Raw genomic sequence first — 72,089 nt, 5'->3', positions numbered from 1 at the left:
TTGGCTTCTCCTCATCCATCCCTTCTTTAGTGTTCAGGAACCAAAAGCAAGACTTCCAAAACCCGTAGCAGGCAAATCTGTTTAATCCATGGCACAAAAATTGTATAAACATAGCTGCATCCCCAAGTCTTTCCTCTTCATGCTGTATCCTTTTTTAGTCTGAGTTTCCCAGCACAGTGTTTGGGAATACCAACAGAGTTGCCGCTATTGTGTTCAACACAAGCAGACATGACTAAGAAATTATTTTTCCTCTGTTAAGGTCAATTTTACTAACAAATGATAGGAAATTAAGTAGATATCTTTAATATCTAGGTTAAATCCCTATCGCCCTATGTCCTGCCTAGTCATAAAGGATCCTTTTAACCAGTGGTGTCTGCAATGCTTTTTAGTTGGTGGAGGTCTCAAGAAAAAAATTTGTAGTAGTCACGTGCAGCAGAGTTTTAAGAGGACAACATTGTACAGGATAAGAACAGTGTAAGTTATTCATTGTCAAAATAATATGAACAAGAGATAAATGTTTGTTTGGTGCCCATTGGAAAAAGAAAAGTTGGCTATTAGCTTGTGAATGATCTTTTAATTTTCTCTTAAGCTCCCTTACTTGTGCTCATCCTGTGTTGTTACTTGTGAACTTGTGGACAGCAGGGGAACTCTCTATAGAGGGCTACTGTGAAGGTATAATATGCTTCTCATACTTGAGACTTGAGTTGCCAGGCTTGCTAGCACATATGCCATCCTTGCCTATTGTGAGAGAGGAAAAAAGTTTCAGAGATTTTACCAACGGTTATTAAGTTTTGGTGGGAATGGACCTCCAGTGTACCCAAGGTAAGAGCTGCCTAGAGGTTTTACAGTTAAACACTTAGCTGCATAGAGAGGAGAAATTAATTATGTGCTTAAATAAGGAAAAATAAAGACAGTTCTCTCCGCAAGCCTTTTAGGGTTTTGGTTTTGAGATTGTTTAGGTTTGCCTTTCCTTAAGGAATACAGCCATTTCTGGTAAAATAGTTTTATGTTCTCAATATTCTATAATACTCTCTGGGGTGCATGTTTAGTAATAGTATTTTTTAATGTCTACTTTTTATTTCTAGTGTTAGCAATACACCTGCTTTCATAGAGGAGAACTTAATGCTGTAAATGGTTGCCTCCATGAAAGCAGAAACTGGGAAATAATGTCTTTTTGAGTAATATGCTAATTTGACATAATGTCTTTCTCTTTTAACTTAAGTTTTATTGATTTTTTTTCTCCATGCCTTTATAATAACGTGCTGTCTAAACAAAGATGAGTCTGTTGGGTTTTTTTCACAGTTTATGTTAGCACTAGATATGGCTTAGATTCTTTCCACAGGAGATGAACAAGATCACTGTAAGGGCAGTTTACACAAAGTGCTCACCCTCTGTTCTTTTAACTTAAAATTGTTCACATGCACAGTATATATATACATGCATTTTATACTGTAAAACTTTTTGTTGAGATTATCACCAGCTAGAAGTCATCAGAGCCAATGTTGACTAAAAGGATACATGATGACTGGAGAGGACATTTGGATCTTATTTATTTCTTGTGAGTATATGTATACATGTATATATGTATACACCAAATATACACCACACAAAGGGTTGTTACTTGCTCCCTGCCCCCCACCCCCCAGTATATATCCTTATATGTTTCTCTGGAGTATGCAAAAGCCTTCCAGTACATTACTAAAGCAACGTCTATCTGTCATATGTTGTTTACTCTATTCTTATCTTCTTTATGGAAGGATAATTTTATTTGTAGTAGGGGTTTTTTTTGATAGAAGTCCTTTAGAAAAAAAAAATGCACTGTTGTGCCAGTGAAGGAGGATACATCAAAGATGAAACTTTGCATTTAAAAGATAGTGAAGTTTGAAAAATTCTTAATTCTTTTCAGATTTAATTCTAGAAGTTTGAATCTGCCCCAGTGAAAGCTCAAAAATGCAAAATCTGTTTAGCTTTGTGGTAAAAAGTGTCCTTTCACCTGGAGAGTGTAAAATTAAAAGTAACAAAAAAGATCATATTTTAAATGATCAGCTTTCTCTTCTGGCTATTGATGTAATTTCATATTGGTATCTATTTTTTTACTAAGTATGCTACACTACACTTTTCAGAAAGTTGAGAAGACGTGAATAGTATTTTGAAAAAACTGCAAGTTAAACATACAGGACCCTTACTAGGAAGCTTTACATACACTTTCAGGACATTCAGACCAACCCTTAAAAGGGAGATTTCTGTAAAGATTCATATTAAGTAAATAACTAAACTCAAATCAATCAATTTGATTAGTGCAAAATGTTTGTAGAGTTGGGGCCTGTAAACTGAGAGAGTTGGGGAAAAAAACAAAGAATGGAGGAGTGTCGTAGAAGCCACATGTTTTAGATTGTGTGAATTTTTTTAATCTTGTGTTTGGTAACTAAATTTAGACTCACTTATAAAATTGGCCTGATGATTGGAATTTTATTGGCTGAAGTAGGTGTGAGGACTCCACAAATGACAAAATTAGATATGCAATGCAATCATATATATGCACAGAAGGAGAGGCTACATTTTAATTTATAAACCCCTGAGGAGCAACTTTCATGCATTAACAGTATTGGGTAAAGAGAAAGAATGCCAAACTGCAAAATTTTTTTTGGTCTATCTGACCATTAAAATGGTACAGATGTTGGTTTTCTGCTATGTAGTTTAGTGTGATTGTGAAAAGAGGAAATGCATACTCCTGCACATTTATCGCATTGCTAGGATATTTTTTTTTATTGCAAAAGACTTGATGTACTACCACTAAATTTTATTCCAAGAAGTAATGATGTAACTTTCTTGCTATGATGAAGACTTGTTGTCTGTTAGGAGACTATAGTGACTGCTTCCAATCTTTAGCCACTCCACTTTTACCAAAGCTGCAAATACAGGGAACAATATCTGCTTAAGTTTTGAACTGGAAAATTAATCTCTTTGTTATAACTTTCAGTGTTGGCTATCATATTTGTAGCTGAACTTTATTTATTGCTCTGTTTGCCATCTTAATTTCTTCTGTGTGTGTCTCTCTCTTTCTATGTCTTCCTGTGTCTTCTCTCTTACATACACACACACACACATCCCCCTACCCCCCAAATTCAAGTGCCAGTTTTTGGTGCTGATTCTTTGATTGTTCTAGTGTGTAAAGACTTATTAACTATGAGTCAGATTTTTGTGTGACTCATTAAATGGCCAGAGGTTCAGAGTGCTCCTGTTCATTCACCTAGTCCCCATATGCAATACATCATACCGTACAATGTCTGCCAAATGGACTAGATTAAATCCCTAGGTTTTTATTTAATTTCCCACTGTGTCTGGGCTTTCTTTATAGCCATTATACATATTTTTAGTTCTCACCTCCAATTAAAAAATGCGTGGGTTTTGTTCTTTGTGTTTAGCTTGTAAGCCAGAAAAATATTAATAGATATAAAACTTTTCTGAAAAATTAGTATTTGCAATTATTCCAAAAGAAAGCACCCTAGCCTTATGCATCAAACTTAAGATAACTTTGTTAGTAATGCTGTGTTAGTAATGGTGGATCTGAAAAGTAGTGATCAGACTGTCATATTCATAAGTCATTCAAAGATATACATGCTGGAAGATACTGATCTAAAAAAGCGCTTAACCTCCTTTACTACAGAGGATATAGACTTTAGTTCTGCTGCCTTTAGCAGAGCATGTGCTCAGAATTAAACATATGTTTGTGCTCCTTGTTCAGTGAAAACAGATTTCAGTATGTGTTTAAGTGTAATGAGAGGTTTAACAGAGGCAAAATATGGTCTGTTCAGTCATAACTGGACTATACTTCAGTACTGTCAGTGGTCATTGCAAGTTCGGAAGGGTCTCTCATGAATTACCAGCTTTTCTTTTCCATCTATTTTCTACTTCCTTTTAAACTAATGATCTGTGTTGGAGCATTAATGGAACTGTTAGTAAAGTAGTTGTAAGACTATTTGAAGGCTTCTGTTTCTAGGCTCTTTATTAAACAAAATAATGGCATTGATTGACTTGGTGCTGTTTTACAGAGAGAAAACTTGTCTTTTCAGGAGCCGCATAGATTCTGTGCGGTAGTGGTGGAGAATTGCTCTTTTTTTATTTCTTCTAGCTATTGCTAAGGAAAGGATGTTGGTCTCTTCTCCAGGGGAAATCTCTGGAGGAACGTTCATGAAGGTATTGCTGCAGCTATGAAAGCTATACATCTCAGTTAAGGCCTGATATGTAAATGCAAGGTAAGTGCTCTCAGTAATACTGATTTTCAGAGTTCCCTTCTTTGAATATTTTCCACTTTGTCTCTAACTCTGTTTTTCCCAAGTGTACATTTCATATTTTAGTTTTGTACTTCCCCCTCTATTTATGTGACTTTCATTTAGGTTTAAGTTTCCCCATTCTTCCTTGTTTCCAAATTTATGGGGTTTTGGGGGGTTTTCTTAGTGTTTGGTTTTTTGGTTTGGGTTTCTTGTTTTTTCTTTGGGTTTTTGTTTTGTTTTGTTTTGTTTTTTGTTTGGGGTGTTTTTTTAATTCTTTTTTTTTTTTTTTTGAACAAAAGCAAAGGGTTCTGGAGCATAATCAAAAGAGCATTACCTTTGCCACCTCCTCTGAATATGTGCATGGCTTTGACAAGTAGGAAGGAAAACCTACTGAATGGCCATGGCATGTAAAATGATGTAGCATAGAATGAATCATTTTCAGCAGCCTTGACAAAGTGGGAGATGTTCTGATTCGAACTGGAACAATCCACCTACTTCTGTTCATTACATCAGCGCTACTCTGTTCTCTACTGTGAACTCTGAGAGTTACTTATCCACCCACATGGTTAATCTACAGAAACCATTCTGAAAGGTTTGTTCCTTACCCTATAATTTTTGGTACTTTCTAACCATTTTATGTCATCAGTAAATTTAGATTTTTTTTTTTTTTTTAAATGAAGTAAATTGTGTTAAATCATATCAATACATGGTTTGGCTTGAAACTGTAAAATTCTAAAAATTCAGATTTAAGTAAACCTCCACTTTAAAATATTGATTTTATATAATTTCATGTCAGAGACTATAATTAGGTTTTAAATAGCACATTTCATATTTCAATTATTTGACAAATTGTCTTCTTACTATATATTTATTATGAAAATGATTTAATTCATTTTAGAAACAAATAGTTAATATACTTTAATCATCTTTTCCCTAGGGTCTTCCCATTTTCTAAAGGCAATGATATGAAGAGCTATCAACAATTTCAGAACAGAAGAATATGAAATGTGCTTTTGAGAAACAACTGTGAAATCTGCTGTGTGTGACCTTTTTTGTATTGACTTTTTGGCGAGCGATTATCCATAGATCTCTCTCATAACATTTTCCCCTCTCACTTCATCTTTTTAAGCAACTTTCCACTTAGAAAAGATTGCAGCCTATAACACGTTCACACATTCTCTCTTGCAGCAAATCTGGTAGTCGTAGCCTTCACAGCTGACAGTGCCTGGGAATTACATGTGTTACCCATCTCTGCTGTACTCTGAGGCTGCGACTGTCCCTGCTGTCCATCCAGATAATGCATCCATTCCCTGGGGCCTGCTCATTCTACCTGGAGCTGATTCATCACAGCAGGCAGTTCAATGTGTTGTAAACCCAACCGCCACCTCCCACCAAAAAAATCTAATTAAAGCAAACCTGCCCTAATAATAAGAGAGGACGCTTATCCTGAACTCCATGCTGTGATGGTTATACTGTTTATACTCCTTATTTAGCAAATAGGGTGCTTCTGCATGAACACAGTCAGAGCAGTTACTGAAATGCAGACAGTTCTCAACATAGGATGTGACAGAGGTTAAAAGCCTCTGGCGTAATTTAGCCATTGACGCCCTGTGTACATTTCTTGCAAAGGGCCCCTTGAACATCAGCTTTCCCGGGTGCCTGGGCCGGAGGACATATTTTACTCAGATGGACTCAGAAATTTTAGAGCACTTTTACGCTATTTCATTTGTTTCACGTGGTGTGAAAGGGTGAGAGTATGGATGACTATATACTCCCTGCTTTCTAATTCACTGGTTTTTCAGAGAGAAAATGTACCTAGATGAGTTCCCCCCAGGCATCTAAATAAACAGATTGACAATAAAAGTTGTGGACTGCTGAGCACATCTGGAAGATAAGTGTATAAATTGTAAAACCAATCCTACAACTGCATTTAATCTGTTTGACATACGTGCCAAAGTCTTCCTTCTTCCCATGCTAATGCTTTCATAATTCAGAACTGTAATTCACCTGGGGGTCGCTGGTGCTCTGTCAACGTTTAATTGTTCTAATTACTTAATTATCTGCTCTGGTGAAGTGGTAAAGCCTTGACATTTCACAGTTTCCCTAGGAATATGTGTCTGTAGGATATATCAATCTCTGTATTTGGTAAATACAGGGAAAAATAATTCAGTTAATCCAGTATTTCAGTGGCAGCATCTACATTGTTACTGATTACCTATATTGGGCTTCTGGGTCACTTGTTTCCTTAGCCTATAGAACTTTCTGAGAGGTTGCCTCTTTAAAATTAATCTATTTAGTTTTGAATTTGCTGGTGAAACAGGAAGGCTAAAAAGGATGTATTGAGCAATATCTTTTCAGGCTAATCCAACTAAACTGGGAAGTTGCTTTACAGTGAGTTCCTTTGAATGACAGGTGAGAAGCATGGCCTTATCAAGCAAGAAAGCTATCTTGTATCCAGACTATTAATTTAATGTTTAGAGATCATAGTAGTTACTGCTGAGTGATACTTTAGGAAGAGCTGTAATGGATGATGTGATTAAATCTTTGTATTTCAATAAATAGGCAAAAAATGTATTTTTCTGCAATAAGTAAACTTTTGTTTGCGTGTTATGGATTTTCACTGAAGAAGCAGGGAAAGTAAGTTTCAGTCAGGTTAAGGTTTTGTGTAGTAAATGTTTTTGTGGTAAAGAAAAATGGAAAAGATGAAGATCCTAAATGTTATTTACTGTTAAAATTATTTCTTAAATGTATCTTTTGTTTTTCTTTTACTTCTCTGAGACTGGGAAGAAAGATGTTGAATGTTTGCTTAGATTTTTTTCATGGCTGGGGGATGCCAGTTGTTAAGTAGTAGGTACTGAAGAAAAATGTTTTATGAGGTAGTTATTCCTTCAGTTTTTGAAATTAAAATGACTCTTGAAAAGCTACAGAAAACTTTGTGTTAGATTTGACTGTAGAAACAAAAACACAGGTAGAAGATAGTACAGTTCCACTAATAGTGGTAAGGTAATGCCTGTGCACTTACTGTAATGGGGACAATCATTGCTTATTTTCTGTTTTCTTTCACTGGAGGCAAAGGAAGAGGACAATTTTATTTAATCAAGAATATTTATTTGGATTATAGCATAAAGGGGAGTGGGTGCAAAAAGCATTGCTTTATAAAAAGAAAAATAATGCACAAGTTCTGTCCAGTTCTGTGGAGAATTTCAGTAGTTGTAATTACCAGCATTCATGAAACCAAGTCAATAAGTTCCTGAAGATCTATGTCCTGCTCCCCCTCTCTTTTTCTCTCCCTCTTCCCCTCTCTCTGTATGTAAATAGTGTGCCTGTTAAAATGATAATCATATACTTTTGTTTCATGTTAGCACCCTGAGTCATCAGAGAAAGAGAGAGAGAGAAGTAATTCTTTTACTGACGATCAGTGTACAGAATAAAGCTACAGGAGCAGCAAGAAAGATTCTTAGTGTAAATAGGTTTGTAAAAAGGCTTAGTGTAAAAAAAAATCTGCTGATAATTTGGACAAGGGACATCAAAGAGAATAGGTAGTGCCAGAGAAGAAGCTGGAAAACACAAAATCATTCAGCCTTCACCAGTACTGATGCAATTTAAGCCTAAGGAGCATGTTTCTTAATGTAAGTCTCAATTTTATAGCTCTCACTAAGCAAGAGTGCTTTCATTATAAAGTTCTGGACTGGGATTGGTAATTGTGAGCCTGTATTTTACCTAAGCCACTGAGAGATTTCCTGAGGGGTCCTCACCTATCCAGTTTATGCCATATTTTTTTGCAATTTATTAGGACGTAATGTATTGATGTGCAAATTACCTTCTAAAGATAGTAAATATTTGCAGATGAAAAGTCTATATTAAGATGTAGATATTGTTATTTCCACAATGTATTACATTTTAATTTTTTTTAAAAATTAAGCTATTGCAAATTCTACAGGCTAGCTATGTTCCTGATATAAAGCTGGGATTTGTTGAGAGACAGAGAAGATAAAGAGTTAGTTTTGGTATTATTACTTCTAGGCTGGTGAACCTAGAAATGCTTTTGAGCAATCAAGCCTGACTACAGTTTGATCAGGGCAAGCCTTACTGGATACCAGTCCCATCTTCTCCGCACTTTTGTTTGTGTGGGGAAATGTCTCGTGCTTCCTTCCCAGCTTCCTACTTAGAGTCGACATGGCTGGAGGTTGTGATTTTGTGACACAGTCAAGTCAGCGAGACTCCTTGTGACTTCTGAAGGAGGTGGTCTTACCTTACTGACCTCCTATTACAGTCATTGTGCAAATACAGATTCTTGCCTGATCCCGTAAGTCAGTTCAGGCAGTTACACCAGCATAAAACTACCCATGTCTTCTTGCACGGTTACTTTTTTCCCTGGTTTATCTTCTCAAACTGCATTATTCTTGGAATCCATTACAAACTGTATCCTGCCAAGAAAAAAATACAGAGAAAAGCAGTGAGCTCCATTTCTACATTCATCTGTAGCAGACAATAATATTAATAAAAAAACCCTTAAGAAGATATGGAATATTGTGTTGTTTTTTGTTTTTTGTTTTTGTTTTTTTGTTTTTTTTTTAAAAAAAAAGGAAAAAAAAAGAAAAAGGAAAAAGAAAAGCTTGCACAGTGAAACCTATGTAAGAATATATTTTTAAATAAACTAAAGTGAAACTGTAGATTAAGAAAAATGCTATTGAGAGTATAGTAGGCCATGTAAAAGCTTTAGAAGGCATTTTTCCAACAAAGTTATTTAATTAAGGCACTTTTGAGCTGCCTTAACTTAGTCTCATTTCACTGTCTGGAAATGGCTTACAAGGATCCAAAGCTATTGGTTCTTCCTGATGCTGTGTTTCAGTAGGTAAACTGAGTAATGTGAACACATGTATCTGCATCTGATGAAGCAGTGGCATTAATGACACTAACAACAGCATTTTGTTCTTTGCATCCTTCCCGTCTGCCAGCTGTGGGAGAGGAGGAGGAGGAGATGGCCTGTCACAGGTGGGTTTCTGCAAAAGAAGAGACTGAGAGAAAAACGGTAGGCTTCCTACACAATCTGATCCATTTTCTCAGGGTTCCTACTCCCACACCTCCTGGTGTGTTCTTATTAGGAGCTGTCTGCTTTTTTCCATTATGTGTCTAATTCCTTGGGCGGCCTTATTAAGATGCATGGATCATGCAAGGGTAAAATTTAGTAATACTCTAAAAATAGGATGTGTGCTAGAGGGAATGATCCTACTCATATACTGTATACTGGATAAACTCAAACTACTGCATAGCAGAATACTTTTTGAAATAATCAGAAATAATTTTCTCTGAGCCTAGTAACACTCTACTCCCTGAGAGGATGTCAGCAGAATCCACAGAATTATTTTTATTTATTTATGTTTTTTTTTTTTTTTTTAAAAAAGATAAAGTCCTTCATTGCTACTTACCAGCACAGTTTAATAGACTCCATCCTCTCCCTTGCCCCAGCTTTGTTTTAATTTGTGTTTTACATTAAAAATAATTCCCTGAGTTTTCTTGCAATAGTTTGCACTAATAAACTAGCCAACCAAAAAATGTTGCTTGATAACAGGATTAACTTTAGGAAAAAAAAGAATATTTTAAAATGCTGTGATTTATCGAGCTGTGTGAATGATTGTCAATTGGTATATTTATTTTTTCTCCTGTGCTGAGTGCAGTGATAATTCATTTCACTGTTGGATAAAAGTCCATTTTATACATCTCTAAGATATGAACTTCCAGGATTCAACATAATATCTTGGATATGGTTGTGATTTAAGAGTTTGTTTTACAAATTATGAAGTGTGTCAGCCTTCAGTTATATGTACTCTGCAAGGCCACTCTAGCAAATGGGTCAAAAGAAAATCCCATTTTAGGGGACCCATTATATGCGCCTTCTCTCTCTGCTGTACCGATTCTGAATGTTAGTAGTGCAAGTCGATTCTAGTTTTGAAAAGAGGAAGAAAACAAAATGAATCCCCAAATCAGTAGTATGCTCTTATACCACTTCTTTTAACTTTCATGATTTAAAATGTTTGAATTAATGCTACAAAGCTAGCTTGTTGATGAAAACTCTATTATATTTAGAAGATGATGTTTAATGAGACACCAAAAGAGCTTAAATAGAGTCCACGCTGGCCTTTGTAGCTAGAAGTGCTGCCATTTACGTTGTGCTGGCAACTTTTGTAGCAGTGCTGATTTTTATTAAGTATGTAGTTGAAGTTTAGTAGACTAGAAGGAAATTATTTCAATAAACAGGCTGCATTGTTATGAGTTTTCCTGCTTTCCATTGACATGCCCAGTTATTTGGGTTTTTTTGGAGAAAGGACAATTGTTCTGTTAGTTTTAATCCAAATTGGTTATCTTCCCAATTCCTTTGACTATGAAAAAAAAAAAAAAAAAAAGTGCTAGATTGTCATTATAGATGCAAACAAATCTGTGAGAAAGCAAATGCTTTGGAATAAAGTCTAATTGTTATGGCTTCATCTTGCAAATGAAAGATGTGACTTAAACTCTTCTTTCAAAGCTGAGACTGGCACAGAAGCTGTACTCTGAGCAACTGCTTAAATTTCTGGGCTTTTGGTAAAAAGTCTTCCCTTTCTTTTGGTCCTGCAGATAAATGAGGTTGATGCTGCCGAACACAGAGGTGTTGAGCCCATCAGCGTGTGTACAGATAGGGAATTTTGCAGTGCTGTCACACAGTTTGATTTCCTCATGGCAGTGGCTGGTGAGCAAATACTGATATGTGTGTCCCTCTGGCAAGGTGACAGCACTTCCAGGAAGAGACACTAGTGGCTCTTTGAGTGACCCTTTATCAGGAAAGAAAGCAGCTGCGGAAGATCTCTTAGACACATGTGACAAGAGGGAACATAATTTTCTCAGATTTATACAGGCAAACTCTGGTTAGGCTTCATTTTAGGTACTTTGTGTGCTGGTCTTGAGTCCTGATGTGGTAGTCTGTGATTTGTAGCTAGAGATCAGTTCCTGATTAGAAAACATGAAAGAAATTTTATAAGGTAGAAGGGTTTTTTTCTGGTATTGTAAAAAGAATCTAATACCTTCTTTTTCTGCCTCTGATACTCAATCAGACTAATTAAATTAATTCCACTTTGCAGCTTCTGATAATGTTTAGAAGGATTTAATTTTCTTGTCTCTATTGGTTTTGAAGTTACACTGTCACTGTTGAATATTTCTTGGATTGGCTTCAGTTATAGAACTTAATATTTAGTGAACCTGTGCTGAGAATCTTAATGAATAATTACACTTTTCTACCCCACATTTTTAATGATTTTTTTTTTAGAATTGTTTGTTTTTGTTTTTGTTTTTTTATAAAGAAAAGCAAAGCAGAGTCTTAGCTAGATGTTTTTCTCTGTTCCATTTTAATAGATCACCTCTGCTGAATTTCTTTAACTGATCCAAACGAAAGCTCTTAATATGATATTGAAAGCAAGGATGTGTGAGAGGGAATTAAAGGATTGTTAGCATACAGCAAGTCACTGGAACTGAAGGTACTTTGCAATAATTTCCTTGATTGTCCCTTTGGGAAAAAATCATATCTGTTTGTTTACCTAGCATGCTCTTAGCTCAGACCTCTTAGGATTTAGTGGATATTGAAAACAGCAATGTGTGGAGGCCAGATATACACTAGAAGGATAAGAATGCCTGCATTTTGCCATTGGAAGTGGAATTATATCTCAATCCTGTACACAACAAGCTATTTATCATACTCAGAAAACAGCAGTAGGTAACAAACTTGAAACCTTTGCAGCTAGGAGACTGTTTATGTTTCTCCAAATGTTAGTTTTGTGAAGAAATGGTTCTCACCATCATGTCATGTTATGTTGCGGTTTACTGTGGAATGCTTTAGTCATTTCATATTATATCTTTTGCATTTAGTCTAGGGTAAGTGCTGTGTAATAATTTGGTGTGCCTAATAAAATGATACAAGTCTGAACTCTTAAGTTTCTGTTTCCTTTAGCCTGTTTAAGATGGTTTCATGCTTGTTATGAAATTGCTGTCCCTTTTAGGGGAAAGAGATCCAGCCTGACTGGGGATCCAGTGATTGTTGTTGTAAAGGCTCAGAAATAGATCAGCCATATGGAATGTGAGTACGGGGAGAGAGCTGGGTGTTTCTGGCCAACCAGGTATGAAGCAGTTATTGGAAGCTGTTCTGACTCAAAGTGAAGGGATTCTGGTTTAAAATACATGTGAGAAACTCTGAAAAAAGGTATGTCTTTCTGGCAAAAGTATCCAGGTTGGATTCCTACTGTGGGGATATTTGGACTCTTGAAGAAGATCACATCTTTTGGTCTAGTATGACAGAATTAAATGCAAAGTTCTGGGTAAAGGGCTTGAATCCAACACTGTGTATGATGCTAGATTAAGTTCTGGGCTGCTAAAAAAGACCTGGTACTATAAAGTCACTTAACATAATGTTGCCAATATGTTTAAAAAGCAAAGTAGTTTCTTCCACGTGAGGGGTTGTTTCTATTTTAAAGAATAATGATTTAGAAGATGGCATGAAATATGTAGTTAAATCTGCCATTTATATTAAACAGAGAATGCCAAGTGATGAGAACAGAACTAAAGGGAATCTTGAGAGATCTGAAGTACAGGCAGGAAACCAATGACCTTCAACATGGAAAAATGTAATCTATTGCACCTGTGACATAATAATTCATAATCCAACACGCAGATTATTAAAAAAAAAAAAAATCAAACCCTTTAATGGGCAGTAGTAGTCCCAGCAATTTTTGTTGAAATGTGACAGTATTGAATGACAAAGGAAACCAGCACTGTGCGAGAATTGATGCCAATAATGTCTTCCTTGTCATGCGGAAACCTTAAGATTTTAGTCACTGATACAGTTGTAGTATATGGGCACAGAAGAGGAATGTATCTTTAGATGACAAACATTTTCTTGCCTGAAGAAAGTATTAAAGGCATTAGATTAGTTAGATGAAAGTTCAGGGATCAATAGATTTCTAAAAATATTGAAATATTAGTATCTTTTGGTTTGCCTGGATTCTGTAGAGAATGTTAAAGTTGTGTTTAGGTTAACCATGAAGAAGAGGTTTCTAACTTTAGATTTCATTAGTGTGTGGAATGATCTACAGAAGCAAGTCAGTTATTTAAAAAGAACCTTATGGCAGCCTGGACAAAACTATGGACAATAGGACATATAAAACAATCATTTATTTGAGGAATTAGGAAATTCATATCTTACATTTTATGGAGTTGTAGAATAACTTAGATTGGAAGGGGTCTCTGAAGATCTAGTTCAACTTCAGCTCAGGGCAACTGAAAAATTGATCAATCCTTTAAAAAATGGATGACTTCTGAAGAAGTGGTTAGAGGGGAAAATCTCCAAGGATGACACTTCCATAACATTTCTGGGAAAGTAGTTCTATTATGTAACCACGCATTCTTAAAATGCCTCTAATACCATGCTTTAACTTTTGTTCAGCCCTAAAGTGAGGAGGCAGTTGGACTAGATGATCATAGTAGGTCTCTTCCAATTGAAATATTCTATTATATACTAAAATTTATTTGCCTTATACCTAGTTGAAATTTTCCTTGTTGTAATGTCTGTTCATCATGTCTTGTCCTACTGTTGTGTGTATTTGATCATGAGTTGTAAGAAGCTAACTCTCTAATAACCGAATAGGTAGCTGAAGGCCACAACTGTTTCCCCATTCAGTCTTACCTCCTTGAGCGTAATCTCACCAGATAGTTGTATGCACCAGCCTTCTAAGCTTAAGTCAGACTATTCCAGGTGTGGCCTCAGAAGTGCTATGAGGAGAAAATAGTAATTTCCTTTAACCAACTGGTTACATTCTTGCTAATTTAGCCCAATATGCAGTCAGTCTTCATTGCTGAAAGACTGAAGATATGGTGTTGCCCACTGAGATCCTCACTTTCTCTCTCTTTCTCTCTCTCTCTCTTTTTTTCCCTCCTCAGAGCTGCTGCCTAGTCACCACCCACATTGTACTGTTGTTTGGGGTTCTTTAATCCTAAGTGCAGGGCTTTGTTGAACTTTATGAGGTTTTTATGGGTCTGTACTTCCAGCTTATTGTTGTCCCTCTGAATAAAGACCCTGACCTCCAGTGTATCAACTGCTCCCCCAGTTTGGTGTCATCCACAGACTTGACAAACCTCATTGTGGAAACACAAACATGCTATAGTTAGTAAACATAGCTAGAGGAGCTTAGCTTCCAGCCACTTATACAGATTCTGTATGATAGTATCTAGTTTCTGATGCTGAATTGCAAAAGTTTATTCATGTCATTCTTTGTTTGGACTCTGATTAATCAATGATACTAGATTTTAGAACAGAAGAGAACAGTTCAGTTGGAAGGACCTACAATGATCATCTAGTAGAACTGATTGACTGCTTCAGGACTGACCAAAAGTTAAAGCATATTATTAAGGACTTTGTCAAAATAACCCTTAAACACAGACAAGTTTGGGGCATCAACCATATCTCTAGGAAGCCTGTTCCAGTGTTTGACTACCTTCTTAGTGAAGAAATGTTTCCTAATGTCAAGTTTGAACATCTTCTGACAAAGCTTTGAACCATTCCCACATGTGCTCAGGAAGCTGTAGAGAGCAATGAGGTCACCCGTCATCTTCCTTTTTTTCAAAATAGACAAGCCCAAAGTCCTTAGCTGCTCCTCATAGGACATGCCTTCCAGCCCTTTCATCAGCTTTGTTGCCTTCCTCTGGACACATACCTTCACATCCTTCTTAAATTGTGGGGTCCAGAACTGCAAACAGTACTCAAGGTGAGGCTGCACCAGTACTGAATACAACAGGATAGTCTCCTCTTTTAACCAGCTGATTATGCTGTGTTTGATGCACCTCAGAATACAGTTTGCTCTCTTGGCTGCCAGGGCACACTGCTGACTGACATTGAGCCTGCTGTTGACCAGGTACCAGAATACTTTCTCAGAAACATCCAGCCACTTTTTTTTAAGTTCTCCTTTGCTTCTTACTTTGTTATTCCGTAAATAGAGTATTACAATGCTTCTAAAATATAGGATTTTGCCTCTGCTATTTCCTGCAAAAAGCCAGTAAAAGTGTCTTGCTATGTAATATCATCTTACAGAAACTTCACTGTTCTGAGTTGCTGAATATAGTAACTTCTTGCGTTCCTTTTAGTATTGCATTTGCAGAGCAAGATTGTTGTTCCGTGATGGATTATATCAGATAATAATGCTGTGATCAAAGTACATAAGAAATTAAAGGAAGTATTTGGCACAAACATGAGTCTCACAAATTTAAAATTTGTGTAGCGTGTGTCAACATTATTTTTTATAATTGCCCTCTACAGAATTATCTTTGTGTTCTTATCACTGGTTTTTATATAATAAAATTTTTGATGTTTCCATCTTTAAGTTGTACATATATTGGATACATTTCAAAACAACACTGTCAGTGGGCAGGGGAATTGTAAAGAAGTCCAAAGGACTTTGTTGGTTTACCTCAGTCAGAAGCACAAGGCTTATGTTTTGTGGAATTAGATATTTTGAATGAAAACTATATCTTATTTTTAATTGTTTGTGAAAGCAATCTAGTTAATAGTAATGAGGAAGTCCTTTTTCTTATATGTATTTACAGTGGCTAATGTGTTTTGAATAAGTGCCTGTGGAAGCTGCTAAAGGGGTTTCTCGTACAAGCTGAAAATAGTTCCCATTATCCTGTCTTTCTTCAAAGAACTGGCTTTGCGTATGGCAAGTTTTTAGCTATTTTTAGTAGTAGTGCATATTCAGTAATAGCACATTTAGTGCATGTTTTCTCTAATAATTTGTCTGCAGGAGACTGCAGTTACACATCATTTGTTAGGATTAAATCTTACTGTGTCTCCATCCACAGAATTGGCTGTAGCTGTGCTAATAGAGTACTGTCTTCTAGCAACTTTTTAGTGGAGACACTGGTAGCTCTATTTGTAGTGAGTAAAACAAGGAACAAATGGGTCCATTTTTTTCCTGACACAGTTCTCCTGGCCAACTCAAGAGACAGGAAGATTTATTAGGCAATACAAAATCTGGTTCTGGCAAGTCAAGAAAATTGCCATTGGTTTTGATTCATCATTACTTTATATTATTCTTTTAATCATTGATTTATTGTAGTAGAGATTTCAGTCAAAACTCCTAATTGTCTGTCTTGAAGACAATTACTTTTTACAGTGTTATGTAACTTTTTGTGAACATCTAAAAGTTTACATTTCTGTGTGTATTGTTCTTTTCTTTTTAAAGGTGTGCTTTGTACTCCAGTAACCTCATTCTTTCCATCCAGCTCTATCTTTGCTTGACAACTGCAGGAATGATGTTCCAAGAATGAAGAAAACGTAAAGTTAGTTGGATTTTTGACAAGAACAGACCAACCAATAGCAAAAATAATTTAATTTCTTTTGACATAAATGTGTCAAATTTTGAAAAGTATTTGACTGCTGCCAAAGCTAGACTGGTATTAAAAACTTTGTATTAACTTGCACTTTCAGAAAGAAGTTCAAGTGAACTTTTATTCTAGGTTTGTCTAAACAGTGCTTTCTTTCTAGATTTTATATTAATGTGTTATTTAATACCATGTTTACAGTTGGTTTTAATTTTTCATCAAAAACAGTTTTCTGTTAATTTTAAGATGTTTCCCTACTTGAGTTCTATTTTTATATTTTTTTGTTTACCTTTCCTTTTCCATTTCTTTCCTAGGGATTTTTTTCAGACCCAGGGAAAAAAAAAAAAAACAACAAACTGATTTTCATGCCAAAATTTGATTAATTTGCTTTAATGTGAACAGTTTCCTTTCAGCTCTGCTTCTGGAATCTAAGATTGAAAAAAAAAAAAAAAAAAAAAAAAGACGCCATAGCTCTTCAAGATTAGGTTCATAAATGCATTGGGAAAGATCTGCGGTGTGCCTCCCATTTTTTCTGCTTCCATTTAAAGTGTTCAGAGAGTGAGCACTAATGTGGTTTCCCTACAGAAACCTTTATGCAGATGGGTAAAATCTGTCTAAAATCTTTCAGTGACATATTTCTCTATATTTCTTTCTGCTGTTTTTAGCTGTAGTTTCACATATAATTTTAAAGAATGTCAATTAGACTCATCATGGGCAAAATTATATTTTATTTCCCTGAACTAATGTAAATAGGCCAATTTTTAAATAGGTAGATGATTGCGCTATCTATTGAAATATGTCTGCAATGCATGTTTTAACATAGTCTCAGTACACATACACAAACAACTTTGAAAGGAATTCAAATGGGGGTAAAGAAAATCACCAACTTTTCTAATATTCATATTGTAAGACTGAAGTCTTCTGAATGCTTAAAGTAAATCAAAGTTTGGTCAAGATCTAAAAAGTTAATTCTGCCAGTTCTATCAGTTTTCTTCTTCATGAGGTTGCATAGAAAATTACATCAAGAGTACAAGAAAGAGTTTGACCATAACAGGAAAAGATGTTGAATGTATTATCTTACCTGACCTATAAATTGTGTAAAGTGCAGAGAATAGATAATAAATCGGGGGGGGGAAGCAGAGGGTGGGTGTGTGTGTCATTGGGACTTTTCTATTTGTCAGCACTCAATTAGGTTTAAAATGATCCTGAAACTACAGCCTTATCCTTGAATGTTTTTACAACATATGCTACCCCTATGCTGGAGTTACCTTTTTGTTTGTTCGCTTATGCTGGAATGATGCTTCAATAGAAAATGTACCTTCATTTCTCTTTCCTTGTTTGTGATTCTTGAAAAATATAACTGTATTTTTGATAGAAGCAGCAAAGATTATTGGAGACTGATTTGGACTGATATATCCATATGGTGGTATAGCCTTCCACAGTAAATGAAATAACACTGCATTTGGAGAATGCTGTGGCTCAGGGAAAGATTGTAAGGTGTTATTTAGGCAACAGGATATCTTTGTTTGTGTTAAAATTAGGTTAACATTGGAACCTGATTCCATAAATGTGAGACACGTAGTAATGTGTCAAAATATTCTGTAGAGCAATCCCATGATTATCGAAACAATAGTTTGATACTGTTGCTTCTTGTTTTCAAAGGAAAGTTTTTTGTGTTTTGTTTGTTTGGGTATTTTAAATATATATAGACAAACTTTTATTTTGTTGCCTTAACTAGAAATGTAATAATCTGTAGTAATCCTCAATATACTCAACATAAATGTACCAGAAGATATAGTGCTAAAAGACTCTCTTACAGAATAGTCACTTTTTGTCTGAGGTGCCTTACCATTTGCTGAAAGACAGCCAGGAATTCATGAAGTCAGAACAGACCATCACTGACAGAAGCAAAGAGCTGACAATATCTGTGAGCAGTGAGCAGGAATCTGTTGATACAGCTGCCCCGCATACTTCATACAACAGTGAGTTTGATTCCCTTTTGCTGTCCTTTCCCACTCCATAATCAGCTTCATGTTTTGTTGTTTTTTGTTTTTTGTTTTTTTTTTTTGTGTGTGTGTGTTTTTTTTGTTTTTGTTATTTTGATTTGTTTTGTTTTTTTGTTTTGGGGTGTGTGTGTGTTTTTTTTTTTTTTCTTCTATCAGTAGTAATTTATATTAGAATGTCACCATTACTAAACACTCAGAAAGCCTTTGGAGAAACTTTCTGTCTCTCCTGAAGCAAGACCATATCCCTAACATGTTGTAAGGCCAAGAAGGCATAGAGAAGCCATCCAAAGGTATGCAAAGCTAGTGTACAAACTGTCAAGTTAGAGTTCTAACTTCCAAGTTTAAGCCATACACTGCACTGTGTGCCTACCTACTCTCAGTCCCATTTTCAACTCTTCATTCTTGTGGGGCAGACTTGCTAACTTTCCCAGAGTGGCATGATTAGTGGATTTTGACAGCTGATCTTTTAAAAGCTGCTATGAAGCTGACCACTGAGCTTCTGGCTTCATGTGTGTCTGTTGTTGGTCAAAAAGTTCAAGCTAAGCATATGGAGAACTTTCTTAATGTACTTTAATAACTGACACTAATTAGCTCCTTCCAGTACAGCTGATCAAATACACACACATGCACAGACCCTCAGTTATTCCTAATTTTAATTAACATTTTGTGAGTGATAGGTCATTGAATTTCTGTTATTAATTAATTGAAGAGCATCTGTTGTGAATGCTGCTATGTGTTTGGCAAAAGGAGGAAAATGTGCAGAGAGGGACACTCATGAGCAAAATCTAGGTAAAGAGTGCATCAAGATAACAAACCAAGGTTTTTTTAAGTTTAATTTTTGATGAATTTACCTGAGATACAGAAAAATATCCAGTTGATTGTGAATTTGTTGACTGTACACAATAGTATAAGGTATTTCTTGGATGAGTATATATGTGAAAGAAAACTGTTTTCATAAAAATGATTATGGGTTTTGATTCTTCTTGTGTAAGCAGAATACCTTTTTGACTGATGGCCTAATGTTGGTGGTGTTGATCAGACCGTCCAAAATCACAGTGGCTGAGCTGAAGGGACAATGGATGGGGGAGTTCCTGGTGGATAAAACCCTTCCCCAAACAGTTCCCTTGTTCTCAGCTTTCTGCTGCTGCTATCCTCTTTCTTCTGATATTTAAAAAATTTGAGAAGCTGGTACATCAGCATTTCTTGTTACATGTTGTATTGAAGAGAACAGTAAAATGTGATAAGAAACAAATACTACTTTAGAATTCTTAAATTCCCCTCAACAGTTTGTGCCATTTTCTGTGACCAACAATTGCAGTGTGCAGTGGTGGAGCACAGGACACATGGTGCCTTGAATAGTCTGCTTGTGCTATGAAATCTGTATTCAGGTAATTGTGCTATCCCTAGGCTAAAAAAGGAGAGGGTGAGTGAGAAGCCTTGCCCTGCAAGAGACTGGTTCCTAAAGTACAGGAAAATGATCATACACGTAGGAAAAAATATTACCCTTACTTGCAGTTTGCTGGAGTTTTTCTGTTTGGTTGGTTTGGTTTGATTTGTTTTAGTTAACTGATCTGCCCTTGATCCTAAGAAGACTATAAGAATGGGTTTCACAAGTCATAATTTGAGTACATAACCTATCTTCTATTTAAATCTCTTATTTAATCTTTATCTAACTCTTTTTTTTTTTTAGAAATCTTTCTGTGTAAATGTAAGGATTTGAGACAATGAAACTATGCTTGTTTATATATTTTATATTTTTTTTTCTTTTTTAATAGTCTTGAAAAAGTTTACTTCGTATTTCTGATTGTTTCTTATATAAGAAAGTTAAATATTCAGAGGAAGATGTAGAAAATGTGTCCATAAGGGTTATTTTTCTTTTTACAAGGGATTGATTTTTATTGAGAAATAATCCCTCTTTTTTTCCTCCATATATATCAGGGCTTACTTCTAATCCTAGAATCCAAAGCCTCTAAAATTGCTTTAGATTTATTTTTTAATTTTCTTTTGCAGATTGGCATGGCTTTCTAACATCTGATTCAATATTACTTAAACTGTAGTTTTAACATTAAACATCGGAGAAAGATGAGATATTCAGAGTAATACTTTTTTTTTAAAAAATGATGACAGTATTTTCATTCTCTGAATTGTCCTTATTTGGAGGTTTTTTTACTATCATCGAGTAAGGAGAAGGGAACAAGGATAAGCTGTATTATATAAAAGGGTAGATAACATTTTTGCAGTGTTTGTGTAGTGTATTAATTTGGGAATGAGCCTAGTTAAAACCCCAGAATTGTAATGGATACAAATTAAGAAGGGATCTCTGAATGAAATCCAAGTTTATGATCCTTAGAACCATAACAATAGACTTGGCTGTAGGCTTCCTTCTGTCTGAGATTCAGCAAACTCCTCTTACTCCTTTACATTTCCTTCTCTGTTCTGTTACAGCTGAAACATTAACACCTTCCTGCTTCTCCATCTGGGATGTGCAATAATTCATGTGTCCACACTAAAGGACTTTTTCTTGTTCTGTTATTTTGTTGTTTTGTTAGTTTTTTTGTTTCCTCCCCGCCCCCCCCCCCGCCCCCGAAATACAAGAGCATCTCTGAATACTGAGTAGCAACCCAGAGCTGCAGTTTACATCACATAATTCTTTTACAGCTTCCAAACAGGGTTGCAACAACTCTGCACCCAATGCTGTCAGGCTGTGTAGGGTTGAGTGTACTTCACATTGAGTAGAATTTTCCTTGTTGAGCAAGATGATATATTGCCTACCCAACTTTGATAGAAAGGTGCAACTGCTACTAAATTGCTGTGAATGTGCTGCTGCATGGTTTTGGCATCTTTTCCTTTAATGTAACCATTTCCAATTATGAATTAAAATGTCTGCTTGGTATTCACTGATAATTTTTTTTTTTTTTTAACATGAGAGTTTAGAGACACAGTCCCACTGATGTAAAATTGTTTGCCAACAGGAGAACTGACTAGATCCTGAATGGCCCTAAATTCAAACACAAGGAAGACTAATTAGAAAAATGCTATGGAAAAGGAAGATATTTCAATCTTTATTCCAGCTTAATCTTAGTCAGTGCATTTTGTAAAACAATCTCGGAAGTTTCTTAGCCTCTTCAGCAACCTAAATAATTGAATAATCTCAAATTTTTCTTTGTTTCTGGAATTACTTGAAATACTTGAAGTCCAAGCTCATGTATCTTTTTTTTTTTTTTCCCAGCATCATGAAAGAACAAGATAAGAGCAGACAAGCAGACAAACAAAAATATGTAATATTTAGTGTCCCTCTTTGTGCTCCATTTCCTGAGCAAGTTCATAAATTAGCTACTGTTTTGCATGGCCATAAAGCTTTTTATAGGAAAGAATTAAAGATTACATAATATGCTCATAGGACATTACACTATATAATCTTTGATTAACAAAGGTTTGCAAAGAAAACATTACATTTTTTTGAGGATTGTCTCTTTTATTCCATCTATATTTTTGCTACATTCATGTTGGTGTCTTTAAATTTTTGGTAACCATGTAGACTTTAAGTCTAGAAGAGATTATAAAAATCATCTAATCAATAATATGATCAATATGCTTTGCTTCCTTCAGAAGAAGGAGAAGACAACCAACTTGTCTAGTAAAAGTCAGTGGCCAGTGTTAGCCAGTATCTGTCTTCTAATTTCTTTTTATTAGGGATTTCTCTGCTAAGAAAGGAGGGGCAGGGAGGAGAACAAAAATAATATATTTGAAAAATGCTCTTTGTATATCTTGGAACGGGGTCATAATTGGGATGAAGACATTCTTTTATTCCTTTATAAAACATCTCTGTTGTGTTTGACTTTCTTCCCAGATAGTTTTTGGTAGGTAACAGGTTCCATAACTTCTGGTTAGGATTTCCTTGGCTGTATTCAGCCATATGTCGGAGTGAGCTAAAAGTGCTTCTCTTAAAAACCTGGGATCAATAGCTGGTTTGAGGGCTGATTAGGTGGGTCTACCAGCCTGATAAATGTGCTTATGAAATTTGACTTATAGAAAATATGTGAGTGTTAATGATGGGGAAAATATCTTACTGGCTTGGTCTGCAAAAAACTAAAAAGATTCTTGTGTATTTTTCAAGTTTTCTTTGAAATTTGTTACCTGAATTTTGGCAAATAACTTCCATCCTCTCTGGTTCTTCTTGCTAGCCCTTTTGCTGACTCATGTAGGCAAACTGATCAGCTCAGGCAAGGTATGCTCTCTCTCCCTCCTAATCGCTCTGTCTAATGAATTATTATGTTTGGTTTTGTACCATGAGGAAAATAAGCGTAAAGTTGGGAACTGGCTGTCCTTGGAACTTTACAATAACTTCCTTAACATAGGTATAGCCCTTATGGTATGGATTTCTCTCACCTTCTCACACATACTGTTGTGTTACTCGGGTTAAACAGATGCAATGTCCACATGGCTATGGCATGAAGCTTTCAAACTTGCTTGTTGTCTTTCAAATCACTAAATTAATATCCATCCTGTTCAGCTTTTGAATGTTTGTCACTCTACAACAGGCAGTTTCGTCTAGCTAGAGATAATTAGATACCTGGTTAATGTGCTCTGTGTATTTATGCATTACTAGGTTTTAATCCCAAAGTGACAATATTGTCTCTGCTGATAAACAGGATGAAATCTCCATATGTACTCTGCTCCATTAACTTTCCTAATCATTTTAAGCCAATTGCTCTGAAGACTTCTGGGTGTAATTCCCATAAAATTCACCATTCCTTGTCTTCTTCCCCCATTTAAAAAGTGTGGTTTTTATATTTATTTTGCAATCTTGGGCACTTACTGACTTTTCCACTCTGTATAGAGTTTACGCTGTGGGAGACTAACTGGAAAGTTTCCGGTTTCCTTGGTCAACCACAGGTGATATGCATGCCAGAGTAAGGAAGATAAATGTGCTGCTGGTCCCCAGAGACACTGCAGCACCATCTGTGAAGAAATGTTATGGAAGAGGCTAGTGTTTGCATTTTTTAGTTGGATAGATAAGAAGAAAATAACTGCCAATATTAGTTAAGCTAGAGAAGATCAAAGACAGTCAGCAGGCCTCTGGAAATACTTCAGGAGCAAAGGTAAGATTTGGGTTAATTTCAGGTCAGAGAAAGTACACTAAGAATTCTGGAAATACTTTGTTAATGTAAACATGGCTTGACCATTGGCTGGCATGTGAACAGAACGTTATCAGGAGATGCTTTTATCCACATCATTAGTTAAAAATCTCTATCTATTTTTTCTGTGTGGTAGTAAATGGTGTGCCAAGATGCCGATGTTTTGTATTGGCTCAGTATTTCCAGAGAGTTCAAAAAATGACTTAGAGACATTTAAGTGTGAAATTAGAGTATTTTTGAGTAAGCTTCAGAGAGGGAGACACATAGTCATGTTAGTCATATAGATGTTGTCCACATTTCTTTGATATCCTTGTAAAGTTTAAATTTTAAATATTTACATGCTACATATTGTTGGGATGCTAATACGCTTGTTCCTTTCAACACCTGATTCCATTTTATTTCTAGCCACATGCAGTTATTAGTTTCACCTCTAAATGGATTTTTGCTAAAAAGTTAGAGAGTTAAATTTAAAATAAATTAAGAATAAATAAAAGATACTAAAAGTGAAATAAAGTTAAAGCTGCAAGACTGACAACTGGTAAAACTATTTCAAATTTGCTACAGAGATGTTTTCAGACCTTAAAGAAGAAATAAGTGCTTATTCATCAGAGTCTAAATCATGCCTGTTAGCCTGTAAACACAGCCTTGTGATGACATGTTTGGCCTCTGTCAGTTGTTAACGTTGCATATCCTGAATTTGATTCAGTTAGTAATATTATAGAGCAATGATTTTTGGGACAAAGCCACTCTGTAAATAACTGTTTAGTTTAGAAATATTTCTAACTTCATAAAATGCTGTGAAATGCATTTTATATTCTGCATTCCTTTTGTTCAAGAGCCTTTTGTAAAAATGGTTTATCAGAGAATTATTGCTCCATACAGGAAGTACGCTGTGTGATTTATTTTTTTTTTTTTATTAAGTTTATGAACGTTCCATTAGGTGTTGTAAATGTAGCATTTTCTTTCTTTTTTTATGATTCATGCCAAATATACCAATCATTTCAGTGTGAAAGCTTCAGTGGTGTTTATAGTTAAAATGAGGCATTTTGTTACCCAGAACACTTCAACATTAACTAACTGAAGTATGTCATTAACAGAGGTGGTGTTTGTGTGTAAGGTCTTTTTTTCTTCTTTCCTTGCATTAGCTCAATACTGTGAGGGAGACATAAAGCATAATTGTCTTATTAAGATATGACTTTTGCGGTTATCAAGAGTAAAGTAATTTTTAAACCTTGCATCACAAATGCTAAAATAGTGCAGAGGCTTGTACTTATAGGCAGAATATTATTATCCCTTTGACAGAAACTTTTGTTGTGAAGAGATTTACAATTATGAAGTATCAGAGTTTAAGAAACTTTAATAGACATTGTCTCTAAATGTTTTTTTAAGTTCTCAAACAAGGTTCATGGTGGGAAAAACTTGATAGAAAGGAAGAATTGATAATTTGAGAGAGGTGCAAATTAACCAGCAAAGTGTTTTCTTGGTGCACGTATTGATTTAAGTATAAAGGTATAGTGACTCAGAAAAAGACTTTCCTTCTTCTGAGAATCAAATCTGAATCTGTATCTAGTACTGTCAGAAAGAAACATTTTTGAAGAGATTTTTGCTATAGCAACACTTTCTCTTCCCTTCACAGAAGATTTTTTTTTTTTTTTTTTTTTTTTGCTTGAACTTTAGAGCCTTTAGACCTGAGTTGGTAGAATATAAGATAAGAAACTTACTGCTTGGTGTATTTTATGTATGGTGTATCAATTATTCCTTTGTCTAATATAGATATGCACTTTTTGGATGAAAGAATGAAATAACAGAAGCCTATACTACAGGCCATGAACTTTATTGGAAAACTGTTTTTCCCAACAGAATATTATTTATGACAGGTTTCCTCTGTCTGCAAGTTAAATTCCTCTGACCCATTTTCCTCATTTTTTTTAATTCTAGAACAGCTAATTACAAAGTCTATTTAAAGCATTTTCTTCTTACTTTCAGTAAACTGATGTTGCACTAGTAGCTTCAAGCTGAAATACTCTTCTGTTTTATTTTGTGGTTTTAATTTATATTTTTTTAAAGTACTACAATAAATATTATATTTATGTATGCCAAAATAGCAGAAGAGGTAGAAAATATGTGAAATTCAGCCCTGAATTCACACTCTGAAGTTACTCAAATAATGATAAACAACCTTCTACCTTCTTGTCTTGCAATGCAGTTCAAGTTCATGGTCAAGATGTGCTGATATTACACTTTCTAGGGAACTTTGAGAACTGGAAAGTCATGAGCAATTAATGACTATGAGAGGACGGAAGAACTGCAGATATTGCTGGAAATTTTTCCAACAGAAGCTCTTACTAGGATATTCAGACTGACATGTAATATATCATTTTTAGTAAAAGAACATTCTGGCCTGGCTGTCTGAGGAAGCCATGAGAGAGAAGTTCTGAAAGAGAAACATGCTGATGAGACAGAAGTCAACCATTAATCTATGAACTAGAAGTCTGAATAATTTTCAAACCCAAAATGTTTAGTTTGAGTTCCAAGTAACAAATCTATCCCTAATTCCATTTCCAGTGTTCCCAAGGTTGCACCAAATTTGATATAATTTCTCCAGATGAAAACTTAAAAGTTTTGATGTTTTTCCTTTGGTGACCTAAGCCACGGATTAACTCTTTTGGTGATAGACTGTTCTGTAGAAGGTGACTACTGCCATGATTTAAAAATATTCTGTGTTAATTTACAAGAATGACAGATAAAACATCTTGCTCTATAGGAACCTCACACTACTGACAAAAGCAACATTTGGCAAGTCAGTGCAGCTTCCTGTGACGTGGTTTTGGAAAAGGTGGCAGGGTATGTTGGTATGACTCTTGTCGCTATGTCTGCTTGAACTCTGATTATGATTTTCTGTTGGTTGTTCAGTCAGTACAGTATTTGCTCTGCAGTATTCAAAACCAAGATATCTTCCAACTGTTCTGCAAAAATACACAATGGATGATCTTGCAAAACATTAAGTAAAATCAGATTATTTTAAAGTTACTTCTTTGATATATATTTCTTGTTAAGAATCAGTTTTGTGTCTTGTACAAAAGACTTAAGTTGGAGACTCACTGGTAGATTAATAGTGTTTTATTTTCTTCTTTCATCACTTTCTCCAGTTTGCAATGGGTAAAGGAAAAAAGAGAAGAGAGGAAGTGTTAAAATGAAACAGTCAAGAGAAAGAAAAAATTTCTTCCCTCAAAGATTCACCTAATTGTTTGCTAAGCAACAATGTGCAAAGATTAATACTGTCAGTATTTAGTTCAGAAATATTGAGCATTTTGAAAAAGTGTGTGTGCTGTGGCTCAGTGAAACTATGAACCTCTGGGCTGGTGGACAGCCAAAACCTCTCTATCTACTGTTTCTTGTGCTTTAGATCCATTTGTGGGTTTTAAGCTCAGCAAAGCAGCATGTTCTTATGTCCAGTTTCCAGAAATGCTGTCGTGCTTCAGAGATCTTGCTGAACTGTAGCTGGGCTTGAAATGACAATGCAAGTTGTAAAATGTGAAATGTGGAACCGAACAGGCTGTCATAAATGTATTGGTGAGCTTCTTCTAAGACCTGTATTTAAATATAATACAGATAAGATATTTAAGGTATACTCTAAAAGGAGAGAGGGAGTCAAATGTTCCTACTGCTTTAATACAGCAGCAGGTAGGTTTTGATCAATATTGCCCATTGTAAGGCCAATTAATTTCAAGGGTGAAGGACTTCAAATTTCAGCAGTAATATTTACCCTGGTTTATATCCCATGAGAAGACCCAAGACTTGTGAGAGAAATATTCTATTGAGAACTATGATAAAAGCTTTAAAACACTTTTCCTCAATGTTGAAATTACAATAACTTTGATTCTAGTCAAATGATTTTCCTTTTTCTGTTATTTCCAAACATTTAATTTTAATGTTGTTCATTATAAAAATAAAAACACCTGACAATGTTGCATTTCAATTTATCAGGTTAAGTGATGTAGGTTTAGTTTTATTTTCCTTTTAATTCTCCAAGCCCAATTCTGAGAATGCTTTCATAGTCTTATGAAAGTGAAGGTAATGGTTCTGTGGAGGACTGTCACTGAAGAAAGGAAGCAGAATTTTTAACTGCTGCCTAAATTGTCTTTGGTTGTTAACCTGATGTCTGTCTATGGCTTTTCTGGTTTGGCTTCAGATACTTTAGGAATTCAACTGTTTCCAGTGTATCACTGAAGGTTTCTTCCAAACATCTAGCAATTTTTCTTTTCTGATGCTTTGTGTTTTGAAAAAACAGGTGTTTCAGAAAGCCAGATCCATTTAAGATATTTCAAGTTTGAAGAGACAACTGAAGCTGCAAAACATAAATCTTGCTTGAATGTTTGGAATGAATATACTTGACAAATGGAAGCAAACCTTAATTTTTGCTCCCTTCACTGTAGAAAAGTTGAAGTGCATACATATCACTTAGTAATGTAAGAGCCTCTTCTCATTCAGGTCAGTTTTTGACTGCATGTAGTTTAAGGCAAGGGGAAAACTGAATTTTTACTGCACTTTGACCACACACATTTTATCATGGAGAGTGTTTTTTCAAAGGCATAAGGAGCAGAAGAATTTTTCTAGTCATTAGTCAGTCCACTGGTTTCTTAGGAAGCAACTTTCATGACTAACTGGAGCTTGGCAAGACATTTTGCTATGCACCTGCCTTCGACAATGCTGATTCATCAAGTCAAAAACTTATTACAGAAGGAGTTGGTTTTTGAGAAATGAGTGTTTTAGAACAGGTTTTTAAAGTTTCCCATTTTCTTTTAAATGAGAAAATAATTCTAGTTATTGTTTCAGAATAAAAATTTATACTATTTGAAATTAACCATTTGAAAATAATGAAAGAAAAATTATTTGTTTGGATTGAAATAAATTGAGATTTAGGTTTAAAAAGTTGTTTTGACCTATTATGGAATGAGTTTTTTCAAAGCTTCAGGATTTTCAGTTTTATAGAAAAGAGATTTCCTTTTCTCCTCTGTGCCATCCTTCCTACCTCTAAAACATTATTTTCATTGTTTCCAGATTATGAAGTTTAGTGTTCTCCAAATTTAGCTTAGGAGTGTCTCATTGGTTTGACACAGTTTTCTACTGACAGAGGTCTAAGATGAACTAATGAGGGAGAAACCCACCCAGAAAAGGATAGTTCCCTTTCTGAGTCTTTGACAAATCTACACACTGTTAAATGCATGGGTTTTTTTCCTCATCTTTTGCCTTTGTGTTTACTAGATCAAACAAAGTTTAATACATCAGGCAAAGTAGGAAGCTCAGGTAAATGGTAAACTTTCATCCAGATGTTGCCTCTGCTAAAGAGTTGAAGATCAGAAATTAGTGGAAAAAAAGAGATAACTATCAATAACACTATCTGCAACTGCTATAGCTGATGCCCTAATTCCAAACTGTTAATGAAACATCTATTTTTCTTATCTTCTCCTGTTGTGGTGGGTGGGGTTTTTTTTCTGTTTTAATTTATTTTTTGCATACTTATTTCTTCTGAGAAAAATGTTATTCCTCCGTAAATTTTCTGGGAAAACTGAATGGAAAGGAATCAATGGTATAACTTTCTCTGTCTCTCCAGGCAACCCGTCCACTCTTGCTTGCCATTTCCTAGTACTTTATTGGTTCAGCCTATTTGTATCTATATCAAGAAGACCTGTTTCTCATGTTGTCTATATCAGGATGATCATCTCATGTTTGGGCTTGGATTTCAGTCTCAGGGTCACTTCATGTATAATGGAAATTATTCCACTGTATTTAATAGCTCTTCAAAGTAACTGTGCATATTTATTTATCAACTATTGAAATGTTATCTGTAATTTTATGAAAAATGAAATGTAGATGCATATTTCTTTAAAGTGATTCTGAGATTTTACTGGTAGCACCTTTGCACAAATCTGATGCTGAGAACTTCAGAAAGTTTTTATGGGGCATTGTTTTTCTCTCAACATTGCGATGTTGCAGTCCTTTCTCTGCACCAGAGGTATGGTATTGGGGACTTACTGAGTGGAGGAATACTCAAGAGAGACTGGTGTTTTCAAAAGATCACTTACCTGATCGTAGCGGAGAAATAGTTTTTCTGATATTTGAGTCACCTTGTTATTGTCTACCTGTGCTTAGTGTCCTACAGCTCTAGAGGGAGGTCTGTTTGTTCCAGGAAAAGTCTTTAATGCTGAAAGCCCTTCTACCAGTGCTCTGATATAATCATTAGAAATTAGACTTTTCTAGTAATTTAAAAAGTACCTTGCACACTATAGTTCTGTTACATTTCCTGTATGAGCAGGGAGTAATTTTTAGTAGTCTCTGATAATACAGTGTTAGTAAGTGATCAGATAAATGCATTTTGCATAACAAGTCTACAAACTACTGTTGACAATATACAGCAATAAAAGCCAGGGCTACATAATTTTGTTTCTAAACTAATGACGCAAGTGCTGTGATGTGGTTATGGTGGCACTGGGGTGAGTATGGCTGTACAGTTACTAAACTTAAGTGCTAAAATAGTCTAATTCTTGGCCTAGGTACATGAAACTTCATCAGATGGACTAGTTATATCAAACCATCAGGTGCATATATTGCCTGTGCACAGCACCCTTTATGAGACCCTTCTAATCTAACTGCAGTATATTGTCATATTATGTATGGAGTGGTAATTCTACATCCTGAAGAGGAAGGGGAAAAACTGATGATAGCAACAGCAGTCACCTTCACATTTCTGTCACTCTGCAGAAGTGCATCACTGACTACAGCATCTGAGTCATGAGGACGCACTGTATGCAGAGCACTGCGTTATGCTGGAGCTTCTAGCATCCCAGTACATGAGATGTCTCAGTGGTTATCAGGACCAATGTTGGAGTTGTTCATCAGACCATTGGGTCAAACTTCCCTCCTTCACAGCATCTCTATATGCACTTTTCTCTGTTTAAAGCAGTCATCCAAAACTTTACTGTAGCTTGGGACACTGTCAGGAAGAGAAAGGGGGCACTGATGCAGGAGGTTATTTGTATAAAATCTTTGGCTTCTAATCAACATTCACTTTTATACGTAGAACATTGCTTACAGCTCCTGACTATATTCAGGATCACAAAACTGAAAGCAAAGCTGGTTTATTTAGCCTTTGGGGCTTTTGTGCCCCCATGCTACTCACAAACCAGTCACGATTTGGCCCATAAATTGCTCAGTGCTTTGCACTTTCAGAGGAATGATTAAGGACACTCTGTCTATGAATAGGTTATTTGTACTCCATGGTCATCACCAAAACATTGTTAATAGCTGCTGTAGTGTTTGGCTTTGACTTACCCTTTGCAAAGTTCATATAGTCTGCTATCTGAATCATAGACAGCAGATGCACTAACGTTTGATCTCCCTGTTATTTGCCAAAACTGAAAAGATATTAAACATAGGGCAACAGCATAGACATACCTGACACTTCTGAGGGTAGGCCATGTCATTTAGATTTGCTTCTCAAAGATTATCTTTTTGTACATGACATTGTGAGGATGAGGTATTATATGACTATGTTTTTAAGAACAAAACATATCAAGCCATGAATGTTCATGAGGCTTTTCTGCACGTTTTATCTTCACGCCCTATCAAATGCTTTTTGTCAAACTGATAAATATCAAATATTGATTTGTGTTGTTTTCTTGGCACTCCTCTTGAATTTGTCAAGTTTAATGGATCTTTCCCATGATGTTTCATTTATCACGGAATCCATAGTCATTTTCAAGTGAAATGACAGCTCTTGTGATTGAATAGCAGCTTCAGCATTAGTCTAGATAAAATTTGCCTACTATTGATTAAAGTCAGGTGTCTCTATAATTATGGAAGTGTGATCTATCACTCTTCCTTTTTAAATGATTTGTCAATAGTAATTTCAAAGAATAGTTTGTTCATCCTGTACTGGGGATTCAATTTACACAGCTTGATATTGGTGTACGTAACCACTTCTTGGATATTAGTACCTCTTGGCACAAGGTTAATAAATACTTTTAAGGAAATTATGCGAAAGGATTTTGTAGATTCATTCAATAGAAGTTCTTCAGGAGAAAAAGACTGCATTTGGCACTGCTTACCAGCCAGATCACAGCCTTCATGGTTAGACTGAATAAGCAGGAGGAGCTCCTTCACATACTGAGAAGTAACTCTCAGCTTATAATTTCTGATATCAGGGGTGAAATATTTCTCTAAAGATTCACTTTTCTTAAAATGAAGGTCTGGGGTTTTTTTGACAGTTGTCAGTGCAGTACACTTAATGAACTACAATTTCAGAGCAAATACCTTAAGCGTACTTACCTAATCATTCCAAAATGAACCAGAATGCCAGAATAGTGGTATTTTTGAGCTGACTTGCAAGGAGAGATCTGCTTCTTGTAAGGAAATGTTCTATAGTTTAGGAGTGCATTCTGGAATATACTTGCCCCTCCTCTCCCTCCCCCCTGCCATGCTGCCGTGTTTTTTTTAAATGTCAGGAATATTTAGCATAACAGTATGTTTGAATTATGAGGCTCTATATTTGTAGAAGTTTTCTTTTTCGAGGGAGCACTATCACTATTTCTTACTTTGAAATGGATACCTGAAGTAAACAATGGGGTTATATCTCAGTAAATTTTTATTTTGAATTTTTCATATACTTTGAAAACTCTGAGTCAACATTAATGCAACTCTGTTAATGTAATGGACTGTAATTATAAATGGTTAAATGGTTATGAGGAGATGATTAACTTTCAGAATTGTTTACTTTTTTTAAAAAATGTTAATCTATATTCTAGCTAATCCGCACTACACTACAATGCACTTATATTTCTTTTTTGGAGTCTTTAGCTGGTGATTGAGTGGGTTTGTTTTGTTTTGTTGGTTAGTTGGGATCAAAACAGGGAAGATTTTTATTGGGTTTAGATTCTCTTTTTCAGGGATTTAAAAATGCTGTATTGGGATCCACCCAAGGATAACCTAAATCTGAGAAAATTTATCTTTGCTAAAATGTGGCTTCTCTCCTTTAGACTTACTCAAGTCTTGGCATAGAGGTGTGACAGTCATTTTATTGTCAGACAGAGAATATTGCAGCAGAGTGGGTGGAACTAAAAGAGATCTGAATTTGGAGTTTTCATGTGAAAAATCTTTTCAAGTTCTTAGAAAGGTAACTTCTTTTCTCTTATCGGATGTGTCTTTCCACCATGCTACTTCTTACTGGCCTTCCTGATTGCCCTCTTTCCCTCCACCTTCTTGCTGTCCTCCTATTCTCTCCACAATAACAGTTTAATCTCTCTGTTAAACACTGTTTCACCTGGGAGGTTCACACTTCAGTCTCCAGCAGCAGTCAAACTGGGTCCTACAGTACTTAACCCCAAAAGTGTCTTTAAGAATGGTTTGTTCAAGAGCAAGCGCCATAAAATAGCAGCCAACCACTTGATGCAAGAGAGCTGAGAGCAACAAGTGACTGTCATGTTAAGGCCAACTGTTTAACTTTGTGATTCTGGTCTTTGTATATGGCTGTCTTTTACTGGTGCAGAAAACAATCATTCTAAAGGAAGTGAGAATGTTTAGATTGACCTCTGCTGCATTTAAGTTTTAATTAAAGATAAAGGAAGTTAATTCTGCTTTTTGATTATCATAAACCAATTTAGAATTTGACACATATGTTCAATTCATATAAAAACTTCTGAAAAATATCTGTGATTGTAATGAAGAAACAAACCAAAATGAATTATGCAATTGTATCGACTTTCAGTATTTTATTTTGCTGTTCCTAAGATGACTCTTAGATGGGTTAAAGTGGAAGATTTCATGTACTGCCAGAAACATACCAGTCAATTTAATAGAAGGCAGTTTCACAGAGGAAGGAAGGTCCTTGTGAGAAAGTCTGAAAACTAAGTGCAGTCAGGTACCAATGATATCCTTGCAGATGCCACAGGTCTGCACAAGACACCCTCAGAAAAGCTTGCTCAGGTATGCATTACCCTAAAATGACACAATTTTGATTGTTCCATGGTTGTAAATGCTCTTTTAAAACAGCAATATTATAGTCATCTTTGAGCACTCAGAACTATCATCTGATTCTTTGTGGCAGCTAGTGGAAAAGTAGATTTTCCAGTAAAGCATTTTCTGTTAAAAGGTCCATTTCAAGGACTTGCCCTGACTTGACAATAGCAATGACAATTGAGCACCAGACAGGAAGGTTTTTGATGCACATTGACTAGTTCAGTGCTTTCTTCTTACTATGTGAAATGCTGACAGCAGAATGATTTATGATGTCCTGTAAATAAGACTCAGTATTGATACACTTTTTTTTTTTTTTTAGTTTATCTTAAAAATAAATAAATCCTGCAGGTAAGAAACATACCCTGCTAGAAAGATGAGAGAAGCACACAACTCAGGAACTCCTGAAGTTTCATTTACTGTCAAGCTTCCTCTTTGGTCTTTGCAGGCCTTTTGCACTGACACTCAAACCATTACTAGGTCCAGAGTTGTTAAAATGGAGGCTCCTTAACCTTGACACACATGCTGATAAATCTGTCCTAAGAGTTGAGCTAGTAATGAAGCCTGAATTGAGGTATTGCTTGGTGCAGCAGTAAGAACCGTGTCTTCTTGTTTCACATGGATGTACAAGGTCCATACAGGAATGAGAACACTATAAATAATCCTCTAGTGAGAGAGAGGAGGGGAAATAAAATGGGATTACAGAGAGAATAACAGTGGGAATTCATGGAGGAAATCTTAACAGCTCATCCCCATAAATGTGTTTTCTAGTCCCTGAGGAAACCTATTGATTCCTGTCTTCTTGTTAAACTTTCCCAATATTTGACATGTTTTACTGTACAGCTGAGACCACTTGCTAAGTGTGTAACTAACTCTTTCACAGGCTTTACCTATGTTGCACTCAGCTTACTTGTATGTTATAAATATGTTATACAATAAACATTGTTTTGATTTCTTGATCTCTTGGGTGGTCTAAGATTTGCTTCTGTTTTGGGTTGGTTTGGGGCGGGGTGGGGGAGGAGAAAAAAGATGGCTGTGTATATCACTGCTTACACCATGATTTATAGAAAAAATAGATTTAGGGATCCTCTACCTATTTATAGATGTTCGGATCAGGAAAGAAAATGAATTACATATGTTTCTATTCTTTTTCCCAGACTCATCATTCTTTATAGATATATCTTTGGATCTCATAAACCAATATATTATGCTGCAATGATCTTACAGAGATTACAGCCTAATTTTAAACCAGGGTTTATAGTTTCTTTTCCAGTGGACTTGGAATATAAGATATATTTTTGCATGACAAACTGTGGCTACTTTCACCTTCTTAGTAGCAAGAAACCTCAACAAATCTTTACATTTTTTTTCTACACATTTGGTTTGGAGATGAATATGCCCTAAAAATAAAACTGATCAGTTAAAGCCTAAACATCAATGACTTCTTAAAAAAGCGGTGGTGTCCTTACAAATATCAACAGCACAGAAGCAGTAATAAGTATACACATTTTCAGTGTCTTTCTGAACCAAAATCAGGAACACTTCTAATAAGCCATGAATGTTGTGGGGGCCACAATGAAGACTTGGTGGACAAGATTCAGAAGATAATAATTAGAAATACTGGAAGAGAAGGAAGCTCTTAAGGGATGCCAAAAGGTGTACATTTGGTTAAGAGATTCATCTTTTCTGAGCAAACATGTATGTTAGGCCTGAATCAGAGGATTGCCCACAACTTGCTTCTGTCTTGGCAAACTTTGTATCAGGAGCCTGAAACAAATTTTATTAAGTTTCATTGGAACCATGTTGTTTTCTGCCATTTGATGGTGTTATGAATAACAGATTGAAATTCAGCTGTGAATTTGTGGTAGAGGAATGAATTGTTTTCAGAATAAGAACAAAACGATATGTGTTTCTGTTGTTGCCTTGTTTCAGGGGGCAAAAATAAGTACTATTGCTACCATGACCGTCTTTCTAGAATGCCAGGCAATTTATGAATAGTGGAACAGAGGGGGAAGAAAACAAACAATTACTGTGTTGCAAAACTCATTTTAGATTTTGTAATGTATAAGACTTTTAGCTGGCAACTAAGGCTTTGAAGTATGGGGTTTTTTTTAGAGAAGAGTGATGTCTGATCGAAACTCTGGTTTATTAAAGTTGTTTGGTAGATGGTAATTTTGATAGTGAGTATGCACCCCCATTAGAAACACCGACATGCCCAACAGCAAAGCACAATGCTGTTAAACATCTCTGAAGGATGACATGTAAACAATTTAATGTATGAATATTTTCAGGAATGGCAAACTAGGAAAAATGTAAATAATTCCTTTGTGTTGACTTGTAGCTTGCCATCCAAAATATGGTTTAAGAATAGTGTGGCCTGTGTGTGAGTGTTCAAAGACACCAAACCTTTGTAGCTAAATGAGCAATGATGAGTGCTTTCTCCATAGCACCTGTCAGTTTCCTTCACACTTGTGGAAACTTAAAAAGGGTAGGGACACAGAGAACCACGGAACGCAGCAGGGCCACTACCTAAGTCGCTGTAGTACCCTGATCTAGAGTGTCAAAGTGACATTTCAGAGGCAACTGAAAGGATATGGAGCAGGTCTTCATTTGGCTGTTGAAGTAGTGTAAGCACCAATGTGTGCATTTCAGCTTCCTTGTACTTGCTGTCAGGTCTCAAGAAATTTTGAAGAGACCTTATGGGGAATAGGAGAAAAAGATTCATGGAGGATAACATGAAGGGTATTTCTGGTTCACCCATCTGGTTACTTGCCTTTAGGTGTGACACATATCTAGGTAAGGCAGACAAAGAAAATACCCAGGGTGGAGGATCAGGCAGGTAGCTTTCCAATAGAAACCACCACACAGAGAAAAGGAAATAAATCCCTGTTCTGTCATTCCTCACCATTCTCCATAGTTAGCTTTACAAATTGGCATCTGAAATCTCTAAGTGCCCTTTGCTGTCTTCTCTTTCAGTGCTTAAGGTCTGCCTTATCTCTACTGTTAGTAGTAGCTGATGATGCAGTGGCTGGTAATGCCAGCTCTTGGGTGTGCCCATGTTACGAAGAGTGGTTAGAATGAAAAAGCATTCAATAAGCTGTTATGAGTGTGTTTGAAATCCCAGTATGCTATACAGGTTAAGTTCTGCTCTCTGTAATACTGGTGAAATGAGGCAAATTGCCAGAGCAAGTTCTTACCCAAGTACAAGATCACAGTGGCAATATTTCTGCTCTGTTTCTGTGAGGAAAAGGATCTGATGCAGTACAGACTTCCCTTACTAAAGGTATTTTGGGGGCTAAACTAAGCCAACTCAGCTAATGGAAATCAGGTGGTCTTTTCAGGGTTTTCTCCTGGTAACACTCATCTATCCAGATGGTAATCTGTTGAACTGAATTCCAACAAAACTTTAAGGTTGAAACCTGAGTCCAGTAATTTTATTTATTGATAAGCTTCCCTGCTGCCATCTACCTGCAGGCATGGGGGACAGGAGAATAGAAGGAAAGGAAACAATACAGCTTTTGGGCTGTATTTGATGACTCTGGTCACTGGGTACCTTTGGAAGAATCTGGAATTAGTCCACTCTGTACTAAAACTAGCAGTAGTGGTCCATGCCTCTAACCACAGAGGCTGAAGGAATGGAAGATTCTGGGTCATGCACAAAATCTACCAACTCATGAAAGCATCTGGATCAGAATGGGAGAACCATGGAGCTCTTGTGGGAGAAAAGCTATGGAAAACAATCAGTTTTTAGAATTTGACACCTGAGCAAAGGCCAAAAATTAGGATGTTAACAATTACCAGAATATAGAATCATACAATAGTTTGGGCTTTGAGGAACCTTTAAAGGTTACCTAGACCAAACCCCCACCCTGCAATGAGCAGGGATATCTTCAATCTGGTTGTTCAGAGCCTTGTTCAACCTAACCTTGAGTGTTTCCAGGGATGGGGCTTCCACCACTTCTCTGGGCAACATGTTCCAGTGTTTCACCACCCTTACTGTAAAAAATTTATTCTTTATACCTAATCTAAATCTACCTTCCTTCAGTTGAAAACCCCTTGTCCTATTGCGACAGGCTCTGCTAAAAAGTTTGTGCCCTCTTTCTTGTAAGCCCATTTAAGTACTACAAGACTGCAATAAGGTCTTCCCAGAGCCTTCTCTTCTCCAGGCTGAACCCCAGGTCTCGGTCTTTCTTCATAGGAGAGGTGTTCTGTCCCTTGATCATTTTTGAGACCCTCCCCTGGACTTGTCTCTAACAGGTCCATGTCTTTCCTGTATTGAGGACTCCAGAGCTGAACACAACTCTTCAGGTGGGGTCTAATGAGAGCAGAGTAGAGGGGGAGAATCCCCTCCCTTGACCTGCTGGCTATACTTCTTTTAATGCAGCCCAGGATACAGTTGGCTTTATGTGATCTCATTTTTCTTTTTTATTCTTACTTTGAAATCCATGAGCCATTTGAATTTATATGATTCTAAATTTGTACTATTTAAATTCACTTGAAAGTGGAGTGTTTTATTCTGGAAAGTTTCTTAATATGCTTCTTAATACCAGGTGGAATTTAGCTGAGGTTCAAAAAGTGGTCTGCACTTGAAGAATGTTTGGAATTTAGAAAAAAACAGCAGGAAAAAGGTGTTTAAACTTCTAATTTTCTGTGGATCTTCTAATTTTGCCCATTCAATTTTTCTATGTCAGAGGTGTTGAGGATGCTTCATTTCAGGTTTACTCCAAAACAGGTTGCATAAATATGCACCCTAGAATCTAAAATCAAAAGTGTTATTGTCTCTTAAAGGGATAATTAGCTTGAGTAGAAGTTGTTACAAATGTCAAAGTAAACAACACACAAACCAACACAGCACTCTTGAATCTCTTCTAAGTCAGGATCTCTGCACTGCATCATGCAGTGTAAATACAATGTCATACCATAGTATGTGCTGTTATTTTGTTATGTTGAAATCCAGTTGTAATTAATAATTCCATTATATCAATGAAAGTTGATGGCTGTCATAAATATCCTTCTATCAGTTTAGTTCATGAATGTTCTAAGACCTTAAAATAAAGGGTTAACTTGGCTTTGTTTCTGCCATATGCCACAAGTCTCAATAGCTTCATTAACCTAGGGAAGATTTTTTTATAAATTCTCATGCAATTGCTTTGCTGCTTTGCACCTCATTTGAGTATACTTTTAATGAGGATTAGCTCACTGTTCTGAATGTCATCTGCTCTAAGTTCTGTTGCCCAGGACTGAAAATAAGAAAAGACTATTTACTTTTGATAGATAGTTCAAGCAGTCCCCTACCCAGCATTTGCTCAATGCTGCTAAAAATTCCTCTAAACTACTACTGAATCCTGTTTGACTTTGCTTGAGGTCTCAGGGGTTTTTTTCTTCTCCCTCCACCCCAACTTTTACAAAAAGGTAATCTATGCTATTCTTGTCTTCCCAACAGTTTTTTACAAGTCATAAGTGCTGTATTGCCCAGAGAAGTTTTCTTCACACGTGGCTCTCTGTGGTGTTGTTAGTGTATTTTATTTTGTATATATACTTATATCTATATATATATTCCAACTTTGATCTCCATTTGGGTGGTTTATGTCACTGTTTTCTCTTCTTATATTATTTTGGAAACTGTGTCATGTTTGTCATGTCAGATGACTGTTACTTTTCCATAATTATCTAACCAGTCTATCTCACACTGGCAAGATATTGTTTTTTTCATTGACTAATTCGAGGTCTTTCAGTAGCCTATATATAAGCTTTATCATTTAGCTGTTTTTATCCTAGACACCAATAATAATCATATCTCTTGCCAAGGCTACAACGATTTCCTTTTTCCCCTTTGAAACTGCGGGACCAGATCATCAGCCTTGCATTAATCATGGATGTTATTTGTTCTGTGATCTTTTGTATCATATACTTTACTGAAAAACATACAATATGCAATACATTTTGTGTAAAATTCAACACTTCCAATTACTGAAATAAAGTAGGTTCAGAGACAGCTGCTTCTTCTGAACATGCCAAAAACTGCTAAGACGACGCAAAGTACAAACGAAATAACTATCCCATTCTGTGAGCCTTCTCCGTTCTTAGTGCTGTATGCAAGTGTAATTTCATCCTGTGTAATTGTCCTTTACTGTATTTGACAATTTTGATTTTGATAGGGTTTCTCATAACTTTGTTGCTTTTGTTTGGGCTACTTTCTTGTCTGTGGAAGCAATAGCTATTGCAGTTGATCAGAACAGAGGAATTTGACAGAAGTATGATTATTCAGTTACAGTTTACTTACCTATACCTGCTTAATGCTGAGCAATAATCTCTTTGATATTAGCAAATCTGTACATATTGTATATTGTATATATAAGGGAGCCAAGTTTCAGGTTTTGATGTAATAAATCTATTGGCATGGTAGTTTTCTGTCTGAATCAACGACCTTTCATTTTTGTGGTCAGATTGACAAGGCAGTGGAAAATCCATTCTAGGTATTTACCTGGTGATTTATAAGCACTCAGTAAATGATGTTAGGGCCTGACTTTGAACTATATGTTTGCCAAACCTGTTGTCCCCAACGAAATTTAAAAGGTTACAGAAAAGAGGAGGCAGACAGGAAACTAGCAATCTTGAGGGAAATAAGTATCATTGGGTGGGAAAAATACAGATGTATATTGCTTGACCTGGCATTACATTATTTTTTAAATGGTTATAGAGAACCCTTTGTTTAGTTGTCAGCCATTTTTATTACCTGTTAGTAAAACACTAATTTGCACTCTCCATAACTTAGTTAGATCCCCCAAAATTAGAACTCCTTAGAGACTTTGTAGTGTTCTTTCCTTTAACATTTACACTAAATCCTGGAAAGTGCCCTTGTGAATTACTCTGTAATTATAGTCTGAAGGAGCTGAAATATCAAACTGAGGTTAATCTTCTGTTACAGTCTTAGCTGTACATCAAAATTAGAAATCTAAATGTTGTGGGTTTGGGGGTTTGTTTTTGTTTTGTTGGATTGTTTAAATTTCTCCATTTCAGTGCTTAACTTAGAAAATAGCTAAATACATCTCAGCAAGGTGAGAAAAACTGAAAATTAACCTGAGGATTCTTCAAAATGCTGTTGCTGATTAATTAGACTTACCATAAAAGCATCCTGGTATTGTTCTCTGCCCTAGCTAAAAGAACTAATAAAATATGACAATTTGCATGATAATATGTTTGAAATGCAATCACAAGGCCTTCGTTCTCTGATCTGTTCGTGTACAGAGTTTCCCTCTGCTATCATGTCTGTTTAATCCTTTATTCACATAGCTTTGACCCTACTAACCTCTGGGATCTAATTAATATCTTATAGTAAGTGTTAACTATATGTCAGGAGTACCTTGAATAGATAGTTTACTAAAGTTGCTTTAATATGTTACTGCATATGGAGAACAGGAGGGACCAGCGATCAGCCCATAGGCTATTTCTAGCCCAAAATGTTTGCCTCAGCTTGCTTCTGCTGTTTTTCCATGTTCCTCCAGATAAGTTTCAGGAGCAGGCTGGCAATGTAGCTTCCAGGAACCTGTGGTTCCTCTTGATGACATGATGTATGCATTTATTGTCTTGTGACTTGGAGTTTTCCCCTGCCAATGGTGCCATACAGAGGTGGGTTGTGATTGCTAGCAATATTCACCAGGATGCATCCTAGCCTTCTCCTATGTCATCTGAGCCCTTAGGCAAGAGGACAAGTGGGAGGTGGTTGTTGTCAGAGAAGATCTGCTGTCTGTGATCAAAAGTGTCAGATGGAAGTGTAGCACAGCTGGATCTGCATACATGCAGTTTGGGGACACACTCATTTACACTGTATGTAGATTGAATTATCCCATTTATGCAGTTTAATGTCTCTTTGTGGTAGAAACCTGGGCTCTGTAGCTGCTGTAGCAAGGAGGTTGGGTCCCAGTGGTACATACTAATAGTGAAGTTACTTTAACAGAGTTCTTGGCATCTGTGTTACAGGGGTGACACTTGCTGAAGTCACTTGCTGAAGTAGAATCTAGGGTGATTATAGTGAAATGTAAAGTAGGAAATAAGGACACAGGATGAAGGTGTATCACCTTTTATACTCTGAAGGATGGCACAGCCTCTTTGGTTGTGGTAAAAACCAGTACAGTAAACTCCAGACTCTCCTAAATTAGACTTGACGCCTAGGTATGGCTTCACACCAGGTGTTCTGCATGAACCATAAGGTGAATAACCTTATTCCTGTTCTTTGCTCTTTCTCAACCAGCTGCTTTTACTGACACCTCCAGCTCAACCTTTCACTTCAGATGTCAGTGCTGCTCACCCACTGGGTGTCTTTATACTCTAGGATTACACAGATTTCTACTTAAGCAGGTGTGGTTTTATATCATGTCTACAATTGAAATTACTCTTTTTCAGTTGAAATGGTTACCACAGTTATGTGTGAGCTTTGTGAAGGGCACCCATAGAGCCAGTATTTACAGATGATTAATTTAATCATATTTTAGAGGTCTTCCACATACATGTCTGGACTAAAGCTAGTTTAGATTCCTTTTATAGTAAGTGAAGAGAAATGAGCACTTCAAAATTCATTTGCTATTTTAGATGAACATTCTTAAGAATGTTCTATTTATTTTCCGTTTGGTATAAAAAATAAATCTAGTAGGAATTGGATAGTGAAGGATATGTTTCCTATATATGTGATTATATATGTCATTCTTGTCCCAGCTGATATCCATTCTCTTACATTTTAAATAGCTATCCAAAAAACAGAAGCTCATGATAATGGTAGACTTCAGTTTTTGAAGAAAAACAACATGACAGGTCACAGCAAACCTGAATGGCATTGCAAGGCCACACTGACAGCTCTGCTTTGTTTCAGAAGGTGGAGGAGATACAGAATGTGCCTACTTTAGGTTATATTCTCACTCCATAGAGAGAACACATGGAGAAGTTAAAGTGACCTATTAATGTGTTGGAAGTGTTAGTGAAATGTTAGTTCTCACAACTCCACAGAAAGGAATCAAATAGCAATTAAAGTTAATAAATTTTGGAAAACGCAATCTTTTGGAAATGACAGACAGGGCCTCTTCGGAAAATTGTCTAAGTAATAAATCCTTCTCTTCAAGCCTTCTCTAAATATGTTACGAGAAAATGGAATATGTTAAAAAACCAGTAACAAGTTATTCTATATGAAGCATATGGAGATGTTGGGTTTTTTGGTTGGGTTTGTGATTTTGATTGTTTGTTATTGGTTTGGGGTTTTTTTCAATATTTGTGCAGTGATGCCCATGGTCCTCATTTCTTGGTTATATTTTCAGTATATTTTGTGTGGTTCACCTTTCCTCCATAGTTTCTCAGACGTAATCACTAATGATTGAGAAGGTTCTTCCATTACTTCTTATGTGCTCAAGGATAAATTTCTTCAACAGGATTATATTTAAGAGGCAGAAGAATGGCTAAAGACAACAATAAATAGATAGTATGAGCAAACAGATAATACAGGAAAGCAAGATAACATAAAATGCCTAACTTGCAAGGAAGGTGAAAAGATACTACTACATTAATGGAATATTGGAAGAAATAAAGGAAAGTGTCTATCACTCTTCAAACTGGAAGAGTGAATGATAGCATTAAAGCCTTTGTTTAGGTTTTCAGAATAAAGATACATTGTAATTAGATTTCTAATGCATTAATTTATAATACAGGTAAAGAAAGAATAGGATAAGAGTCTGCAAAGAAGGAATATCCTATTGTTTCTTTAAAAAATGAGTAAGTTTAAGAGTCATTCATTAACTTGGATTTCTTAATTGGCAAACTCTAAAGTATCTTTATTTCTCAAGGGCTTAAAAAAGTGAGAGGCATTTTTGAATCATTAATTACTTTTGAGAAATTATGGATGACAGGTTAGATCCTAGGGGACTGAAGAAGAACAAACATATATAGAAAATGTAGTTTAAGAGTGAGGAAAAAATGAGCACAATACTCAGTACTAAGGATGAAAAGTCTCTGAATAAATTATGAATCAATTTATAGGACCTAGAGGATAATTAAATAAGAAGAAAGTAACCAGATAAATTTGACAAGAACAAACTGCGTCAAACAAATTGACTTACTTTCTTCAGTGGAAAATCATCATCTAGTGGATAAAGAAAGGGAAAGCAGTTTGTGATACTTTACCCTGGTAAGAATTCTGAGGTCATCTTATGTGAAATGAGCAAACAAACAAACGTGACATACTGACTAGGTGAAACTGCTGTGCAGTATATGTGCAACTGACTGATCCCCTGCCCACCCACCCCCCCTGCTCTGTGATTTTCTCTCAAATGGAAAGGACATTCAATAGGGTCCTGCAAAGGGTTCCTTGGTGCAGCTCTATCTAAAGTTTTCAAATTCAGTTTCAGTGATAGAGCATGTACTTTGAATATGTTTGGATTTTAATGTGCTTTAGGAATATTTAAAATGTTATAGGAAAGTACCAGAATAGGCTCTGAGAAATTATGAACTGGTTAATTACTGGTACTGCAGTAGAGGGTCCCAGACCTTGCAGGAGATATCTAGTCACATGTCTAGAACAAGAAAAGGTCAAATAAACTTTTCTTCTTGTTGCAGGAGGGAAATCACAAATCTAAAACTCAAATGAAGTAGCAAGATTTTTGCTTGTAACACATGGGAGTTGTTCACTATTCTCTGACATTGGTGAAACCCTCAATTTGAATAGTGTGTGAAATTTTAAGCATTGGCCCTGAAGGACTGTATAGGCAAAATGAAGGATGTCCAGAAGAAAAGAAATCCAACAGGTTTGGAAAATATTGAAAAATGTAAAATCTGGTAGGTTTGAAAAGATGAGTATTATCTCTTTTGCAAGATGCACAAATCCCTAATAACAAGTTGAGAATTACTTTCCCACACCCCAGTAGTGCCAGAAGAAAGTAGGAATAATTTGTAGATGTTGCTAACAAACGAGGAAACCACTTTTAAATGGTGAGGTTCATAAGACACTGGAATAGCTTAGTAAGAAATAGTGTAGAATCTCCTTCAGTTCATGTAGGATGAAGTCAACAAATTTGATATTCGTCAGAGATGATCTATGTGAGCTTCCTTACCTGTTGGAGGGCAGATTTGTGGATCTTGAGACCTCTTCTAGCCCTACCTTACTATGTTTTTTCTTATTCACATCTCTAAATGTTCTTTTTCCCTTTCAGGATAAACTCTGTTTAGTTAAAACTACTGACAGAACTTTTGTAATGAGAACAGAATGTTCAATAATTCAGAACACAGAATGACTTGTGTGGGATGACTACAGGTACATTGCCATTGCAGTCAGGTCTATGCAAGAAAATAGTTCATGTTATTAAAGACTCCATGGAGATTTGGTAAAAAGTTAATAACTAACTAGACAATTTTACCTAAATATTAAAGATAGATAAATATAATTAGAATAGACAATGGAAAAAAAATACTTATTAGATTTGGATTTGAGCTTTTCCCTCCATTATTATTGCCATGCAAAGTACTAGCATGAAAACTTAGTAAAATGTTTTAATGTATATTTTGCTATCTATTGCTGATATTGAGTAGTTCCACCTGAATTCAGGCCAGGCAAGTATACAAATAACTAGAACTTAGGCTTATTAAACACTATTGCTACTATGTTTTGCATAAATTGTTTTGGGTTTACATTTCTGCTATAGCAGTCTTTCATGCAAATGAAAATTTTGGGGATATATTAATCTATTGTACTAGCCAGATAGAAATAAATCCTGAAATATTGGGCTATATGCATTAATCTTTCTTTTTCCCTTGATATTCCAATTAATTTGGAGTGTGTTGACTTCAAACAAAAAAACCAAAAACAAAACAAAAAAGCACCTTTGTGAAGATTCTATTGATATTTCTGAGAAATACCGTTTTTTAAAAAAAGCTAGGGAAATACCAGAGAATTATATAGAGGATAAAAAATGTACATAAGTACGTATTAAAACTTCAAACACATCCACAGCTCCTGAAATAAATTGAAGAACTGCCTTTTCTGTCAATCTGGTGGTTTTTAGACAGGACATAATGTTCTAGGGAACTATTGCAAATGTTAATATTAAATACTTCTCTTACAGGAAGAAACTACAAGGTACGGGGCAGTTTTCATACTAATGATACAGGTTATAACTGCTTGCATATTTGGATTTTATATTACTTTACCACCTGGACTTGTGAATAATGTCTAAGTCTTTACAGAGTTAGAGAATAAGAAAATTCCCTTTGCTTTGAAGGTGATTTCTTGTTAACCAATATTTTTTAAAATGCTCTTTCCAAAAGAATCCGGTCAGTTCATACAATTTCACCCTGAGCCTGCCAAATCCACCTGGAGATATCCACATTTTAGGGTCAGTTGTGAGGCATAAATCAATAAGAACTCAGTCCAGTTCTTTTATCTTCTCTTTGACTCATCACTTCATGAGGAAAAAAAAAAAAAAAAAAAAAAAGAAAAACATTCTCTCCTTTGCAATCTTCAGAAGCAGTAACATCTCCAAATTATCCCAGGAGCCTAAGATTTGGGCCATCAGTCAGTCAACTGGCACTTCAACAATAACATGTCTTTTGGGAACACTTTATTGCAAATGGGATTAAGGACATTTTCCTATTTAAAGCTGTATACCTACTGAGCGAAGAGTATATATTTCAGTTTCAGAAAAGTCTGAAGCACCCATGTATGCAGTCCCATGGCTGCCGTTGCTCACCGGTAGATTGATGTAATAAGCTTAATAATGTAGCTATAATCCTGTGTAAAATAGCTAATGGAAGCCCTTTTTCACTTGAGTGGTAAATGTGGTCTTCAGCAATGCCAGGCTCTGTGTTGTTATAGAAAGGGATAGAACCCAATGGGACATAAAGCTTACTTGTACTTGTGAGGGAATAGATCCCATTTACACATTTTCTTCTTGCTATGCATCACTGCACTCTCCCAGTGCCTCAACAGATTGTCAAGGTGTTGTCCAAAGTGCATAGAGGAGCAGTCTTCTTACCCTTGAGCAATACATATGTAAGGAAGGACTCTTTCTCTACAGAGTTGTTGCACAGGTACTAATACCTTTGAAAACTGAGGATTGAGGGAGTGGGGGAGGATTGTTTTTCAATAATTATTATGTGGTTCTAGTCACAAAAACTTCAGAGAGAGTGAATGGGTTTTAATTTGGAGATGTGCAAGATGCACCACCTTCTCAAGTCTTCATGTTAGTGGGGGAGTAGTTACACTTATTTAAATGGAGTGTTTGTCTACTAGTCTGTTTAATCTCTTTAGTGATGTTTTTGTTTTAAACTTCTCTCCAAGAAGTAGTTTAAGAAGATTAATTATGGTCTTCCAGATGCAATTTTAAGACCACAGTTCTTTGAAATTTTGCTTCACATTCCATAATTCTGTTATTGTTGTCTATATGTCATTTTCAGACTGTTTTCTCTATAACCACATCTTTAGAAGACTGATAAATACTCAACTCTCTAAGATCTTCTTAATCTGTTACTGTCCTGCATATGTCTCTTTAATGCCATCTTTCTACTTTTAATTTTATTTTTTTATTGGTTCCAAGCTTGTGGTCTTAATTTTGGGTCTTGGTTCTAACCCTGAAAGCAGGTAGTGACTCACCCAATGTATATGAGAGAATTAATTTTGATTCTGAAGTTGCAGATTAATTGGAATAATTGCAGATTATTTGAATAATTGCAGAATAATTTGGGGGATTGAAGTGCTAAGGCTTGGACAATAGGCCAGAGTTGACTTATAGATGAATCCTGTATATTTTATAACTGATAACCATTGTGCTAATAGGTATTTTACTAAGTTATAACAAACCACCTATCCTGATGTAAAAGGTGGAAATGTTGAAGCCTGAGCAACAGCCCCTGAACCAAAACTGCTAACTCAGTATGTAATCATTAGTGAAATATGTATGGAAGATGTTGCTATCTTGAATGTATATATTTATCTTTGTGTGTGGATAAAATAACAGGGTCACGGAGACTGTAGTCTGGCACTGTGGCTTGATGTGAGACCTTGCGCGTAATCCAATTAGATAAGCAGGGAAACTCCCTGAGATTCTCCCTTGAGCCCTGGCCAGGCTCTGAGGGAATCTAATGTGAGATTGAAATGAGATATTTCTGTTAAAACAAAGGTGCCAGCTATTCTGGCCTGTCAATCTCTGGTATATAAGGCTGGGCCCGTTTGCAGCGACTTTGGACGCCTCACCTATGGGTGGAGGCACCGCGTAGGATTTCCCCCTTGCCGGGACAGGCTCTCCAAACCCTCGCTGTAACCGGGGCTGCCCAGACACTGCGGGTCTGGGTGATGGGAACGTGTGCAGGTGGTGATGGATCTTTCTTAATCACTATTCTCTCTCTCATGTAGTAATGATTTGATGCATTACCCTGTGTTTTCTTATTTGTTTGAGCGTGCTGTTCTGTCTTTTCTTACTGTATGTTTTCTGTATTATTCTTTTACATTATTTAGTTATTTTAAATAAAATATGCCTGTTCTTTTCACTCTGGTGGCTGAGTTTAATTGGTATCCCTAATCAGCAAAACAGGGATATATCTTTACAGATATTTTTCAGGAGGCTACCCTGGTTCTCAGGCTTTCTCACAGTATTTTGTGATGCAAGTTTTATTTAGTTGCATCAATACCCTGTACTGTTGTGGTAATTATGTAGCAACTGAAGAGTTTACATAAACATAGGTTCAAAAAGAGACCTTCCCCCCATGCACACATTCCACACACACACCCCACACCCCCCCACACCCCCCCAGCACATCCAGCTCTCCAACTCCTTGTAAGAATTAGTGATATTTGCAACCCATTTCATCGAACTTCTTTGAGAACTGACCAGTTGCAACTGGAGCTGCAAAGGTATCTGCAGTGAAACAGTTCCATTCAGGTCCCTGCCCCCAGGCACCCACCTGGCACCAATCCACCACATAACAAACAATTTTTGCCTAAAGTGTAATGCAGACGAATTAATTATTCAATAGATTTGTCATTAGATAGGTTGACCATTAGTTTAGGCCACTTGCTTTTAAAGATACTGCATTCAGACCTTTGCTGGAGACACTATGAACCTGTCTTTCAGTGTGATAGTAATTTTTGAAATCAGCCACAGAAGATGATTGGGTAAAAAAACCCTACAAAATCTTTGCACAGAGAAATGATATCTACCATGTTTGAAGGTTTTTCACTGCTGGGTAAGAGCTGTGCCAGAATTATTGGCCAACCATATTTGGTTTTGCAAATTTTGTTTTATGTGGCATATTGGCATAAATTATTCACTGCTTGCTGATTTTTACAGAAACTCTGTGAGTGCCTCATAGAAGCCTCTTCAAATTCTCTAAGTTTTCATATTTGAGACTGTTTCTTTCAGAAGAAACATGACTGTCTCCATTCAGAGCTGGACTTATTTTGCCATTGTGTTTTTCCAGTTAATGTTATAACCTTCTGTTCTGAAAACACATTGTTCCTAGTTAGTTTTCCTTCAGATAGCAATATGCTATCTTTTGTACTTGCTCCAAGGGGACTGAGATTTGATAAGTGACAGTTATACGTATGGAAGTATTTTGGTTGAAATTGTTGTCTCTGGATTTATACCTTGATAGATTGTTTTCTAATGCCTTTTTAATGTGTATAAAATGTCTGAACACTGTGGGCCATGTAGTCTCTATAGAGAAAGACTGCCTTCCTTTTGTGTGAAATGGGCTGGAGAAAGAGAAACATTTGGTTAGCATGGTTGACAGCCATGGGCTGGTTTCTAGAAGTGTGTTGTGATCTGATGGTAACTCTGGCCTTGTGTGTTTCCATCCTGTTTGATCTCTGAGAGCCTTTAGGCAGCACTGCTGACTTTCTGCCTTTTCTCTCTGTCTGGATGATTGAGAGCTTCAGATCAGTTCTTTATCTTCCTGACATCATCTCCAAATGACTTTGGTCTATTGTTTCTTTTACACTGTCCTCTGTTTTCCTGGGTGTTACTGAGGAACCGTGGGTAGACAGATGTGCTGGGCTCTTCATAATGGACTCTATCATCAAAAATTGCCATCCTTTAATCCCTTTCTCTTCTTGTTCCTTCTGGTGCTTCCACACTCATGCGGACTTCATTCCTAGCAACTTTAACATTTCTATTACAAATATCTCTATTACAAATCTCTGCGCAGAGTCAGAAGAAATTGTCCATTTCCCATGTATCTGGCTGGTGCACTGTGCAATGAAAACTTGGTAGGAGTAGCTCAGCAAAAGTAGAATGGAAATTGTTAGGACAGATTAGTGCTCTCTGAATTTCTTAATTCAACAGCCATAAAAGGAGCCACAGACAGTCCTTTAGCTATTGGGTGTATGAGGCCCTAAGAGACACCTTTCTTTGCTGTGCTTTTGACAGTGTTTTTCTGTCACCGCAGAGTGTGTGGAGAGTGATACATGCAACTAACACCCCGTGGGAACAGGGAACTGTCAATAGCTGGTGCAAACACAGGAACCAACTCCCGGCAGCTGCCTTTTTCTCTTTGTGAAAGAGCAATACCATGAGGTACTGGGGAATAGAAATCTTTGTCTTCTCAGCCTAAAAATACTTCAAATGCTGGAAGGCAGCAGATCTAGCATTAGGACTTCCTCTCTCCTGCTATTGCCTTAAGATTCCCTTTCTAGGAAAGCAGGAAGTGAGATCCATAACAGAAAATAAGAAAGAAACCTGTAGCTGTCAACTCATCTGTGTTGCAGTGGTTAATGGCACTATAGATCTCAAGTGCTGATTTCTTCTTGAAAAACACTGCTTTTTTTGTGGATCATGATCACATACTCAGCCTCCTCCTCAGACAAGCCAGAGTGCAGAGAAAGTTAAAAGTAGTAATTATAAAGTAACTAAATAAATTTTTAAAAAGCTGAAAGAACAGAACAAGAAAGTGTAAATAGAACAGATGTGCCAAAACAAGAGAAGGAAGACTGTGGGTACAAGTCATAAAAGACAAATGGAATGGTGAAGTCAAAAAAGATAAGAAGACTGATACTACAAGAAAAGATAAAGCCAAGTGAGTGATATAGGAATTAATCAATGGAAGCCTTATAAACTATAATGCAAAAGTATTTATGACAATGAGAAGTAACAACCTAGAACAGATATACTTACACAGCACAACACAGATACTTCTCAGGCTCTGGAAGCATTATAGCCACATCAGCATGTGTCTACATTAATTAACACAAATGTGACAGGGTGCTGAGGTGGCTGCCAATGCTTTCCAGGTCTGGAGCTGGCTAACTGGAAGATGGCATGTCTTCAGAGTGCTTTGAGTTGCATCTGATGAGAACAGAGGCCAATGTTGCCTGACCCAATCTAATACAAATATAAACAAGAAGACTATCTTCGGAGTTTTGGGTGATAAGGAGGATGAAAGAAGGGAATGGAAAGAAAAGGAAGGGGGAGGAAGAGGAGAGTAACAATAGCTAGGCAGACTGGGTCTCTGGAGCAAGAAGCAACCAAAGAACATGGTGCCTCCCACACATTAACTGCAACAGCTCACATCCTCCTATAATTTCTTCCAGTTTATGCTAATCTTTTGAATGTGCCTACTTGTGAAGGGCTTTGCAGTAAATGTAAAAAGCAGTGCAAAGGGGATGGCAAATATTTAGCCTGGAACAGCTCACAGTGGCACTGCTCTTTCTTCGTGTGATATAAACAACTTACTATTTTCAAGCTGCATATCACAAGAACTGTGAGTATGGAGTTTGATATTTTTAAAATCCTTATAATATTTAGAGTTACTATGGCCCACTTACCCTCTTTTAGAGAATGGAATCAAGACAAAGAGAAAGAGGTGGTTTGTTCAAGTTCAGAGAAGTCTGCCGTAGAAAATATTTCATTCCAAACCTCTATGGTCTTAGTCTCCTCCGCAGAGATCCATATGGGCAGTCCTCTCAACAATTCCCTAACCTAGTAATAAAAAAATCCCAGATAACTTCTGCTCTTGTGTCACAAACTCGATATCCCACCTAGCACAGGGATTCTGTGACTTTGTCCTGCAATTGTATGAGTGCTACAGAGGAAGAAAGTATGGTCCAAGCTAAATGCCACGATGAATTGAAATTCAAGTTGCAGAATGAACCAAGTTAGCAACATAGTTTTGGTACTGAATTAAATTTTAAAGTGAGTGAAACTGCTACATAGAGTTTGGACTGTCATGCATTTTAATATTTGAATCAGAAAGCCTTCTTTTTAAAGTTTCTTCAGTTAATCTTGGAGAAATAAAAGAAAATCAAATGCTGGCCTGCTACAGAAATTTAAGTAATAGCTTGATTCAGAGTTTCTTTCAATTCTGTTGTGAAGAACTTTGCTTCTGAGCTACAATTAAAAAAAATGGGTTTTGTAATTACTTTTTTATTTTTCACTTTTAATTCATAATTAGTTTATTTTTCCAATGATATCTATCTCCAGAAGTTTCCGTAAATCACTCCAAGGAGTCCTTTTTAAGAAATGAACAGAGAATTCCAATATTGTATGTGAAATATGCAGCATAGTAATTGTAATAATTCAATGACTGATTAAAAGTAAAACGGATTTAATCTGTAAGAGTGGAGAAAATGAAGTAGAATGTTCATGAACAAAATTGAAAAATTCCATTTATTTCAAGATGAACATTTATTAGACAATGTAAATTACTATACATATGTACATATATATGGCATTTGAAAGAATGCTGCTTTGGTTACAGAATCAAATAGACAAAATTTGAGGTGTACTAAATATATAGCTGTAATCTTTGTGCTGTTTTTTAATCTATCCCCTATATACTGAATGAGGTGGGGATGTAGAAGAAATTGGATGTGATTTTGTATCTGAAGACTGCATGGCAGTATGTCTATGCAAGGGGTAAAATATCTGGGGAAGCATGAGTAATTATATAAAAAAAAGAATAAATATGTTTTAAGCTCAATTTTGCAATATTTATCTGAAGTCATAAGAGCCTATCATAAGACTAAGGCTAAAGTTTTAAACTAAGTTGTTATTTTTCTGGTTCTGAATTTTCTGAAACAGAATAACAATTACAGCCAAGAAAAAATAATACAGAAAGCTTTTTCAGTGGGAGCCTTACTGTATTTTCTTCATCACTGTTCTTAGCATTAATCTGTCCCTGACTTCTAGTTCTGTCCTGTTGTTTCACTTTAGAGAACAGTGCCTTATCTATAAACTGCTTATGAAAAACAACCATCTATAGCAATGTGTGTATGGGATGCTGTTGTAATAGCTTTCGCTTGATAATATTAGAGAGTATTTCAGTTACCTAGTCTCTTGGTATATAAAATAATACTTTTTTTCCCTCTTAAGCTTTTAGCATATTTACAAAGCAAAATGTTAGAAGGAAGATAATTTGAATTAATGTCATCCTCACACTTTTGCTTCCTGATCTCTTTATTCTCAATATGAAAGGAGTATAGTCAGAGGATAACAATTCGACAAATGTAATGTAAAATTATGTCTTGAACATTACACCCTCAATGGAATCCTTGTAACATATTACACGTACACAGATGCCACCTATATTTAAATGTTTTTATCATATAAGCATTCAATCTAACTTCATTTGAAACCACATCCCTGAAGAAAAACAATCCTGATTACCCCAGCTTGAAATGTATGAAGAGGTGAATCCCCATGTATCTGAAAAACCAAATTCATATTTCCTCTTTCAACCTTGAGAAACTACATTAAACACATTCAAGATATAAAAAATCTGCAACAAAGCAAATGAAGGCAGAGTTTGACCCACGGAAAATTGGTCAGGAAGAAAGGAAACAAGACTTTTCAAGCAAGGAGAGAGGAAAGGTGAACACCAGACTTAAAGGCAGTTTATAATGCCCTCGAGTTTGCAATACACAACAGGGAGTTATCGACTAGAGAGGGCAATTCATGTATTTTTGTTAATGAGGAGCAGTTGAAAAAAAAGGAATTCCACCTAAACCAGGTAGAATATAAGGACTTAGTCTTAAATTGTGCTCTGAAAGGCCCCCTGCCCAACTGAGAGAGGACTTCAAGATCATGAAGTTTCTCCTAAGAAGTCCCCCTTTCTAAATCTGCTCTACACATGCAGAAATGTTCTGGTATGAGGATCACCTATGTCATACCTGTCAAAATTGTCTGAGAGGTCTGGCCTGAGTAGAGGACTTAATGCTGATATAACACAGTAAGAATTTGTAAATTACTATTAAAAAAACCCCAAACCAAACACTAATATCCCCCCCCCCCCCCCCCCCGGAAAAAAATATAATTTGTGACACTTGGTACCAACTGCCTTTTATGTAATGGTGGTTAGGTCATTTGCCCAGAAAGTGAGAGCCCTAGATTGCATGTCTTCTTCTGCTTATGAGCGTTTGGATCTATATTTTTAAAATCTCATTGAGCTGCCAGTGTCTTAACCATAAGGCTATTGATTTACAGTCTTTTGTTTGACCCAGGCAGTAACGTTCAGTCCTCAGGTTCAACATGAAGATGGGTTGTTATGCAGGGGAGAGTGCTAAATTCTTAGATTAAGAGGGACACTGATCAAGAAGCAGATAATTCTCGAGTAAACTGAGTGGTTAATGCAGAGTTACCTAGGAGATGCACATATTCCTGCTTGCTCTCTCACTTCTTGCTCTATTCTCTGACAGAATAGAGGTAGATGCTGGCAGACAATATTGGTCTCTGACTATGGTCTCAGTCAAGGTTCCTGGACACAAAGGCAACTAGGTTAATCTTTTCTTGCCATTTAGATACTGATGACAGTCTTTTTGAGGTAATCAGCTTCAGTATAGGTTACTGCGAATTTTCAACTCCCAGGGAGGATCTATTCCAGCTCTCTGATGTCTCAGAATGCTCAAATCTATGAAATCTCTTCTTAAAGCCAGTGCTGTTTGAAAACCTAAGTTATCCAGACTGTCACTTCTGGACAAGACAGTCAGAGGAGTCTAAGAAATTTGGGGCTGCAGTTGTCTAATTTGTAAGCATCTTAGTCTTATTAAATCTAGTCATGTTGACAGGAAAAAAATTATTTACCTGTATGGGTTTGATTAAGCAGAAGATTAATTTTCAAGCAGACCATTGAGAAATCCCTTTAACTTTCACATTTTTTTCAGAGGAACTTTCTGCCGGTGATCTGTTACTCATTTGTGTTTACTGAGAAGAGAAGTCCTTTTTTATCACTGTTTTTTCTGCATGTGCTCAGAGGGCTTGGGGTAAAACTTAAATTAAAAAATATCTTCTCTATGTGTTTTACTTAGAGCAGTGATGATGCATTTGTTCTTGAACCACAGAAGAGATGAACAAAAGATTTGACTAATTTGTTTTCTTTACAAATCTGCCTGTCTTCAGACTCTGTATAGTTTGTAGTGTTAAACTGTATTCTGTGGGGGACATGGAATGTAATCTATGATTGATATAGCCATCTGTCTATCTATCTGTATGAAGTAACAGTATCAGGACGGTGTTTCCAATTAAATGGTAATAATACCCAAGAGTCTTGATCATTTTCTGGGGTCTTAAAAAATTTAGAAATGTAGGTTTTCAGAGATTAAAGAATTTCAGAAGTCCTCATGACTGTGATGGTTAAAGCTATGGCAAATTAAGGTTGGCCGTTCTATCAGAAAGAAAGGGAAAGGCAGTGCCTTGGAACTGGTAATGAAAGGTTGTTCCCCTTGAAGGTCTGTCAGCCCTTGTTCATGCTCTCATGCTGCCTTCCAAATATGACGTATTACTGAAGTGCTCCACTGCTTTTCGTATTTTCCCAGTCTTCTCCAGGTAGTATCTCTAAGTCTTTTAAATTATTTTTTCTGGACTCTTCTTTTTCAGTCTTTTCCTAGCATTCATGTGCTCCTAAATGCCCTTCCTCTGTGGACTGTTGACTAACCTCACCCCCCTAGTGCAACTAACTCATGACTAAAATAAATGCTGCAACTTTCCTCAACTATTACAAATCTTAATATGGCCTTTTTACTGTCTAGTCCACCCTGCCTCAAGACATACATGGAAGGCAGAATTCCTTCCCTCTTCTAATAGGAAAAACTCCTGCCACAAATGGTGTGAAAGGGAAATGAGCTACATGTACAGGTACTCAACTCAGAGCAAGGATCTGCAGTAGGAAATCAATGGTTTGGCTCCAGCAGCTATAGTACTCCTGATTCAGGTGTATGAATGGAAAGAGATAGACTGCTAGATCTTGGTGATGTTCATCATGTAGGATCCACATCTGTGACCAAGTATAGGTTTTGGCATCAATGGTGACTGACATTCTGTTTATCTACAGCTGTAAATTTGAGGCTCAGTTTGTGAACCTTTTGTGTGTCTTCATAATCTGATAGGATTAGAATAAAAAATAGAGAGGTATGGTTATTTCACGGATTCCCCCTGTCAACCAGACTGATATAATCCCCTGGACCCACACCAGGAGCATAAAAATGACTGAGTTTCTTTCTGGCAGAGAAGACTCCATATGCTTTATGGACAGTAAAGTTCAGGGAGAAGATTATGTCAGGATTTATGTCTGCTGTTATTTAAGTTAATGAGGGAAATCTATCTAGGGGGAATGTATGCATGAGATCCAGTTGAATTAACTGTTTTAAGAGCAGGATGGAAGCCTACAAGGTTGCATATGTTACTAGACTTTTTCTTCACTGTTTGCACTGCAAAGCAAAATGACATTTAATTTTTGTCCCCCTAATCATAATTTTACTGAAGAGAAAAGAATTTTGGATGTTATAGGTTTATGAAGAATTCCTCTTTCTTTAAGATTTTAAAGGCTAAGAGCATAAAGAACCTAGTTATTACAAGTGGGAATGCGAAAGTCAGCTGAAGATGTCAATTTACTAGGAAAAAATAGATTAAAAAATGGACCTACAAAGTCAGTGTACTTTTATAATAACGATAAATTAATTATATTACTGCAGCCCATTAAACATTCCATTTATACATCAAAATCTTGGCAGGTGGAAGAGCTCTTAATCTGATTATTTAATATTTTTATTATTTATTTATTTATGTTTGGTATCAGTTTACATTCAACAGTGCATCTGTTCTGGGACTCTGTACAGATGCTTGCCTGCTGTCTCTTTGCCAAACTGGAAGTGGTCCCACCTCAACAGTGTAGGTACTGGGAGAGAAAGCAATCAGGAAAAACTACTGTTCTCCCAGTCATGGGCAGGTACAAAGGCAATCACTGAGCTAGCCTGAGGTCTTGTCAAATGCAAAATAACATTTAATATCTTGGGAGGAAGGAAAAGAATTAAATTTTAATAATTACCTTATTCAAGTAGTGCATTGTTTCTTATCTGTAATCACAAAGGCAATAATTAATTATTATTGAGTGAGCAAATGTGTGTGACAATTCCAGAATAACTGAATCTACCAAAATTATGTTATGACAGCAGTACAGAGTTGCATGAAGGTATTGTGCCAGAAATTCCTGTGTTAAACTTTGTATGGTAACTGACAGCACTGAAAGCAAAATCAAAGATCAGAAATTCTCTGTATTGGGCACTGTGTGTTCCTGTCTTTAGAAGTTGCACTGGTTACCAGTTATATCAACAGTGACGTTAAGCATGTATCTCTTTGCCAGATTGGAGACTTCTATAGTAAGACATTTGTTATTCCAGAGTATTGATGGCTGGATGTTCCGATTCAATGGGTAGAGAAGGAGGATATGCGTATTGTCCAACTGTGGACATATCAGTGTAGTTTCCGTAGACTACATTTATTAGGCTCTCTACAGTTAACAGAGAAGGAAAGCAGGATGTTCTCAATCATAATCTGAAACAGTCTATTTCTGTGCAGGTTCAGCAGATGGATTAAGTGAATTTCACAAGTCATATATTATGTCAGATCCAGAGCTAATGACTAGAATTAGAGCTCTTGGGTAAAAGTGGATATATTCTCTGTAATGACTTCCAACTGAAAAATGTAGCTTTTATCTAGGAATCTATTGCTTTTTCTCATGAAGTTGTCCGAAAATAACCCCAAACTGAACAAATCCCAAACAAACCAACATCATTGAAATGCTTCATATTTCTGAAAATGTAGAGGTCAGCACTCCAATATTTGTCTGAATATGTTGACTAGAAGTGAAAGGTTTTGGGCAAATGAATAAAGGTCACTAGATTGGTCATTGTTTTAAGATACTTATATTAAAGCATTAAAAAAAGAAAAGGAAATGCTTCAGCATTTCCAAAACATTTCCTAAAACTTTTCAGCTGTCCTCAGAAACATGGTTTAGGTAATTTTTTATTCAGTTTGAATTTTAAAATTTTTGAATTTTACTGTAATGAGACTTAAAAAAATAATCTTTGTCTTATTGATTTGCTCTATTCTCTTGTTCTAGTCCCACACTCAAAAAGGCCCTACTTCCCTGAACATCTCACTTGAAAAAGGAAGAGCAAAAACCTTATTCCTTTCACTGCTTTTTCTTGAACAGAATCACACAGACATTTTGTTAGCCATGGTCATTTTAGCTTAATTATCCTGTTCAGAAGTTAGCATAATAAAAAGTCAGTGAACTCTTTTTTGGTTTTAGTATGTTTCCTGCTAATGTTATCTTAAATAACTTTCAATTTATTTGGAAAAGTAAACTTCTCAATGAATCTGTAGCTTGTCTGTGTTCTGAATCACAGAATCATCAAGGTTGGAAAAGACCTTGAAGATCATCCAGTCCAACCATTAACCTCACACTGACAGTTCCGAACTACACCAGATCCCTCAGTGCTATGTCGACCCGACTCTTAAACACCTCCAGGGATGGGGATTCCACCACCTCCCTGGGCAGCCCATTCCAACGCATAACAACCTGTTCTGTAAAGAAATGCTTCCTAATATCCAGTCTAAACCTTCCCTGGTGCAACTTGAGGCCATTACATCTTTGTTACTTGGTTAAAGAGACTCATCCCCAGCTCTCTGCAACCTCCTTTCAGGTAGCTGTAGAGGACGATGAGGTCTCCCCTCAGCCTCCTCTTCTCCAGACTAAACACCCTCAGTTCCCTCAGCCGCTCCTCGTACGACACATGCTCCAGACTCTTCACCAGCTTCGTTGTCCTTCTTTGGACACGTTCAAGTAATTCAATGTCTGAGCCCCGTTTAAAGCTAATATTACATAAATTTCTGCTCCCTGTGGTCAAACAGACAATTGATTCTTGCTGCTGTCACAAATGTGTTTGTGTGTATTTCAAGATAAGTTGATAATGATAGCTTGAAGTAGGGTGGGTGAGACCTAGAGCACTGGAATAAACATGGGAATGTAAAGAAAATGAAGAGGAGAAGTACAGGGCTGAGAGGAAGTAGATGTAAAAAAAAGCAGAGGGAAAGAAAATGTAAGGTTGGGCACAAAATGACAGTTTTGAGAGAAATGTGAAAACTGCAGAGGCTGAGGACAAGAAAGATGTAAAAAACCCTCAGAGTGAAGGGCTATTTTAGAAATAGTGGTACTACATTTGCACTGATTTGCTGAAGGCTTTTCTAGTAACAGTAAGATTAGGGAGCAAAGCGCATTCCCTTCAGATCCTGGTTAAGGGAGCATGTCTGTGGCAGAAAGGCCAGATTGCTAAGGTCTTCCCTTCACAGCATCCCTGATGGTACTATCATGTAATGGTCTTTCCTTGCTCTTCCTGCCATGATCCCATTCAGTTTCTTGCTATTTATTTTTCCTGTCTGTTTTCTGGTTTATGTCCCTTTACACATTTTTTTAAAATTAATTTTTTACTTTTCAGTCATCTGTCTTGTTTCATTTCTTCTCTGCACTTTGATTTCCCTTTTCCATTGAACAGAAAACTGTGTTAGCTGGGGTAGAGGCACCTATTGATCAATATATTCTTCGGTAGTTTGACTTACTAGAGTAATGACAACAGGTTAGGGCAGTACAAATACTTCTATTCATAAGTATAATCCCACTTGGGATGGCATTAGTGCCTTTTAGAGTAATATCTAACCTGGGAGAGGAGGAGATGGGTCTGAGCTGGCTTATCTCATTTTCCCTGATGTCCTGGTTTCAGCTGGGATAGTGCCAATTTTTCTCCTTAGGAGCTAGAATAGTGCTGTGTTTTGGATTCAGGATGGGATTTGATATGAGAAGAATGTTGGTAACCCACTGATGGTTTTAGCTGTTGCTAAGAAATCAAAGACTTTTTAACTTCCCATGTCCTGCTAGCATGCAGGTGCACAAGAATGTGGGAAGGAGCAGACCCAGAGAAACAGACCCAAATCAGTTAATGAAATATTCCATATCATGTAGCATCATGCTCACTATATAGATGAGGGTTGGCCAGGAAGCTCTCTCCCTTCCAAGATTGCAGTTTTGGTATATTTTCTCTTCTCTGGGACTGCTATCTGGGAACAGGCTGGGCATCAGTTGGTGGGTGGTGAGTAATCACATTGTGCATCACTCGTTTGTATATTCTGTTATTACTATCATTATTATTTTAATTTTCTTTTATTTCAATTATTAAATTATCTTTATCTCAACCTACAAGTCTCCTTACCTCTCCAATTCTCTTCCCTATCCCCTGGACAGGGGAGAATGAGAGAGCAGCTGTGTGGTGTTTGGTTGCTGGCTGGGTTTAAACCATGACACACGAGTATGCCAGATCTCTGTGCTTTTTGCCTCTTTGACTGTATACTGCATGTCCTTCAGCACTCCCAAGTTGAACAACATTCGAGGTTCCCCTACAATAGTCCTTGAGGGAACTATATAATGTGTCTCTTCAAGCCTGTAACTGAAGACTGATTTACATCTCCAGATGAGCGTTTATTCTGCAGATCACTGTATATGAAAAAGATATTAAAATCTGTACAGATTAGGGGTGGCATTTGTTGTTTTACCTTTCTTGGTATTGTTCTCTTCAGAGTTGTTTCCAGTTTACCTGATGTAAGAGAAAATCCTGTGATAAGGAGCGACTGGTCTGTTGTAGCTCAGTATATACATAGGTACCTCAGCTCTTCTTGAGAAGGGTTATACTGGCAGCATAGAAGACCAGCTGCTAGTGAAAATTTATTTTCTCACAATTGTTTATCACAAAACAATTCTTTTTACACAGTGTAGAGAGCTTTTAGAACTGCAAATAGAAAACCTGATTCTACTTTCAAAAAATTTGGCATCTGTGATTTTAAAGGTTGTGAGGTGACAGCTTGTTCACTGCCACAAACCTGAACATTTATGTTTTAAATTGTTCAGTTCCAAATGAAGTACAGGACAAGAGAGAAAAACAAAACTAAATTGGGCAAAACCAAGGAGGATGAAGAACAGGCTAGCAGCAGGCTCATGGCTCTAGGCAATATGTAGCTGATGAATGGTGACAGTTGAAGTTTTATTCCCATTCTGAATACAATGTATGTGTTAAATAAATTAGTAATCTCATCAATATCCTCTTGACTTAATTTGCTTTGTACAGCAGGAGCACTCCTGATTCTTTCTCTTTTTAGCTCTGTTTGCACAGGGCTCTGACAGGGAACCACTTGCTGGGAGTGTGTCAGAGAGGAGATGTGCAGGGGAGCACCTCCAGGGACTTCAGAAAAATGTTGGCCTCTGAACAACAATTAGAGGACATCCAACATACACTGTTGCTGTTTTGGTGTTCCTGCTTCTTAACCTGAATATTTGGTATATAACTGATACAATAGTATGTCATTTCCTTCTACCCTTGGCCCCTGCTTTTCTGCCTTATTGAGGACTGGTAGTGAAATTTCTGATGTATTGTTTCCACAGCACAATAGAAAATGTGAGCTTTAAGCTGGCTTTGATTACTCATTCAAAAAAGCTGGCAGAAGCAGTTTTAACTTAATGTCTATGAGAATGTAGCCACATTGCATTGTGTTTTCATCCGTCAGATAGAAAGCAAATAAATTAAAATAGCTTATTTTTGCAGGGATCTGAGCCCTGAGAATTCTCTAACAAATTTTTGTGAGTACCTGGGAGCTTAAAGAGACAAGAACAGAAAATATGGCTTACTCAGCTGCATTGCAGAACAAATGGTATGTCTAGAGGGAGCCACAGTCCAATAGGCTTTGATGCTGTGATATCCTTCTGTGGTCCTTTCTATAAAGAATCCTCAATATAATAGATAGAAGTTTGAGGATAAACACTATTCATTGAAGCAAAACAAAACTTAATCAGTTATTATGGATGGCTAGAAACTTTGCAGTCAGGAAGGAAATCACAGGCACTTTAGATTAATATAATATTTGAAATTTCCTGAAAAAAACCTAGTTCTTTCAGGAACTTTTCTGATAATGGTTCTTATTTACGAGAAAAATATTTTTTTTTAAGGAGACTGAAAGGAAACACCATGCTACTTTATAAATATAGGTAGTGATGACTCTCTTATTAAAAAGCAAAAGTAAATCCTATAGCAGAAGCAGAAAAACGTTAGTTTAAGGAAGCAAAAAAAGTGTCTCTTATTATAAATATGATTGTAGTAAAATAATTGAGAGTCACTGAACAGAACAAGTCATTCCAAGCCATTTTTGACCCTGTTCATTCCCCTTCAGATAGCAGTAGAGAGCAGCTGGTCCATTTAAACCAAAAAAGTATTCCTTATGTATTCATTGGTGACCATGAGAAAAATCTGTTGGAATGGAAAAGGGGAGAAACAGTTGAATGAATTCAGGACATGTATATCTTGAAAAAGAGGTGTGAAAAGAGGTCCAGTGCAGGCCCCAGTAAGTGGAAGAAATGTTCATTTTAATGCACAGCTTTATATGACATCTATGAGAAATTTGCAATATTTAATACAGAAAAGGCACAGATGGAGGGTGAAGTGTTTGGTAATAGGTCTGGTATAATAAGTCTTACTAAAATTAAAATGACAGAATGATTTGTCAACTCTACCCCCAACAAGCTTCTGTTTATAGTATGAATTACAACACCAATGGAACAGAAAAGTACCAAAGTTACTCTTTATCTTTCTAAAGACATGGTTCAGCAAGTAGCAGTTTCTTGGAATAAAGACTAGAAATCCGACCTTAGCAAAAGTAACAGTCGTTCAGAGTCACCAGTTGTAGTAAAACGAAGCAAATAACAAGAAGAGATTACATCAGCTGTAACCAGTTTTCATCCAACCTGGGTTTATGCAGAGTGCACAGAAATGAAGGAGCGCATTATTTGTCATGAAGTGCAAGGTTGCATAGGGAACCATGAGGTTATTCCCTCAGGACCCAAAGACTGCAGTACTTACCTATGGCTCTTCCCTTTGTGGTAATGCTAAAACCTCTCTTTAGACTTCTTGTAAATTGTGCTACACACTGCCTCCACGTGTTTCTTCCTTCCTACCAAGTTGTCTCCTCCTGTTTCTGTAGACCTATTTTTTTTTTCCTGACTGCATGTTTTTGGAGTCTAGTTGCAGTTGTCTATGGTGTTTTCTTCTCCCAGATGCCCATCTAGCCCTGTAAGAGCCCTGCTTGTTTCAGATGTGCTGGTACTGGGATTTCCAGTCTAAGCATGAGTATGATCCTGACGGTGTCTTACAGAATGCTTTTGATTTTGTAGGATTCACTTTCTGTTGAGGAATTCAGAAAGCCATTTCTTATCTTCTCCTCCATTTTGTATTAAAGCTTCCTCCCACCTTGTATCAAAATCATTAGTACAGTCTGCTGCAGTTCGAACAGACAAACATGGAATTCAGACCACTCTGCTGAGTATTCTTTCTACCATGTTGACCTCCACTGGATAAAGCCTTGCCCAACCCATATCTCAGACTTTAGTTTCCAGCTTGACTGTTAGTCCCTTGGATGCTACTTTAGCCTCTGAGTGCCTAAGTGACTGCAGTGTGTTTGCTTCTGCTATGACCAGTAGAGGAAAGATTAGGTCTGAGGACAGAAAGCTGAGAGCAGTAAGATCCTACATTGCTGTAACAAAATCTGACCCTCTGGTAATGTCCTGGCATTAGATATTTCTTGCGCTTTATGAAAGTTAGATTGCAAATGTATTCATTATTGCATAAATTAAGAATTAAATGCTTTCATCTACAGTACATAGCAAAAGTAAAATTTTGTGGTGCAGGTACTGAACCTTAGCTAGTAATGGGAGGTGTCAACGTCAATACAGGCGGTGAAAATACCTGACTTGTGTGGCTTGTGGCAGCTTTGTGTGTGTTGAGCCCAGCTCGCATATGTAAATTGTTCAGCAGACTGCATTGTAAATGGTTTTCATTACTAGTGAAACTCTTCAGCCATCTTTTAATGAGTTGACTTAATGTGAATAATCACATTTAAAGAAAGAAGTTTAATTCAATTTACTAGGGAGTTGACATGAAGAACTCATCATTTGTTCAGAGAATTGCTTCTGTATAAGAAAGTAACAAAATACCATAATGACCTTTTGAGGAAAAACATATTTCTCTTTGTCTGTTCTGTTTTATTCTTCATTCTTTTTCTATTCTGAGTACAATTACAAAAGAAAAGTCGTAGCACTAGAAGCATTTAATGTCCTAGCTCTTTTTAAAGTATTCTTAAATATTCTTTTGGTTCCATCATCCCATAAATTGTATTTTGAAAATATTTACTTAATGCTTTATACATTAACACAGCTTATGATTTTCAGCTTCAAGAAGCATGTGAAGGGGGGGAGGTTGATTTTCCCTCTATTTAAAAACTTTTCTTCCGATCACTGGTGTGATTTTCAATTACACCATGGCTATGTCATGCACCTTTTAGTTGTTTAAAAATTAGGCTGCATGGTTTGGCTTTTTAAAAGAAATAGTAGTTATGGAAAGTGAAATCAAAGTTATGTTGTGCTGTGCTGTTTGGCAGATATAAGAGAGATGATGCTGGGAGGCACCACAGAATAATTCAAGGATCCTTTCTTTCCTGATGTTACTTGTTTCAGTGATGAAAATGTTCCATTAGATCTGTAACAGATTCAGTCCTTCATGTTAGTCCTCAGCAGTTCTGGCTCTGCTGCTGCTGTTTTGTCATAGAAATTAATTAAATGGTAGAAAAAATATAACCTGATGTGGTCTGCTAGGGTTCCCCTGCAGGTTCCCCTTTCCCACAGTTTATCACAGCAGCATCATTATGCAAACAATGCCCAGCAGTCTTTCTCCATCACTGGTTCCCACTCTAGGTGTCTTCTTAGACCCCCTCTAGGCATTTTACAGTTTCACCAGTCATTCTGAGCTCTGTATTTCTCTTTCTACTCCTGACATCATTGTGCTGTAGTATCTCAGCGTTTTGGTTCACATGTTCACTTTATCAAGGTGATCTCCTGTGCCCTGGGGCTTTCATATTCTGTCCTTTCTTCTTTGGATCATCCAGCTACATTTTGCCTATGCATACTATTCTTTTGGTTACTCACATATAACATCTTACTCAGTCTTTTCTCGTATCCAAATCCTACTCTGTTGTTCCTTGTCACATGTCTAAGTATCATCCTTTTTGTGATGTTTCAGTGATTCCTGAAGTCTCTTCAGCCTACCCCCTTGACCTGCAGCAATTTTCAGATAGCTGGAATTAGAGAGGTACAAGGAGTGCTGTTGACTTCAAAGAGATTTTCTACTTTTTCAAAGATTTGTCTCTATAAATCTATCCGCAGGGTTAGCGTCTTTAATTGCATGCTTCCAGGAACAGGGATGGTATTCTTTTTGTGTGTGTTCTAGAACGTGCATAGTACACTAATTCTGTGAAACTGTTGCTACTTTTATTAAAAGGACTATGGTGGGTTAACTCTGGTTGGACTTCAGGTGCCCACCAAAGTCACTCTATCACTTCCCCTCCTCAACTGGACAGGACAAAAAATATAACAAAAGGCTCATGGGTTGATATAAGAACAGGGAAATCACTCACCAGTTATCATCATGGGCAAATCGGATGTGACTTGGGGAAAATTAATCTATTACCAATCAAATTAGAGTAGGGTAATGAGAAATAAAACGAAATCTTAAAACACTTTCTCCCTACCTCCCCCCCCCTCCCCCCCTTTTTTTTTTTTTTCTGGGCTTAATTTTACTCCTGATTTTCTCTACTTCCTCCCCTTCAGAGGCACAGGGGGACAAAAAATGAGGGTTGCGGTCAGTTCATCACCTGTTGTCTCTGACAATCCTTCCTCCTCACGGGAGGATTCCTCACCCTTCTCCAGTGTGGGGTCCCTGCCACAAGAGAGAGTCCTCCATGAACTTCTCCAACATGAGTCCTTCCCACAGGTTGCAGTTCTTCACAAACTGCTCCAGTGTGGCTCCCCCATGGGGTCACAAGTCCTGCCAGCAAACCTGCTCCAGCGTGGGCTCCTCTCTCCACGCGTCCACACGTCCTGCCAGGAGCCTGCTCCAGCGTGGGCTTCCCACGGGGTCACAGCCTCCTTCAGGCACATCCACCTGCTCTGCCGTGGGGTCCTCCATGGGCTGCAGGTGGATTCTGCTCCACCGCTCACCTCCATGGGCTGCAGGGGCACAGTATGTTCCACCATGGTCTTCATTACAGGGGAATCTCTGGTCTGGCACCTAGAGAGACTCCTCCCCCTCCTTCTTCACTGACCTCGGTGTCTGCAGAGTTGTTTCTCTCACATATTCTCACTCCTTTCTCTCGCTGCTGTTACTGTTACACAGTTCTTTTCACTTTTAAAATATATCACAGTGCCACTACTACCATCACTGATGGGCTCAGCCTTGCCTGTGGTGGGTCCAACTTGGAACTGGCTAACATTGGCTTTGTCAGACATAAGGGAAACTTCTAGCAGCTTCTCACAGAAGTCACCTCTGTAGCACTCCCCAACTACCAAAACCTTGCTATGTAAACACAACACAACCAGAAACTAGAACATGTGTTTTTCCTGCATGTACCTAGAAATGCTGAATGAAAATCACAGGTTACATTAGTACATGAGAGGAGATGAGATACTTATTTCTCTGAGCCAGTTTTATGTTCTGACTTTCCTGTCCTCTGACACCACTTGTGTAATAACAAGCCTTGTCTGCCTCAAGACACCACGTGGTGTCTGAGTGAGGCATTGGGAGATACAAATCTGACACGGTTCACAACTCTGTCTTTCCTCCATGTCTGAGGCTGGATCTCTGTTGAAACAACACAAGAGCTCTGCGGAATGGGGAACACACGCTCTCCCCTGCATGCAGATTGGAAGCCCAGGCCAGACTCAGCGTGATTCATCACTGGCACTTGAAGTGAAACCTTTTCTATTTCTTCAAGCTTAGTAGCTCAGAATCAATCATGCACTATTCTGCCTGCATTTTTACACAAGCAGTCCTTTCATTTTTTTGTAACTCCACAGAACTGTCTTTTGTTGCAGTGCATCCTATCTCTGCTCCAGCAGCAAGTTCTGTACAAAAGGCTGGCAGTTAGTTGTATGTTCCGCTGCTCAGTTATCAGAAACCTTGATTGAATGGCACTACAAGAAATGATTTATATAATTTGTATCAGGTGTGCAAAGTAACTAAATCAAGCACTGGCACTCATAAGAACATTTCCATTGCGAGTGTTTGAGGTGGTTGTGTTGCCTTCAATGAACTGGCTTCCTGACTGTGAGCTTTACCAAACAAGAGAGGAACAACCATCAGGTTTGACTTACTCTTTTTTGTAGTCTTTTGATTACTTATTCAGCTACTTTGGTCATCTCCTGTCCTGGAGTAAAGCAGGCATTTAGCCAATGAAAAAGAATGGCTTATCTATTAACAGAGAATATTCCACTTAGCAATGTGGTTTTTGCCTCCCAGGCAGCTCTGTTGTTCCTGTGTTTGAACTACCTGTATGTGAGTGAACAGCAAATGATAAATTACTTTCAAATTTTGTAATTTTTTGTCTGCATGCACATGCCATTGCCTACCCTTTTTATTCTAAACATAAAGCATCAGTACTTTAACTAAATACAGCATATCAAACAGAATATATGAAGCTAGTATAATGTCTTATGTGGGCAATCATTTAAACCTGGTTTATTTTTATTTAGTTTGTGCTCCCAAGTACAAGTGTAAAATAAATTGCTGAATCCTTATCTAAAATACAAATTACTTTAACACTCTATATGTATTTGTCTATCTATGTATATCTGTAAATATATTATATGTAGGTTTTTTTTTTTTCCTTAGTTAACCACTTTGTAAATAAGAAAAAATGTAGATAAGTCTGAACTAGCTGATGTAGTTTTTATATACCCCCTGAGAGAAGTTTCTGGATTAACTCTGTTTATGACCAGCGTGGTCTTTCTTAGCATAGATGTTATAATATAGGTAGTTGTGGGATTTTGGATGGACTCTATGACAAATTCTGAGAGGCTGCTAAACTCTGCATATCTCAAGGCCTTAAATTCAAATTCAGTGGGGGCTTGGGCAGTGTATTTTGTATGCTTTGTAAAAGAGTTAATAATATTGAAAAATGTGTTATCATGTAATGTTTTAAACCATCACATGATAATTGAGTTTGATTAACAGTATACTTGTGTAAAGACAAGTTAATTGTGGAGGTTTGAAACTAGAGAAACATGCATGGTTATTTGTAAAAACACAACAGACAAAGAGTACAATTTATTGAGTGTCCCAGATTCTTGTGATTTTTCTATACAATTTATGATGTAACTGTGATGACAAAGATCTAAAGGTCTGAATCACATTTTTTTTTTGCCACAGGATACATCTTGTTATTTTTGATTCTTAATAGTTTCTGTATTGGTAAGAGTAACATGTATGTATGAGCATCCTTTTTGCCACTTTACTGAGAGGGTGGTCAAACACAGGAACAGGCTTCCTAGAGAAGTGGTCTATGCCCCAAGGTTGTCACTGTTTAAGATGTATTTGGACAGTGCCCTTAATAACATGCTTTAACTTGGTCAGCCCTGAAGTGGTCAGGCAGTTGAACTAGATGGTCATTTTAGGTCCTTTGTAATTGAAATGGTCTATTCTATTCTATGTATAAGCAGTAAACCACATCATTGTTCTGAACTGACATAGCATGAGTAGTGAGGCTCAGAGATGCAGACTAAAACTGAAGAGGACTTAGTGGGTGTTTGAGTCATGTAGCACTGTATTACTGAAATTTACTAACTATAGATAGACTAGGATGAAGGCTTAACTTCTCAAGATGCCTATATTTTGTAGGACTTTTAAAGAGACTGGGGAAAATGAAAAGTAATTTCTTTTAATATTTTTGTAGGTAATATATTTCCAGTCCATCTCTGGTGTAAACATCAAAATTTCAGCATGTGTATGTCCAGCTCAGAGAAGAAGATCCTGTGAACAGTGATTTTTGCCTTTATACTTGTCTATCCTTTTCTTCCCATGGTTGATAATTTCAGTTTGTACAGTTAAAAAAGACAGGACTTAACATTTCTGCTGGATATTTTTTTTTCTTTCATTTTTTTATTAGAATCATTGGCTTTTTACTTTTCCGTTCTGAGATGTAGCAGTTTATGGTTGGATCATTCTCACAACTTTTAATTCTGCATGTACTGAAGCTGCTTAGAAGCAAAAACAAATAGAAAAGATCAATTTTTTATGGCACTGATGCAAAATTCATGTGTCTTGTTTGATAAATGTGTCACTCCACACAAGGAAACAAGATTCATTGAAAGGCTGCCAAATACGTCATATGAGGTCTGGACCATTGGATCGTTTGAGATATTTGCCAGCTAAGGTTTATGCATCCAGTACAAAATTCATTTTATATTGGTAAAGATACTTAAGTAGTGATAAAACAGTCCCATGAATGCTTTGCTAGGTGGTCTATTCAATTTTCCAAATGACAGATTGCAGATACGATGTGAAATAATATTTAAAGTAGATTTCCTCAGATGTAACTAATTTCTTATACTTTTGTTAAGACTTCTGCAAGTTATTATATTGTCCTACAGTCACTTAAATGCTCAAATTCAAGTGTTTATTTCCTCATACTCCTGTTGCTTTTTTCTCATGTGTATGGCATATGAAAGAAACAGCGCTGAACTGTAAACTCTTGCAGATAGCCCATGCAAACTGGTCTGTGTAACATCCATTTAAAGCTGGAGATTCTTCCAGTATCATAGGGCTGGGGAACAGCTTCACTGTTTATGCCATGTAAGATATCATTTGATCACTCTTTAGCCACTGTTAATAATAATGCAGCTTGTGATTTCTCTATCATTTTAGGCGTGTAGAACTGATTACTTAAATCACTTGGAAAGTATGTAAAATATGAAAAATGGTGTGCTGTATGAACATCTGAAAACGTTTTATACAAAGCCTGAACTTTTCCTTCTGATCTACTGAGATGAGATACCAATAGGTATCAATAGGATTGGCTATGGCAGTTCTTTGCATTTTGATATGTGCAAAAGCTGTGTTATGAAACTCTTGTACATATAATTGTATTGGGTTTTCAGAAATCACAGACTCCAGTTTGGCAATTACAGGTAGTTTTTGTCTCTGTAAGAAAGTTCTTTGGATTTATATAGAGTTACGTTTTGTCTGAGGGTTGTTTCCAGAGTTTATATCTACGAATTAGGTTTATATTGCAGATGCAACACATTTGTTCTGGCAGTTCCAGGAAAAGCAAGGTACTGACAGCACTCTGGGAGCAGAATTATACTATTGCTGGGTAATTGAGACCTTAGCTTTTAGCTGCAATGTGTAAGTAGCATGACTACTATTGCTATTTGTGCAAATCACCCTGTTTCTTGGTAAAGAAAGGAAGGGGACCAGAGCAGCTAATAAGCTCTGAGGCAGCACAAAACACTGAAGTGATATGTGTTACTGTGCAAGTGCTACCATATTACTATAAAATAATTAGAATATTGCACTCATTAAACTCTAACTAGGCTTCCTGGAAATGTCCTTCCCTTTGATCTTCCACCTGAATAGTGGAAGAGAGGGATGAGTTGTTTGGTGGGAGATCAGCTTTTGCACCAGCATCCGTGTTTTTTTACAGTTATTCTTAGTTAGTTGGTTATTTACACAGCTAGAGTTTTACCCCTTATTTTTCTGATGTAACACTATATTTATTTTTCTTTAAGAAATATTAAAATGAAACTCCAAGCCTTAACTCTGCCCATGTTAATATTAAGTAGTTAATTGTATTTTTTCAACACCGTAACTTGTATTAGCTTTCTCATGACAGTCTAGTAAGACTCAGTCTTTTATCTTTTATTTTTTAGCTACTTAAGTAGACCCAGAGAAATAATATCAATTTTTCACATGCTTAAAGCAAAGCAAGAATGATTGAACTCACAGAGGCAGGATATAAAAGAGGATACCAAATAGCATGCTGTGAATAAAATTAATATTTTCCAAAAAGGCCATGGATGATGGTATTTAAAACAAAGCACATAAACAAGAATGTCTCCCTTCTATCTCCTTCTCCACCCTTCAATAAAAATGAAACATTCTTTAAAAATGAGGGTGTCGCATATAAAGCGATGTATTTAATTCTGTAAATATAATTATCCATATTTTTTTCTAACACCTTCATTTGTTTTATTTGGCACTGCTAGCAATGCATATTTGGACCATAATAATATATTTTTCTGCATTTTAAAAGTTTTTCTGTAATGAGGGGGAAAATGATGTGTAAGAATTAAAAACAAAATAAAAAGGAGTAAAAGTATCTGAAACCATCCTTCTAGATATATGTACTTTGCTATATACCTTGGGGGGATAAATTGTATATAACTGATCCACCAGCAATTTATTTATGAATGACAGATACTGGTAGAAACTGGTTTTCTGTAATGAATCATAAACTTTTGTCTTATACTGTTCTGGTTTTGCTTCATAGTTCCAGGTACCAGAAGTGTAGTCTAAATCAGATAAATATGGACAGGTGGTATTATATTAAGTTTCCCAAGCAGATATTTATGATCTATGTAGCAAATTATTTTCTTGCCATTAATAAGGATCTATTTGATAAGAGGCAATACTTTCACAGTTCTGTGATCATGCAAATGTTGTAAAATGTTCAGCGTTGTTATGCAACTAATTAGCTCATAAATATTTGCTAAATATATGCAAATGATAATGGCATGTGAATATGCATAATTCTAAACACAGTGCTTGAACAGTCTTGGATACTTAATTTAAAATATATTTTCTTTGCAGTGAAGTTTTAGCATTTGCATTGTAAAATGTGCATTCACACTTACCAGAAGAGATAAACATATATGCTTTTTAGGAAAGGGATGCCTATAGCTTTGGTTCTATTTACTGTATCTTGGAATTACAGCCTGATGAAGAAAGATTATTTTTTAAGATGTTATTCTTTGGTGTTAGTAGCAAGCCTGTTCCATGTCAACCTGCCTTTTAGACATTGTACATTTCACGTCCACTAGTTAACCAAATT

The sequence above is a fragment of the Athene noctua genome, chromosome 2 (genome assembly GCF_965140245.1).
Source record: "Athene noctua chromosome 2, bAthNoc1.hap1.1, whole genome shotgun sequence".
Taxonomy (NCBI): domain Eukaryota; kingdom Metazoa; phylum Chordata; class Aves; order Strigiformes; family Strigidae; genus Athene; species Athene noctua.
This window is presented reverse-complemented; position numbering follows the sequence as displayed.